This window comes from Mesocricetus auratus, unplaced genomic scaffold, assembly GCF_017639785.1.
Source record: "Mesocricetus auratus isolate SY011 unplaced genomic scaffold, BCM_Maur_2.0 Super-Scaffold_15014, whole genome shotgun sequence".
NCBI classification, from domain to species: Eukaryota; Metazoa; Chordata; class Mammalia; order Rodentia; family Cricetidae; genus Mesocricetus; species Mesocricetus auratus.
In genome coordinates this window covers 13862693-13934344 of record NW_024429186.1, presented here as the reverse complement: position 1 = coordinate 13934344, position 71652 = coordinate 13862693, and the positions used below count along the sequence as shown (strand labels likewise).

At 48.0% G+C, this 71652-nt stretch overlaps 1 protein-coding gene across 1 annotated transcript; it reads left to right on the top strand.

The window, feature by feature from the left end:
• The first annotated feature begins 15833 nt into the window (after positions 1-15833).
• On the top strand, positions 15834-62725 carry LOC101834794 (Krueppel-like factor 14). Its single transcript, XM_040743401.1, has 4 exons — positions 15834-15872; positions 16566-17169; positions 17413-17727; positions 61970-62725. The coding sequence occupies exons 1-4, from the start codon at positions 15834-15836 to the stop codon at positions 61972-61974; spliced, it is 963 nt and encodes a 320-aa protein (XP_040599335.1). The 3' UTR covers positions 61975-62725.
• Positions 62726-71652: the final 8927 nt, after the last annotated feature.

Here is a 71652-nt window from a genome sequence, read left to right as displayed (position 1 = left end):
TGGCTCAGCCTCCCAAGCAGCTGGGACTGCAGGGGCATTCTGGCTCATCTAGATCAGTTTTAGGGTATTTTTCTAAGTTTCTGGAATGCCCCCAAACAAGTAGGAATCACAACTCAAACAAGCAAACCATAACCAGTCTTCCCAAGATGCCACACTCAGTCTTTCGTCTCATTTATTTTCTGGAAGATCCAGGGCATTGTAGAGTAACCTAGCATCCTGGGACACTGGGTAGGTAGCGTGTCCTAGGGCAAGGTTGTACACAGAATGGAAGGTCATCCAATTTCAGAGCTGGGGCAGTCTGCATGAGTATGAGAGATTTAGGTGAGACCCTGAATTATCTGCCCAACCCTGTCACAGATTTAATAACTAGAAGAGGTTTAGACTAGTCACTTGGAAAGGACATTCTCCTGTTGAGCTGTTTTGTGAGCTGTCAACCATGCTGGGGTGGGCTTTGGTGATGCAGCTGTCTTGGAGTCATTTCTGCTCCTCTAAGTAACCCTAATAAAATTCATCACTTCACCAAGTTGGACATTAGTGGCACCTGTGTTTCGGTCTGCCACTCTCTGGAGCGAGTAGAGATGTTGTTGTATCTTCCCAGGAAAAGTTTTGTCATACAACAGCCTCTCTGGGTTTTGGTTGGCATTTATGAAATATGAGGAAGTCGTAACACATTTGCTTCAAACACTTCCCAGCTCTTAAATCCCAGGTGTTTCTGTCTGCTCCTTTGGAAAGACACCAGTAGCTCTGAGGTAGACAATGAGGTCAGAACTTTTCTAGTAATCTGCAGAGTAGCAGGTCTGCTGTTTCCTGTGGCCAGTAATTAACAGCAAACGTAACAAAAAATAACAAGAAACATAAAAGTTGGAGACTCCTAGAAACAGCAGATTCAATATAGAGACAATTCACTTAAAAAGTATCCAATCCAGGATGCAAACCATCACCAGTGCACCCTCTTCTCTTCTGCTGATGCACTATTTAATTTGCTGTTGTTAGGGACCAGGCTCAGATCCCGACTCATTCTGCTTTATGGAACCAGCCTAGGTCCCAGGCAATAGCAGATGTGCAATAAACAAGACTGCATAATCAGGAGAGGCACTCCTGTTCCTAACCATCCTTCTTCCAGTGATGGGATTCGGTTACAGCTGCTCCCAGCTGTTTGCATGTAAAACACACTCTTAGACACTGTCCTGGGAATATGACATTGAAGTGAAGGAATTTTCCTTATGTGCTGGTAAGTTTTTGTCTGATTGACACAAACTTGAATCACTAGGGAAAGTGGGCCATCAATTAAATACTGTCTCTATCAGACTGGTCAGTGGGAGTTTCTGTGGGGCATTTTCTTCAGTAAAGATCAGTATGGGAGGGCCTAGTCCACTATGGGCAGTGTCACCCTGGGCAGGTCATTGTGGATGCTGTAGGAGAGAAAACTGAGTGAACCATGAGGAGCAAACCAGTGAGCAGTGACCCTCCACGGCCTCTGCATCAGCTCCTGCCTCCAGGATCCTGCCTTGGCTTTCCACAATGATGGACTCTAACTTAACTTGGTAGTCAAATAAACCTTTTCCTTCCCAAGTTGGTTTAAGTCCTGGTGTTTATCACAGCAATAGAAAAGTAACTTAGAATACTTTGCTATTTGACTCTCACTATTTAACTCAGGCTGACCTTAAACTCTCCACCCTCCAGCCTTCCCAGTGTTGGGAACAGATGCACAGCATGCCCATTTATCATTCTCTTTTGGATGTCAGGTTCAAATGTTCCTAGTGTTTTCGAATGCCATAGTGATTAGTGAAAAGAGCACTGTTGGTACTTTTGAGTAGTGAGTTCTACAGTTCTTTTTTAAAATTTATTTTTACTTTATGTTCATTGGTGCATGCATGTTCATATGAGGAAATCAGATCACCTGGAGATAGAGTTACAAACAGTTGTGAGCTGTCATGTGAGTACTGGGAATTGAATCCTGGTCCTGTAGAAGAGCCGCCAGTGCTCTTAGACTCTGAACCACCTCTCCAGTCATGAGTTCTATGGTTCTTTTTGTTTGTTTGCTTGCATGTTTTTGGTTTGTTTTTTGAGACAGGGTTTCTCTGTGGCTTTGGAGGCTGTCCTGGAACTAGCTCTTGCAGACCAGGCTGGTCTTGAACTCACAGAGATCCACCTGCCTCTGCCTTCTGAGTGCTGGGATTAAAGGCGTGCACCACCACCACCTAGCTGAGTTCTATGGTTCTTATAAGACTTTAGTGTCCCCAAACTCACACACTGTGAGGCCTCAGTCATCAGCCCCACTGTGCAGGTGAGAAAGATAAAGCTGTGCAAATAGAAGAGATTTGCCCAGAATGATGCCATTCCAGTCCAGGGTGGGACTTGGGGTCTTTCCTCAACACTTCAGGGTGAGGTTTCCCCATACACCTTCCCAGGAGTCTTCCTCCTGCAGTGCTGATACCAGCAGAAGCAAACCAGGGTACCCCAGGGGCTCATGGATCGACTCAGGTCTTGCTCCTCTTTATTCGTTTCACTATTTAAAACAACAGCTCTTCTACTGAAACACAAAGTAATTGCAAGCAAGGGAGGGAGGAAAGCAATGAAACTGGAAGACAGGAATGGATGAAAGAAGGAAGGAGAGAGGGGGAATGAAGAAAGGGGGAGAAAGGAAGGGAAGGGAAGAGGGTAGGGAGGGGAGAAGGGAGGGAGAGAGCAAGGAGAGAAGAAATGAAATTCCTTATAGAATTGCAAAGAGGTCTCATAGAGATTTGTTGATTCATGAAAGAGGCCCCTGGGATGAGACTATGGTGCATATTTTGAAGCGGGAATTGAGACGCTGATAAGTCTTGTGCCCAAAGCAGAGTGAAGATGTCTTCTCTTTTCCTGAGATTTTGTCTGCAAAACTGACATGGTTGGGGAGAGAAGGAATAAAACCACTACTGACTTCATGTAGACACTTCAGAATAAAGTGAAGTTATGCTGTCCATACAGCAGCACTGTGGGTGAGTAATGTCATTTGGCTGAGTTTCGACAAAGATTGCTAACAATGACTCTCAGTTTTTTGACAAACGGGGTTCCATTTAGAAGCATCCGAGATAGATTTCTGACATCAAAGTTACCTATATTGTAATTTTAATTAAATGCTACATGGCACAATAAAATAATTTCCCCTTTGCTTACTCCATCATCAGGCTTTCTCTCCCAGACTCTCCCTATGCGTTACAGTAGTTTCATTTAAGAGTTTTCCAACTGCTGCTATTTCACACAAAAAAAAAACAACTAAAAGAAAAGGAAGAGAAAGCAGCAAAGTGATTTTGTGTAGAAGGCAGATTCAGTCCTTGTGTGATGCAGTCCTGCTTTATTTGAGTTATTCCTTTCAAAGCACAGAACATTTATTGGGAATCTAGAGCTTGGCATGGGGACAGTACTGACATTAAGATGAATGACAAAGTTCCTGACTTCATCAAGTTTGCAGCATATAGTGGCATTACTGGTTAGTATTTACTGTCATCTTGACACAACCTTGAGTCATCTTGGAAAAGGAAACCTCAACTGAAGAACTTCCCAGATCAGACTGGCCTGTGGCCATGTTAGTGGAGATTGTCTTGATCGTTGACTGATGGGGGAGGATCAGCTGTGGTCAGTTCCAGATCTGGAAATGTGGCCCTGGGTTGCAGAGAAAGCTAGCTGAGCATGGACCAGAGAGAGGAAGGCAGTAAGTAGTGTTCCTCTTTGGTTTCTGCTTCAAGTTGCTATCCTGACTTCCTTCAATAATGCACTGTGGCCCAGAAGTGTAAGCAACAAAAACCCAAGCCAGAACACTGGGAAGATTCAAGTGTGAACCCAATGAGTGTGTAGCAATCTTTCCCCAGTTTTTGTTCTTGAAACTCATGTTTAATCCTCTTTACGCCTGCCTTTTACTGTGCATCTTATGGAGAATGCATATCTGCTTCCTAACACCCTCTAAAGCAATAACATTGTCACTTCTAATGGGGACAACTAGACTGTAATGTGGACAGATGGCTGTCTCAACTCTGAGCCTTCAAATCCAGAATTGGGGATATTTTAAAAGGTACTTTTATTCTTGAAGTATTTATGTTTGAATTTCTGCAAATAGCAAATTTGAAGGATTTCCTCTTCAGATCCAGTAGGATAGGCCCCTCGAGCATCACTTCTTGCTATGCCAAAATGCATGCCGACTGACAGTCTTCAAGTATTAAAGAGAGCAAATGAAATGCCTCAACTATTTGGACTCTGCGAGCCAAACCAGTAGGGGAGCAAGCACATGACTCTGCAGGAACAAAGAACATTGTTCAGCAAAACGAAGAGGGAGAGGCATTCTGCATTAGGCTATAAAATAATTTTCCCACAGCATATTTTTAGATCATTGAGTTGCAAGAATGCTGATTTCTCTCTGAAACAAACCGATCCTCAAGAATTATTGAACGCCTGTTTAAAAAAAAAAAATAGCAACTAAATTCTTTGTCTGACAAGCGTTGAGATGCTATCCCTCACAGCCACAAGAGGAATATTCTCATATGTATATATCAAGAGTATAAATCATCTCAAAAGTAATCTCACCCTTCTAAGTCTTTACTTGGTAGACCAGATGTTTTAATTTCAATCCTTTATTCACGGATTCAGAAGCTGCTGGGCAGCTAGGCCTGAAAGGCAGAGCAAAACAAGAATGCCGCTGTCCGTGGTGCTGACACACCTTTTAACCACCTCACAGGTGGAGGTGCGCCCATCTTCCCTGTCTAACCCAGTCTGGGAGGTGAAAATGGGGTTGCTCTCCACTGTTCTGAACTATCCATCTAACAAGTCAGAGACGGAGGTGACGGGGCCTCTGTCAGCCCCAAAGAGATGGGTGGACCGAAGAGCCTCTATCCACAGTGCTGAGCAATCTTTAAAGGGCCTTTGACTGGCTGCTGTCCGTGGTCCTGAACCACCTCCTTAGCGCCCCCCCCCCCAGGATGAGGGCATCGTCTGGACTCTGTCCATAGTGAGAAACCACCCCTCCAAACCCGCTGTGCTGTTGTCAGTGTCATGGGGAGGCATTTGAGCTAGCCAAATGCAGTCAGAATTTAAAACTGTGTAGTAGTGCTGTCCTTGTATTGCTAGTTGTGAGACCAAGGACAAAGCACACACTTCCTTTTCATTCTTAACTTCCTCAGAAGATAAAATGAGAACATTTAAAAGCTCCAACATTGAATAATTTGATGACTTCAAACTGCCAACTCTTTGAACATATGCCAAGTATGTGAACACTCTTGATCTGATCCAACAGAATATCATAAAAGGCCACCTCTCACAGTCCATGTGCTATGATGCTCAACAACAGAGAAATGGATAAATAAAATGTGACATATATACACAGTGGAAGTTTCTGGAAGTCATGAAGATTAATGAAGGTATGCTATTTACAATGAAATCAATTCAACTGTATACAATCAGAGTAAGTGAATTAAGACATCTCAGAAAGACAAATATCAGATGTTTTCTCATATAACTTTATGCTCTCTCTCTCTCTGTGAGATAGACAGAGAGCAACATCAAAGTAGATATCAAATTGTCTTGGGAACAAACAGGATTAACAAAGCTGGAGGACAGTGTTCAGCATACAGTATATATCCGTGGAGTGATTCTTTTAAAAAAAGACTATGGCATATTTTCCTTTGATTGTTTGAATGAAACCAGTGGACACATTAAAAGTTTCCACATGGTGAGAAACTGAGGGCAGCCTCTGGCCATCAACCAGTTGGGAACTGGAGACATTCAATTGCCAAGAGCAGCCAGCACACAAAGACCATAGGGCCTATTCATGTGGAGTTGGCAGGACGACCTTCCCCAATTGAGCCTTGAGATGAGGTGGGGACACCAGTTGACTTGATGACAGCTTTCTGATGATACCTGGAGGCAGAGGTCTCAAGAAAGCTGCATCATATTCCTGACTCAAACATGGAGGACATTTGTTTTAAATAATTTTAATTTTATGATAACTTGTCAAAGATCCAATAAGTGACATGATGTGTCCCAAAGTTCTTGGACTCATATATTAGACTTAGAGATCTAATGGGCTCAGCTTGGGTCAGGCACTCTCTCCCACAAACCACTGAGGATGGCAAGTGAGTATAGTCAGCAGTCTAGCAACTGTCATGGTAACTAATGATTTAGATAGGACATTTCCTAGCATAAAAACAAGGAAGCTTATATATAAGCAAAAACATGAGCTGCCCACAGAAAATGGTCAACAAAGTCAAAACATTTCTTGCCTATACAGGTAGATGAGTTCATTGCCAATCAAAAGGCTCTGAAATATCTGTAACACAGTGAACTCACACTCTGGGACATGTAGAGGAGTGCCGAGAGAGAGGTTGAAGATGTTTGTTAGCACAGGGACTTGAAAGACCTTGTATTTAGGCAGGGTCCCTGATGACAAAAAAGCAGTCTCCACTATGAGTGAGACACATGCAGTCAGAAATGATGCAGGCATGACCAACACACATCTCTCCACACCAGCATGGTGGCTAGCATCCACTAATCCTGATTTGGTCACCAGAAGCTACCACAGGGAAGCAGATACTCTGTTTGTCCACCTGACAGGAGAGGACCTTCTGGGGTATGCTGGGGCATGGCATTTTTTCACCCTGCTTCATTGTCTGCTTTTTGCGGCGGGATGTTATTAGAAGGATCCACAGTGCACACCTGCAGCCTACCTATAAAAGGTTGGGAGGTTTTGCTAATGCTATTTTTCATTCCAATTTTCTTAGTTATAATTTCTATTGCCATGAAAAGATATCATACCCATAGCAGCTCTTATAAAGGAAAACATTTTTTATCAGGACTAGCTTGACTAGCTTATAGTTCAGACATTTAGTTCATTATCATCACTGTGGAAAGCATGGTGGCATGCAGGAAAACATGGTACTGGAGAAGTAGCTGAGAGTTCTACATCCAGATACTCAAGCAGCAGGTAGAGAGAGACTCTGGGCCTGGTTTGAGCATTTGAAACCTCAAAGTCTACCCCCAGTAACTTCCTCCAACAAGGCCACATCTCCTAATCATTTTAGTCCTTTGAAATAGTGTCACTCCCTGGTGTGACTAAGCATTCAAGTATATGAGCCTGTGAGGGCCGTTCTTATTCAAACCACTGCATCTCTATTCCTGTAAGTAATAAAATAACAATAAAACTCATTGTTTTATCAAGATAAACTTTGGTGATATCTGTACTTTTGTCTGCTGTGGGCTTTCTCACTGGAGTAAGTAGATTCATGTGCCTGTGAGTATGAGAAGGGGGAGGGAGGAAAGAGAGAGAGAGAGAGAGAGAGAGAGAGAGAGGGAGGGAGGGAGGGAGGGAGGGAGGGAGGGAGGGAGGGAGGGAGAGGGAGAGAGAGTTGTGTCTCCCTAGGAAAACTCTGTTGCATAACAGAAGGTCACTAGGCCTACATAGTGGATAATGAATTAGAGGCCAAGAGGCCAGATGCTGAGCCTGTTGAGGCTTTCAGATGAAGAAGGCTGAGTATCTAAAATAAAGTTGGGGCAATGAATGGAATGAGGGATGCATCTGGGTGAATTCTAGAAGACACACAAACAATTACTTTCACTGAAGAAGGTAGAATATTTAATACACTTCCCTGCTTCCCCTAGTCCTCATTTTAGCACCTTCTGAGGCTCCTTTTTGGTCCATAGGGTCAAATTTAAATTTTTAAGTGCATTTCCCCAAAGAAACAGTATAATAGTGGACAGGATGGAGGAATGAAGGTGTGTAACACTGTTCTTCTGACATAGTTTTTAATCCTCTGCCTAGTGTGGATGCTTAAACTCCATTGTAAAACTGATAAGAGTGGTGTTCAGTGGGTATGGTAACCTTGAGCTCATAACTGGTATGGTGACCTTGAGTTCACAACTGTCACCTCCTCCTCCAACAAGTAGATGACCCATAAAGAATCCACACAGAATCCTGGAGCTGCAGGGTTTATGGCATGAGCTGCGTCCTACAAAGTAGGCTCCATGGGAAAAGGCTAATCACAGTAATGTTTCATGACTTCCGTGTCTGCTCCTGTAGAGGCCAGAGGGTCTACAGGAAAGACCAGAGATAGACAGCTGGAGTGGCTGGCTGTGCTTTCTGGAGGAAAGCATGGCTAGAGCTGGAGATGAGTGCTTTTGGGAGCAGAAAGATCTGCCGAGGTGAAGAGAAGAGACAGCTGGAAGGCAGGATGGTGGTAGGGTCATTTATTAGAAGCAAATGGTGGGATGCCAAGAGACTCCAAGATGTCCCCAAGGTCCAAGATTGTCAGTCTTCATATGTTTGTAAAATCCCCTTTTCTTGACTGCAGGCACGATCTGGGGTTTGCTCTTAATCGGTAAGACATAGCAATGGTGAGAGGGTGCCATGCTGGTGATTAGATTATGTAAGATTATGGTTCCCTCTTTCCAGCACACTCCTTTATTGCCTTCTCAACTTGCACAGTTTGCAAGTTGATGGGGAGGGCCACATGGCAAGGAACTGAGAGTGGCCTCTAGCCAAAAGTCAGCTGGGAAACGCTGAGGCCAGGCCAGCTTCCCTCGGGGAACTCCACTGTGTCAACAATGCCATGAGCTGAGGTGGAGATGAGCCCACCGAACCCTCTGATGGGATCCCAGCCCTGGCTGGCATGCTTGAGAGAAAACCCAACGAAGATGGGCCTAGGTCTTTAACACAGTAACTGTGAGATGATAAAGTGTGTGTTGAGAGATAAGCCAGAGAAATGGCTGTGCGAGCATGGGGACCTAAGTTTAATCCTCAGTATCCATATGAAAAGCCCCTGTTATCCCAGTCTGGGGAAGTAGAAAAAGATGGATCCTTGGCATTCACAGAGCAGGCAGCCTGACTGGTGACATCCAGGTTCAGTGAGAGACCCTATCTCAACAAATGAGGTGGAGACAGATTAAAGAAAACACTTGTCATCAACATTTGCACATGCATGCGCGCACACACACACACACACACACACACACACACACGCACGCACGCACGCACGCACACACGCACTCCCATACCTGCACACAAAATGTGTGTTGTTGTAAGTCAATATGTGTATGGCTATCAGTGAAAACTAACCTATACATTGGCTTCAGATGTGTACGAACCACATCTGTGGCCTACTTCCTGGGTTTGGTTAAGGAATTAAATAAAACAAGTTATGGAAGGCCAGCATTATGCAAAGTTCATGCTACAGCTATTATCACCACCCACCCCAAATAAAGGAGAAACAACTGCAAGATTTTTTTAAGTTGTGTATGTTTTCCTACCTATTGGAGGGATGTTCATGGCTCTGTGAACGTCTCCTAGATATTACACTCCAGGACTGGGGGGGAAGCATATCTAAATGCTGTAACCCCTCATAGGCTCTGACTCTGCACATATCACAGTGTGACCGCTCCCACCAAAGTATTCCCAAGGTCTTTGTGAGACAGGGTGATTCAGCTTTTGCCAGAGAAGAGAGGGCAGATTTGTGCTCGCTCGCTCTCAAGTCAGCATTTCCCAGGCAATGTCTTTGTTTAGAGCTTTGTACTTCCTTTTTTCACCCTCCATCCTACTCAGCTGTCAACACAACAGCCAGTGGGCACTAGTCACTTCGCAGTCCTGAGACAAAATGAGGAGGGTGAACATATTCTCTGCTGCGTTTCCAGAGAAGTTTGGCTGATCCTACCGAGTTGGAGTCTTTAGGACAGATTTTCGCTGTGCTTGGGATGTCTGTTTTCTTTCTCTTTTGGCTCTGTGTGTGTTAACTCGGCCATCACCCATCACTGCCTGTGGCTTCTGAGCTCTCACTCACATTCCTCGGCTTCTACAGTGTCTCCAGCCATCTGACCGAGCGTGGATGAGCGTGCATGCACACACATGCACCATTGCCCCCTTATGAATTAGTGGCCTTGCATGGTTGAGTGTGCACGCACATACCTGCACAAATACCCGCCCCCACCTTCCACCCTCCCCTCTGAATTAGTGACACTGGGACCCAGGTTTTCAGACTTGGCTGCAAGCTCCTTTACCCACTGAGCCATCCTGTCAGCCCCTGATGCATACTTTCAGTGAAAACATAGCACATTCCAATGGTGTGGTTAGCAAGGTTCTTACAATTAACACTGATGGTTGAAGAAATAAAGATAGAGAAGAAATGGAAAAAGACTTTTTTCTTTGTCCAAAAGTAAGTGTGATGACACAGTGTTCTGCGTTGGAGAGCTCTGAAGAAGATGACAGAATTTGGAAAGGACAGAAGGACAGCCTTTCAGTCATGGATTTTTTATTTTTGTTGTTGTTTCTTGTTTTGTTTTCTCAGAAAAGAGAGGTTGTTCTGGAAAGTTCCTCACTTGCATTTGTTGAGTAGTGGAAGGTGCTGGATTTTATCATTGATATCCCTTGGCTTATACTATATAAACATATCTCGCTGTTAGCATGCTATTGGCAGCTGCTCAGTGTGGAAGATGAGAGATGATCTTGGGCCCTGGAGATTGCTGTTTCCATTTCTCAAATAGCTCACGAAATGTACTCACTTGTGAACTGCAGGTAGGGATGCCACAAAGCTGTGAGGTGATTAATGCGGGAGGTGACGGTGATGGTGATGGTGATGGGGGCCGATGGGGGACACCAGCAGGGATGCTCACATCCTGATCTCAGGCCTTAACTTTCTCTTCTCGGTGACTCATCTTCGGAAGTTTTCCAGAGCAGGTCATCAGTATAATCACCCTGACTGCCCAATGTTCTTCTTGTGCCTCAGGAGACATCAGCTTTCTGTAGGCAATCCATCTGCCATCCCTATGTTATCACTAAAGGAATCTGTCTCTGGGATCTCAAAGTGGGCTCTTCATGCAGAGCCTCTAACGGGGCAAACTGGCCTGTGGCTGGTTAGAATAAATAAAGCCACCGTAAAGGTCACGAATGGAGAGGCAGGGTGACGAAACTTTGCCTTCCTGGTACTCAAGACATCTCTTCTGTAAGTGTGACTGGAGTGACCACTGAAAGCTCCTGTCAGTGGTCCCAGATGGCATAGTAAGCTGGGTGTGTGGGTGGAGGGGGCAGGCCTGCTAAGTGTCATCTCCATGGAGTGTTTCTCATCATCACCATGGCTTCCCCATCATCGGAGAACATTTGTCAGGTTTGGAGCAATTAACATTATGAACAGTTGAGTCTGATAGGCAAGACGAGCGAGTGTGACAGCCTTCACATTTCTAATGGTTTCATGGAAATGCCCATTTTATGGAACAATCTCCCAGCAGGACTGAATTTAGTATGGTAATATTAATCGCTGGAACGGAATAATGAGTGTGGTGTGTTCACAGCAATTCATTGCACAATATTTCCCGATTTAATCTCAAGAGCCCAAACCCAGCAAGTCAGCTCTGGATAATCATAAATAAAACACCCAGGAATGTGTTTTGTTTGTAATTAAGTGGATACAAAACTATTGTTCTTTTGTCCCTCACACCACACATTATCATGAGAGGGGGAAAAAGGCAGAAAAATACGAAACAAGTCTCATTTAAGAATTTAGCATGTCCAAGCTCTGGCTATGGGAGACGTGAGCATAAGGCAGGCTTCCTGTAAGGAAGCCAGAGGGGAAGCAGAAGCTAGAGGTGACATCCCAGCTTTGAGATGCGATAATCACTGTCACAGACGAATGGGAACAGAAAACACTGGAACGTCTGCCTTAGGGGATCTCTGCAAAGGCATTCAGGGATGCTTTTCGTGACACTTGATTTGAGTCTCGCTGGGCAGAAGCCCCTGGTATTCTTTGTATACAATTCTAACGATGACTTAGATAACATTAATATTTCTCCTACCTAGAGAGCAAGCCATGCCTTTGGCTTAAGTAGATATCGAGTATGATAAATTGTCAGAGAATGGATGCCTTTGAGTCCGAATAGGAGGAAAGCCCTACCTGGGGACATCCAAAGGAACAAACACCGTGCCAGCACCTGGGAGTAGCCATGGCAAGAATAATGCAAACTGCAGAGTAGACTAAGCTCCATCTCCCTCCTGTTTTACTTTGATGAGGGAAAGGAATCAATTCTCAAAGTAGTGAGGGCTCTAGAAAAATTGGTACCTAGAATTTGCTGCAGCGTGGGTGGGATAGAGCCACTTAGGGACTGCAAAGCAGGTCTGTGCACAGAGACAGCACAAGCTAGTCTAATCAATCAAGCCTTGCGCGTGTTATTCATTAAGGGGCATTCTCCTTTGCTGGTCAAGAAGTTCCTACACGTACCGTAGATTATGACAGGAGTCATTTGGCTTTTGTCACCACCACACCACAGTGTTTTCCAGACTGTTTGAGATGGAGATGCTTAACCTGTTTTGTATTCAGTCTAGCTTAAGGGGTGGGGGAAATGACCGTGAACTTTGGGTCCTCCTCCAAGAGATCATTGCATCCCAGTTGGAAAGGAAGCAAGTTCCCATTAACAGTATTGAGAGTCAGCTTCCTTTGATCGATGTGCCTGGCTGTATAGGTCATTTGCTTTTGATACTTCCAAATCATCATTGAAATCTGCTCAAGCTGTCCAAGGACCTAGGGGACCAGGCCTCCAAGGACAAATGCTCTGTCCAGTACAGAGTCTGGCAGTTTGCTAAATGATGTCCCTAGAAATCCCAACAAAAGCCCAATGAGCTGACTTCCCTGACATCAAAGCTAACCCCTTGTAAACACACAAGAAGGTCACATGAGTCACCTGGCTATAATGGTGGCCCGAAGGCAGGAAGTGAGAGCCAGTGCACTCATCTTCAGGCATTAGATACTGGTTTGGGAAGCAGTAGGTCCTTCTCAGTGTGCTCCATGGAGGGGTCTTGATGGGGGAAGTCCTGTGACTATGTCAATAAAGCACTGTTGGCCTATAGAGAACCAAGATAGGTGGGACTAGGAGTCCAGGAGGACTCTGGGAAAGAGAAACACAGAGAGTCAAGATGTAACGCCATGGGGTAGGAAGCCCGGAAACCTCTCCGGTAAGAGAAATACTTAGACGGGTTAAATACTTAAGTCAGAGTTAGCCAGTAAGAAACAAGCAAGGCCAACAGCTTCATAACTAATATAGCCTCCTGTGTGTTTATTTGGGACTGATGTGGCTCTAGAACCAGGCTGGCAGGAAGGCTTCTCTCAAGGAAAAGGCTTCTCTTTACAGGGTCTACTCTTCTATAGTTTTAACTCTCATGAGGACCAGGAAGCAAGGAAACCTGCATCTCTGACATGAGGCTGCACTCTCACAGTCTCTAAGGCAGTTCTCTTGGGGGCCTCCTCAATAAGTCACAGTTTATTAGATCTTCTATTTTTGATTGAGAATCACAGATGACAGGGAGCTCACTACCTACCAAGACAGCCAATCTGGTGTTGGACATCTTCAGCTGGGGCTAGATACTAATGTCTTAGTACCCCGTTTTATCACATAAACAATCAGGCAGCTGTGAACCCATACAATGGTTAGCAAAAGTCGTTGCTGAGCTGGATTTGGTCTGTGAAATATTGTTTCACCACCACTGGTCTAGTATCAAAGCGCTCTTCCTGACCTGAAGAAATGTGGCCATGTCTTTGGTGGCCTGGATTGACCTGTAGGGGTCATGTGGATCCTGCAGAACAGTCCCTGGGAATTGGTGACACCTCTTTCCGAGTGTCTTGCACTCATGTGACATCACCATTTGATCCGTCATATCCACTACTTTAAACATTTTTGTATGCATGTGGTAAAACGGTTTGGAATTCTCTCCTGGCACACATGCTCAGCAGGCTGAGAAAGGAGGGTTGGGAGTCTTAGGCCAGCCTGGGATACATAGAAAAACCCGGTCAGAAGAAAGAAAGGAAGGAAGGAAGGAAGGAAGGAAGGAAGGAAGGAAGGAAGGAAGGAAGGAAAGAAGGAAGAAAGAGGGGGAGGGAGGGGTATGGAAGGGAGGGAGGCAGGCAAGCTGGCCCATATTCTCTTCCACACATTTTGAAATACCCATTGTGTTATTGTTACTTGTAGCTACTCAACTGTGGAACAGAACCCTGGCCTCTATTCCTCCTGTCTGTACTTTGAAGCTGGGAGCTTTCCAAATTCTGTCCTCTCCTGCCTATCCTGTCTGCTGTGTCCCGCTGTATTCTCTACTCCTGTGAGATCAGTGTCTCTAGATTCCTCACAGTATTTGACTAGCTATGTGTGATGGTGGATTGAATCTGGAGTCAACTAAAAGGTAGCCTTTTGGGTACGCCCGTGAGCAATTCTCTTGATCGGATTATTTGAAGTGGGAAGACCTATTCTTAATGTTAGTGGCCCCTTCTGTTTTTGTTGTGGTGGTTTTTTGTTTTGTTTTTGCTTTTTGCTTTTCACCTGCTTGCCTTCGCTCTTGTATGCAAGTTCATTTGCTTTGTTGGTGGCTCTGCTACATCCTTCACTGATACTAGGACCCAACCACGGCTTCCAGTATGGACTAGGGGCTAGCCCTTAGTCCCCCAGAAACCCGTGGGGCTTTCAGCACCAGCTTGGGACTGCTGAGACATTCAGCCTCGTGGACTGAGCAGCTACTAGGGTCTCAGTCTCTCAGATGTAAGATAGTCCTTGTTCGACTGCCCAGACTATATTACATAGCCAACCTAATGAATCCCCTTCTAAAATATACTTATTCTATCAGTTCTGCTCTTCTAGAGAGCCCTGATTAATATACTGTGTCTGGCTCATTTCCATTAATGTAATATCCTCCAGACTCATTGAGGGTGCCACAAATGATAGCATGTCATTCTTTGTATGATATAACATAGTATTCTAATATATATATGTCACAGTTTATCCATCTGTCATGGAACATTTAGATTGAGTTCATATTCTAGGTATTGTGAATACTGCCCCATGAGCATGGGCATGCAGATCTCATCAGTGTTCTGAGTCCAGGAGCTGGGAAGAGAGATCAGTTGGTTAGGTGCTCATACAAACATATAACACATTATATGAGAGACCCTGGCTCAAAAGGTAATGGCAGAGTGTATCAGAGGAAATACTGGACATAGACCTATTAACCTTTGGCCTCTGCACATACACTCCCATGCACATGTGCGTGTACCCCACTAACATGCACATATGCTACACACACACACACACACACACACACACACACACAATGAAAGTGCTGGGTGGTTTTGTTGTTGTTGTTTTGTTGTGTTGCTGCAAAGCATGACTGAGACACACTAACAAATCATGCATTCCCACTGGCTCTCGGTCTGCCGGAATAGTGAGGCCTGCAAACGGTTGGGCATGTAATAGACACTCTGAGGTTTTATGTATTTTAGGTACTGGACTCTCTGACCAAATTAAATGTCAAATTATCCCCCCCAAATGGGAAGTGAGCACTGAAGAAAGTGGGTTGTTGAGTTGCCATCACCCATAAAAACTGGGGGCAAATTCAGAGATGTTGTTCTCAATTTTGCTGGCAAATGTCAGAATGTAACTGTTGCCTATGGGTTAAGAAGGACAGCAGTTTTCTCTAAAAAATTACTGTGTGGGAGGTCCTGCCTGGTTTCTGTTTGGAAAGGTTAGTAGGAGGTTCTACAATATAGATGAATTAATGAATGGGGGGAAAGCCCTGTTTGGAGACCACCACCAAGAAAAGACTCAGCAGCCCCTCCCCCACCCTCATAAAGTCTTCACGGTGGGAGTGGCCAGGACATGGGTCCTGTGCTGGTGTGATTCTCTGTTAGGTCTGCCTCCCTCTTCTGCTTCTCCACTCACCCCATCCAGGAAGAGAACAGCAGCCTTGGAAAAATGAGGGGTGAAGCTAGGACTGGTCCTCCAGGGAGTAGGCAGGTGCTCCCGTCCTGGGGTGGGTAGGGAAGGGAAAGTACCTCCAAGAGAGTCTTTTAGATATGGAGGAGTCCTCGCACCCCGTTGCTGCCCTGGTGATGGTGGGATGTGAGAATCTGCTAACCAAAGGGTTCTACTTAGGAGGTAGACACTGCATTTGGCTGTTTGCCTCTCGAACCTCAGAGACTGGTCCCTGCATGCTTTAACAAGGACTCTTCTTGAGCCTTGGGGGTGCATTTTTGAAGAGGTTCTGGAGAACCAGAAGATGTCCTGTACACCTTATAGAAAATGCGTATTCGCATTCACATACCCCAGGGACCAGTACTTAGCTGTGACCTTTTGAGACGAAGACTCCATTTTAGTGAGGACTTTAGGTTACTTCGAAACGTCCTATAAGCTGCAGATAACTGGACGCACCAGGGTTTGAAGGCCATTCTGGCGGAGAAGCAGAGAAATCTGTAAAGAGGAAGGCATCTGGAGGCAGGTTTTTGAGTCCCTGCAACTAGATACCAGGAGTCATTGGGCTGAGGACAGAGCTGTCACTTACCTAGCAGCCACCCTCTGGTTCTCCAAGAGATTGGTGGAGCTCAGACCCATGAGATAGGGACTAGAGCTTCCATGATCAGGACAGAGCAAGAGCAAAATGTCCGGGAAGGAGGCCAGGAAAGGGGAGACCCCTCTCTCACCCAAGTCCCTAGGTCCCGAAGTACTCCACGTGGGGGGGGGCGTCTCACACACACACACATGCCCACAACCACATCGCAGGATCATCTCTGCATTCCTATGGGCGGCAGGCCTCCAAGGTCCACGTCGCCGCCACCTGCTGCTGTAACCCCAGCCATCGGGAATCTGCATCACCATTTTCCCTCCATTCAGCCTCACTCGGGAGCAGGTCCCTGATACTTGGGACCAGGCTGAGACCACGTCCTCCTGGCCCACTCCCCAGCAGCGACGTAGAGGTAGAGGGAGGAGCTCTGGCCGGCAAAACCAGCCTTCCCCTAACCCCTCCCCCACCGGAGCTCCCTTCCTATCTCCCCCCACCTCCCTGCTCTTGCCCTCCCCTCTGCCGCAACCCAGCTCCTAGCGCGTCAGCGTGGGCTTCCCGGAGCGAGTCGCTAGGTAACAGGGCTGGCTCCGCAGACCCGGGCCAGGGAAATCCGCGCGCGTCGTCAGCATTTGCACCGCGGGGCGGGGGATGCACGGATCCTCCCCAATCGTGGCCTGCAGACCCCGTAGGCTGGCTCGCTAAATGCCTTAAGAGCGCGGATCGCGGCTGTCTAGCTGCCCCTCCCCTAAGGGGACCCCGACGTCGCCGCCCCTTCTTCCTCCCCCGCTGGTGTGCACCACTCTCCTTGCGGCCAGGTGAGCAACCCTCCACTGCGGTTGCTGTGGCGGCGGGTAAGCTGCCATCTGGGGCCAGGGCGGGACTACGCCACCAGTGGGGCGGCTCGGACCATCACGGCCGGCCAGCCGGCCATGTGCTAAAGTTTCTGGGGTTCGGCTGGCCGGCGGGTGCACGGCGCGGGGCGCAGAGCGCGGTGGGTGGGGCGCGCGGTGCTGCCCGCCCCTGGCCCCGTGGGGCGCAGCTCAGTGCGCTCTCACGCTTTCTTCTTCTCCTTTCCCGGGCGCTGCTGCCCTCAGAGATCTTCCCTCCGAGCCCAGGCGCGGGGCATGAGGCGCCCCCGGGTATCGCCTGCAGACAACCCAGCCACGCACACCTCGCCAGCCGCCGACGGGGACATGAGCAGCACGATCGGGCTTCGCTGCTCGGCGGCCAGCCTCAGCGGCCAGCGGCCAGTGGGTCCTTGCTGCTTGGGAGAATGAAGCAGGAACCGGCGGCCACCTTTCTCTCTTCCTTCTCGCCTTCCTCTGGCTCCCGCGCCCCGGGCCCGGGCCGGGCTGTGGCTCTGCTGCGTGCCCTGCGCGCCCCCCACTTGCCTCCGGATGCTCTTCTCGGTAAGCCAGGCCCTTAGCCTCGGGAACAAAGCCCCTTCGGAAGGCTCTGAGGAAGCCTCCAAGCCCCCTCTGCAGCCACCAAGCCAGTGCATGGAATCTGTCCCCAAACCCTGAGTCTTAATTGCCTAGGTGCCTTCAAGACCCAGTGTTTCCCTGGGCTATCTGGGAGACAGGAGCGGGCTTGACAAGGCAAGCAAGAGACCTGTTTGGTCTAGATAAGCATCTATGTGTGAAACCTGGATTCGGACTTAGTCACTTGGGGACCATGATGTTTGGTGGATGTCCAGGCATTGCTGGGTGGTGTGTCTTCAAACCACTCCAAGGAAGTAGAGTACCATTTCTCAGTATTTCAGATATGGAAACTGAGGCCCAGAATGATTGAATGTGCTAATCAAGGTCACAAGATGGAAATCCAGGTGCTCACTACCTCATCAAACTGATCCTTTTGTCACAAACACGCCTGCCTCATTCCTCCACTAGCTGCTTCCGTCTCAAGAGCCACTGTGTGTGTGTGTGTGTGTGTGTGTGTGTGTGTGTGTATGTGTGTGTGTGAAAATACTCCTTCCAATGACGGTTGAGATGGAATAAATTGCTAGTAGAATGTATTTTCCATTCACTCCTCCATCCAATGCTGCCAATCCTGATGCGTGTGGTAACTGTGAAACCTCCTCCTCCTTCAGTTGGGGGTGCCGTGTTTGTGTGGGTGTGCGTGGGGGTGTCAATATGGTTTCCTTATGCTTTCTTCCCGGGCTCTGTTTTCCAGGGCTCTGGAAGGATGGAGAAGGGTTTCAGTTACTCCCATATGTCCCCTTCTGTGCTGTGTGCCCCATGCAAGTTCAGCCCCACAAGGTATCTCAGCCTGTCTCCTGGGCAAACCCATCAGCAGCACCTGGGCTGGTTCTACAAATTAGAGGTAGCTACTTCCCAGGAACTGGGGGCTGATTCTGCAGGGCCAGAAGGCAGAGGCCACCTGGGTCCTGACTCATAGTGGCCCTCGCTCTGTGCATCAGCAGAACTTCACACTTCTTAGCCCAGAGGGAGAGGGGATAGGCTTCGGTACACATGAGGCTCTCTGCATGCCCAGCTTCCCTGATGTGCAGCCAGTGACTCTTCTCCTAAGTGCATGTAGGTAACCCCAACCAAGGAGGCCATGGGGAATCTTTGGTCCTGTCGGAGCACTCGTTTGGGGGGTTGAGTATTTAAGTCACCTGTCAACACCATGTGGAAAGTGAAGGTGTTGGGCAGGGAACACCCTTTGCCCCGGGGGCTTCAGGGTCTGTATTAACAGAAGGATCAGGGCTGGGTTGGGTGATGTCTCAGATCCCTCCCAGGTCCAGTACTCTGAGTGTGAGAACTAGTGGGTCACAAGCCTGATCTAGGGTGTGGGAGGCCCACCAGCCACAGACTTATGGACTGAATAGATGGTTGGTTTCCAAGACAAGGACTCGGCGCCAAAAGAGCTATGAGACTCCGGTTCAGCCAAAAGAGGTGATGCCCCTGCTTAGTGGATTATTTATTGGGCAAAAACATAGTGGCTATAAAATGTCCCAAGGTGCCAGATTGGGGTTATGGGATAGGTTAGGCATTTCAATTCAAGGGATGACGTTGGCCCCTAAGAACTAATAAAATTCAGTGTATCATCTTGACACACAAGCCTTGTTGTCCCCTGAAAAGAATCAGCTACATTTGGTAAGCGAATTCCAGCCTGACCCATCAGTGTGGCTAACCACCATCAGTAGTAGCCTAGTCTCATACCTCTACTCTCCGCTGACAAATGGAAGCCACCGAGTGCATTCAGAGAGGCTGTGACAAGAAAGGTGGCCAGCAAGGGTGTCCAGACCCTCACTTAATTTTATCTTATTTGGGGCTGTTATTAGAGCTGAATGCATCAAGTTGACCTCTGGGCTGTTAATGGGTTTTCATCAGCCTTTTAAAGATGTAGATGAATGTGCCTTCTAAAGCAGTACGAATCCCAAATCAAGTGGACACATGCCATCTTTTCCCAGAAACTCGGCTCCCAGCAGGGTTTGGTGGCTATTTGAAATTCACAAAACCAGAAAGACGTCTTCCTTTCTTTTTGGCATGTCCGTGGGGTTTGTGATGGGAAAACAATGCTTCCTGGTGGCAGCATTAATCTCCCAGAATTGTGTATTTTAGGTCCTCGTGATTAATGGGTACAGTTTTGAATAAAAATGAATGGAGAGAAATGATCTTCATTAAGTTACTCCTGAAGATGACAACATAATTATGAAATAACAATTTTCGGATCATGTATCATACTGCTAGCACCCGAAACTGGATTACACAATACACCATTGATCCCCTTTCTGGTATTTAAATTTTAATTCATCGGTTCCCTCACATCTTTTGGGGCTTTTCCCTACCCACACATGCACAACGCCAGGAAAATGGACAATGCAGAATAGATTCTTCCTTTTCAGTTTTGCCTGGTTAAAACCCACTTTCCGTCTAGAAGATCTCAAAAGCTGAGCCCGTCCACACAGTACCCAGGCTGGCCTCTGGTTAAAATACGTTTGGGGTGCCTAGATTTCGTGGAAGGGCAGAAGGATATGTATGCTGCACAACTAAATAACGAGGTGAAGGCAATTCCCCTGTGGGCCCACCCCATCTAACTGGGAGTGAGGCTGTTGGCTTCTTTGCTGGTGGGGAGTGTTCAGCGCTGTGAGGTCTCTGAGGTGTTCCACTCTACACAGTGATCGTCACTGAAAATGGTTGTGTGGACAGACCATATCAAGGCATACAAAAAAGGGAGAGGCCGGGACACCAGCACTCATCCTCATGTTAGCGTAGCTTTGTAGCCTTGGGCAGTTTATCCCCACTCTCTGGGTCTGGGCTCAGCTGTGTGAGACGGGGCTTTGTGCTTGTATATAAATGTATATGGTTAGTAACAAATGATGCCCTTTGACTCTAAACTCGAAGAATCCTTAGAGTTTGGCTACAGCTGGTTATTAATAGATCCAGAATGCTGTGTGCGCTCAGGTTATGTAACGTGTTCAATTAGACATCCACATAAACAACGAAGACCCAGTCACTTTAAAAGACGCGTTTGGTAGCTTAGGTCAAGTCTCAGTGCCCCAGTACATGATGATGGGACTCCCATCCTGAAAGACATAAGCCAGTTTCCCTCCAGGGCTCCCTTGAATCTAGCTGAGAACATTGGGATGAGCCATGACCCTCTCTGGGATCCATGTGGCAGGAGACACAAGAAGGGTTATATAATTTGGGTCAGTGGGGTAGGAAGAACATGACGTCTTAGCTGCAGAGCTTCAAAGTCAAGGGACTTGGGGATTTTGTCTCGTTCTCAGGCTATTCCTGGAAGGCAAGGAGGGACGGCTGTAATTACTGCTTGCATTTGTTTTGAAAATGGAAAGTGCTTAATTAGAGCCCTGAACTCACTGGAAGGTTCAAAGTGGCAAGGCACAGTAGCTGGGTGTCTCTGGCAGCTTCCTCATGCATTCAGTCCTCCTGTGTCATGTAGGTGGGTAGCGTGTGGCCTGGGGGTCAAGGCTTCCCGTTGAAGTCATTTTCACATAGAGCGAGGGAAAGCAGCCACCAAACTGTAAACATCTTGTCACTTGCAGAGCAGTCATTGTCTACCTCGTGCGCTGGATGAGGAAGCTGCACTCAGAGCTCTGATAAGTCATCAAAACATACTGTGGTGTCAACATGCCACAGCCTGGCTCACAGTATACTGCGAGGGTTTGAACTGCCCCACGCCGTCTCTTCTGTCCTCCGGTGCTGCAGAATGTCTGCTAACCAAAGTGTGTCCTTCCTCCCAACTTTTAAAATAATACCACTGTGCTAAAAAAAAGCATGTGGGAGATTTGACGTGGAGACCATATGGAGTGATTCAGCTATTGATAGACTCCTGAATTGTACTTTTTTCTTTTTTTAAAAAAAAGGACATCGGATTTCTTTTAACCGCATAACATCAAATACACGTGTCCCAAAAGAGAGTCAGAACTAAGCCAGATGTGACCTGAAAAAGGTTGGTGTTAGCTGTTCTTTGGAAAGAGCTAAAATAACTCCACCAAGTTCCACATGCCCCTGGGGTTCTGTGGAAAGTAATAGGCAGGATGGCACCCCAGTCCCTTTAGAAGGCACTCCGAGCCCATACCTGCTGACAAGGGACACAGAATAAAAGTTATATAACAGAAACTTTCAAGGGTTGGTTTTTTTTCCTCCCCCACCCAGGGTGCCAGTGAGCTAAGCCTCTCAAACCCAAGCTTTCTAAGTTCATTCCTAGTGTTGCAGAAGCTCTGGACTTAGGGAATGCGGGCTTCAGGAGATGTCTAACATGGCCTTGGAGGCTCAGCCAGGCTGTGGTCCTGACGTTCTTTGCTGTCGGGTTTGCAGAACTTCAGATTAGCCCTCCCTAGGACTCAAGGATTCCAGTTCCCATCTGCAGCCCACAATCTATGGAGAATAAAGAGAGGCCAGTAGATTACACAGTAGCTGACTGCGTGGCTTTTATATTCCCAGAATGAAAACTACCCTGGTTTCTTTCTCCAGCAACTGAGCATCCAGTTCTGATGCCAACTTTGCCTATGTCTTCCTAGTGGTGTCTTAACAAGCAGACCCCCCTCCCCGCCGGCCCCCAACTTCCGCCTCCTTTGGACTGCCAAGCTGCTCTGGTGCCAACAGTCTTAAGTTTCATGATAGGTGATTCATGGGGATACATGGGGGAGCCAATGGAATGAGTTAGAAAACTTGTTGGTGATTCATCTGTGATCCGTGAAATACCAGCCGCCTCCTGGCGCTCAGCATGGAGTTTTTTATTTGTAAGTGAGGATTCCCAGCGCTTGTTCCGAGTGAGACCTAGAGAATCTAAACTTTGGGAGACCAGATGGGTGCCTGGTAGCCTCAGTGAGACTCCCAGGATGCGTGACTATTAAGAAATAGACAGATACAGAGGCACAGAGTGTGTGGATGCTGGGAATTTCCTGGGACCTGATGAGTTGATTTGATTTAACGTCCCCTTCTAGCATCACCACAGGATTCATCCAGCTAAGCCATTCTAGATGTTTCTGTTGTCTGTATGTGGCTTAAGACACGTGTCTGCGGCTTTCAAGGGTTAAAGCCGCAGCCGCTACAGCCTCCTCTGTCAGAGAGGTGTGTATTAATGCTTGATGCCGTGATAGAAACCCGAATCTCGACGTCAGGAGGTAGCATTTGTGAGGGTCGATGGATTCCTAGTGGGTTTTGTTTCTTGATAATTTGATCTGCCACGAGCTGCTGTGTGTGCCTCATTTAGCATCAGGAAGCTAAGAAGCAAGCAGGGAATGCCCAGAGCGTTTTCCCATCAGTCCCCATTCTCAGCCTGGATCTGCTAATAGAATCTGGGGTTCTCACCAATGGTACATGCTCCGTCCAACTGCGGAGAAGCTAGTAGGGTTCAGATTGGCCTTGATGTGTCTCCGCCCACTTGGGGTTCTCTGGCTTCCTTCTCAGACAGTGGATGGTAATGATGATCACTGTCTTTTTAATGATGGAGAATGACAGGGCTCAGGTTCTTAAGGGCAGCATCACATGCAAGTTTAAGATGATTTATAAATGGAGGCTCTTCCCCTTTGCTTGCCGTGTCGAATACTTCTAAAACAGTAAGCCCTGCTCTGCGGTGCTAAACTCTCAACTCAGAAGCGGAAAGCCGGCATCCCGGGCCTTCTGTCTGAACAGTGGAAAAATCCACCCGCTTTCTGAAAAGGAGACCTAGAGGCTGTTCCTCCGTCACTCCTACTGACAAGATCAACATCGCCTCTGTCCAGAAAGTCCCTGTGGGTGCAGCTTCTACACTCAGACCTGCTCGAGGACACCCCTGTGGCATCTCCCGGAGCTGCGGCGTCCATCTGTGCCGGCCTGGCCCCATTGCCTCCACCAGCGGCATGCCTGGCTCCAGTATTGCCTGCTGAATGGACCACACCATCACCCTCCTCTCTAACACTTAGCAGCGGTTTTGCAATAACTTAGCATTCCAGGCTCTGCTCGATGCTGAGGTTACTGTGATAAACACACACAGTTTCAATGTGTTGTGCACTGCCACCGCCCCTGTAGGCCTGGGAAGTTGTGCACCGCCACTGCCCCTGTAGGCCTGGGAAGTCACTCACTCCTGTCCCGCATCTGGGAAGCCATCTTACGCCTGGCAGGCTTAGCTGTCACATTGGACCTAAAGGCAGGCTGGATGAGGGTGAGCGGGACAGGGGGGCAGTCAGGGGTGTGCTTGTGAGCGAGCCCTGCTTCTCTCGTCTCCCCTAGATGCCTCAGGAAAAGCCATCGCTACACTCTTGTTCTCCATTGGCTTCTGTAGCCATCTAGGCCAGCAGCTGTCACTGCCCAATGTCATTTTCCAAATGGGATCAGGTACCCAGTCTATGCAGGCTCTGGAGAGCTTATTAAAATGTAGATTATTTGACTTTGTCACACATCTGTTGAATCAGAACCTCTGAGGGGCCAATTGTGTTGTTTTTAACTCGGTTTCCGGGTCAGTGACATCTCGGGCTCTATAAAATTCAAGGCTGCTGCTTGTCACGGGTGTGGTCACTAGTGGCCATTTCTGCTCCAAATGTGCCTCCTGGGACACCTCCCATGCTTGGGATCATCCTCACTCGACTTCCTCTGTCACCCTAGGACTGGCTCTCTCTCCCAGCTCCCTTCTACCCCCTACAGGCACCCGTGGGACATCCAGTGGACTTTTGTCCCCCCTCAGCTGGCTCAGGGAGTGCCGGTGCCTGCTGTGTCCCTGTAGGTCCCTGCACCATCTGGCCCTGGGTCTCCCCCGTTCTCCAACTCCACTCTAGCCACACTGGCCTCCTGGCCAGCCTTCAGTCCACCCATTTGTCTGGGTGTGGCCTCTGAGAACCTTGGGCCTGGACAGGTAGGGCCACACAACAGGAACTGCCATCTTCTACCTCACTGTTTGAAAATCTGCAGAACCTTTTTTTCTTACACCCTTGGGATGAGCCTCAGCTTCCGGGGTCATCATCCCAGCAGAAGCTGACTCCAAAGTGGCTCCCTCTAATTTCCGGCATGGTGTTAGAGGATGACTCATCGTTACGAGGCCCGGATTGCCAACGTGGCTCTAGAAGTGTCTTTCAGAAGGAGTGTCTAGAAACAGATTGTGTCTCTCTTGGGCTGCCTGGGACTCCAGTGGTCCCATCTTTTCTCTCCCTTGCATACTCACAGGTCACTGCTACATCCAGGCACCGTCCTGGGCCCTGGATACAGTCTGAAGATTTAAGTCAGCCATCTCTCTCGCTTTCATGCAGTCAGCAGAGGCCCTACCTGGATTCTTTTATCTTCTCCAACCAAGAGTGAGCGCTCCCCTGGTCCGTTCATTGCCAGGGACCCTTCTGGTGCCTCGGTTGAGCAAGCCATACTCAGACTTATTACCTGGTGACCATCTCAGAGGGAGACTGAACTCAAAGGTGACCTGAGCTAGTGACTGGGAAAACAGGGTCTTTGGGGCGGAACATGTGGCTGTCCCGTGGAAGTAGGGTTTGGTGCCTGGAAGCTAGCCTACTCACTCAGTATCCCCCCAGAGGCCATGGGTACTTCTGACCCTTGCATCCCTAAGTACATGCTTTCCCTTGACTTAAAAGAAACTGTATTAGTGTGTGTGTGTGCATGTGCGTGCGCGTAAGAGCAGAGGCCAGAGGACAACTTCAAGTGTCATTCTTCAGAAGCTGACAATCTTGCGTTTGGAGACATATTTCTCTCGTGTGGGAACTGGGGCTTGGTCATTAGGTTAATCTGGCTGGCCAGTGAGTTCCAGGGAGCTACCTGTCTCTGCCTCCCCAATGCTGGGATTACATGTTTGTGCCACCATGCCTGGCTTTTTATGTGGGCGCTAGGGTTCGAATTCAGGTCCTCATGCTTGCTCGGCAAGTACTTTGCTGACTGAGTCATTACCTCAGCCCCTTAATTAGTATTTGTTTATTGACTATAAAAATGGGTTTTATTGTGACATTTTTATACATGTACATAATGTATTCTGTTCATATTCTTACCTCCAGTTCCTTCTCTTGTCTCTTTCTTCTTATTTCACCCTACCTCCCCTCAAGTTAGCTCCATTTATATTTTGATCACACACACACACACACACACTCAGATTAAATCTGGATTCCATGTAGGAAAGAAAGCATATAATATTTGTCTTTCTGAGTCTGGCTTATTTCACTACCATAAGGATCTCCAAGTCCCTCCATTTTATTGCAAATGATATAATTTCATTCTTTATGGTTGAATAAAATTCTGATCTCTTTGCCCTTTCCTCAGGTGAGGGGTATCTGAGCTTGTTATAGATGCTGGTTGCTTTGTGTGGTGCTACAGAAAGCAGGGGTGGACATGTGTCTCTGTGGTCCTTTGAGGACACACCCAGGATGGGCGGAGCTGCATTGTATGGACTTTGCACAGGTCTTGCCTGGGCTGCCAATTTAGAAGTTGCATTGTCCTTGCTTGTGCTGAGAGGCCAGAGACAGGATGCTATGGAGGATGAAGGTAAATAAGGTGATGTCTCTTTTCAACAAACTGAGGGACCATTTGGAGCAACCTGTAACTAGAATGACTGGAGTAGCTGAAGAGGCAGAGAGTGAGAGTACAGGTGTTCTGGAGAGGATGAGAGATGAGCTGAAGCTGATCAAGCAGAGAGCACGAGGGAAAGGCATTTCTGGTTGGAGGGAAGGTAAGAGAGAAAGTGCTGAGGCCTAGGGGCTGGGACAGGGGCAAGTGTACCATAGGCAACAACGCTGGGCCAAGACAACACAGCTAGAGAAAGGCTGGGTCACTCTGCATTGATGGAAATGGGTCTCGGATGCATCTTAAGGGGCATTCCCTATCTTAGAGGTGACAGGGAGCCATAAGGGGTATTTGAGTAGGCGTGTGGGTTTTAAAACAATGTAAAGTGTTCCAAAACCTTGATATTCTGTAACATAAGCATAGAACAGCAAAGATGTTGGGATGTTGAAGAGAAACCATCGCACAGCAATGAACTCTTGACTATCGGCTGTGATGGCCAGCCCTTCTCCTCTATTTGCATTCTTCCTTCCCATTGGCTGATCTTCCAGGAAGGTCCTGTTGCCCAGACCCTGGCTCTATTGACCTTGATGGGGTTTGCAGGCAAATCCAGGTAGACGCTGGCTGCAGCCTTGGCTGCCCTGCTCTTGTGGACACTGGCCAACAGGAAATGGAGTGGGCAGTGTCCCAGCCTGATTCACTGAGCCATGGGGCTCCCCATGTCTTTGCAAATGCATTCGGGATGCGTCTGGCCTGAAAACAGCCTCCTGGACCCACATCTACAGCTGAGAGAATCCAGGGCACCAGCATCCTGGAGCTTTGCCCTGGCAGTGGCCATGGTAGGTGGAAGGAGAGGGTCAGTGTCCACCACCACTGAGTAAGCAGTTGATATGAAGCAAACAGCTCAGTGGGCTGGGGTGTCTTGAGCAGAGACTTGAGCTGGAGAGATGGGACAGGAAGAAGCATGTCCCAGGATTACAGGTGGTTATACTTAGCTACCTATATTATTTCCCTCCCTCCCCAGAAGGCTGCCCTACTAGCCAGTGGAAAAGTTAGGTGGTAGTTTCTGGGGATTTGGGCCCTGGCAGAGAAGCTTCTTCAAGATAGGCTGACAACCTTGCCATGCCAAGAGTAACAGTCATGTAAAGAGATGCCCTCTGTAGGGCTTCTGCCCCTGCTGTGGGCCTGGAGAAAGGAACACAGCCATAGCCACTCACAGGCCCCCTTATAGGTCAATAAGCTAAAGACCAGAGATGGGGAGAAGCCAACTCAAGGTTACTGCGAATAGGAGTGTTATACATAGTAATGTTATTGAGGGTTACTGAGGGTGGCTGGGGCTCAGAGCTGTCTTATATCCACCTGAAAATGGGCAGCTGCGCTCATGTGGCCATGCTGTCCACAGGTTCTGGAATTCCCGTTTCTTTCCTTCCTCGTGAATCTTACCCCAACGCTCCAGCTCTCTGGCCCCGCATTTGCTCCTTGGTTTCAGAAGCTTGTGTGGATCTTTAAAACAAGCAAAGAGAAGAGCTCCATAACCGGCTGCCAAAGCAAAGCCAGTTGCCAGAATCCCCGTGTCTGGGAAGAGATGGGTCTGTGCTCTGTATTGAAGCTCTGGCAGTGGCCAGTGCCTCAGGCTGCACCATTGGGTTCCTGGGCAACCTTACACCCTGGCTGTCAGAGCCCCTACACTAACCCTGAGGTCCACCTGAATTATTTCTGGCCATTGCCCTCAGAGGCTACCCTCCTTCTCTGAGTCCCTGTTCTCTGGGTCCCCAGTACCTGGGACAAATTTGATTCACACCTTTAGCAATTGCTTTCCAAGTATGACTGAGTGAGAGGTGCTAGGCTTCATGAGTATCCCAGCTGGGCTTTCCCAGTGGCCTGGCTCTCTGTATGCCTTGTACCTTCTCAGATACATTTTCCCTAGGGTGGGAGCAGTGGGTGTCCCTTCTGCAAGCCAGCTGACTACAGTCAAAGCCTCAGGGCCTTACAAGACATAGCTGTCTGTACCTACAGTTTCCACCCTTTGAGTATCCATCCCAGTGCTTAGGAACACGAAGGGGTTGTTTGTAAGCTTCCCCCAGGTTATTATCCCCAAACTTGGCCAATCTCTGTGGTGGGCCTATTGGTTATCGCAGTTCTGTGCAGAAGTGATCTGCCCCATTCTGAATGGCACCAGTTTGCCAACGTTATTGTTTCCTGTGTGAGCAGGGTTATTAAAGCCCTGTCCTCTTGGGGTAGAAACCCAAAGAGAATTAAGGGTAGTAAAGCAGTTGTAAAAAAATATGAGTGCCAGTAAGGTTTTCAGGGTGGTTATGGGTAAGATAATGTTAACTAGATATGATGGAATATGACTTCAGTCTCAGTACTTGGGAGGTAGAGGCAGGAGGGATAGAAGTTCAAGGTCATCCGTGGCTATGGAGTGAATTTAAAGGCCGTCTTGGTTACAAAGACCCAGTCTCAAATAAAACAAAATAACAAATGAAAAAGAAAACAAAAAGAACATTTTGAATGTCTTTCTTAAGCTTGCTTTTTCTGGGCAAGGACTTCCTGGCCCTTCCTAGATTCCCTTCTACTCGGCTGATGGTTCCTCTACCTGAAGTCGCACATTTGGAGTGACAGTTCCCCAGCAAGATTCTTCACGCTGTCACAACCACGTCCAGAGCTCTGCACCTGCTGCCTGAAGCTGTTCTCAGGGACTGCAGCCAGCTTCATCCTCACACTCTCCGTTTGTTTCTCGGACAACTCTCTGTAGCTGTCACAAGCACTGTTTCTCTCCTCTGCAAATGGCGCCGTAACAGCCATTGATGAGAGGCTTAGGCTTTCTATGTAGCCACTTACTGTGGGCACGGACCTGTACTGATTTAACTGTCAGTAAGACACACAGCCTAGAATCACCCAAGAGGAGTCTGCATGAGCAGTTACCGAGATCATGTTGGTCTATGGGTATGTCTTGGGAGAACGGTCTTGATTGTTAATTGACATTATTAACCCAGCCCACTGTGGGTGGTTCTACTCCCTAGGCATGTGGTCCAGAATAGCATGAGGCTAGCTGAGAGCAAGCAAGCAAGAATGTGATATGACTAGTTACTTGAGTTCCCACCTTGACTTCTTTGAAATGATGGACTCTGGTGTGAAATTATCGTTCAAACCCCTTTCTCCTCAAAACTTCTTGTTGTTGTATTTGCCATGGACACAGATATGAAACTAGTGTGAGACCCTACTGACAAAGTGCTTGGTTACTTTTGCTCGTGCAAAAGTATAAACTAGGGCTTAGGGAGTATTTATTTCTGCCTGCAAAAAAATGTCTCCAAACAGTGGGTTTTGCCCCTAGTAATCGTCCGTTTTGTTCAGATAGACAGTTCTCTTGCTAGGGCCTCCCGAGAGACTGCACTCAGATTAAGGCTGGGCTGGAACGACCAGAATACATCCTCATTCACTGGCCTGGTACCTGGGCTTGGAAGAGGTGCACAGTCCAAGGTGAGGGCTAGGAGGGGGTCAGCATGTGGGTGGGGAGCCACTCTCCTCCATCACTCTGTGGCCACTGCATGTTGCTTAGTATAGAGGCAGGCAGGCTGTCTTTGCTTCCTACATGTAGCTGATGTGCTCGGGAGGTGGTGGGGCAGAAGCCATCCAAGGATACGCCCCTTTTATGACAGTCTTGGAAATGGTGTGGCAGCATCTCTGACATATGCTTTGAAACAAGTTGCTAGTATTTGGAGAAAAAAAGAGAGAGCAGGTGGGCGTCCTCTTTTGACTGGAATGACGTAGAAGGAATTGAAACACAGTTTGGCTTTGGTAATGCATGTGGCAGACCATGTCACCAGAGCTCTGTAAACACCTGCACTGTTGCCGGGGTGCTGTCCCTTCAGGTTAGAGGGCTTTGGTCCAGCCCTGGTACGGACCACCCTCCTCATCCCATCTCTTCATCTCTTTTTCCTCAGGGTACGGCCACATCTGTACTCTTTCAGGGCCTAAAAACGTCTGCCTCCATAGGTACCCCCCCCGCCCGTGTGTGAGTGTGTGTGTGTTGCACATTCATGTTTTATATTGCATATGTCTTGTGACATGTGAGTTATATAAAGAAGAATATTCTAATGTGTTATGTTAACACATTTTCTTCTACCCTAAAACTTGAGTGTGTGTGTGTGTGTGTGTGTGTGTGTGTGTGCACCCGCGTGTGTGGTTGCATAGGAGTGTTAGATTTTTTGCTTTTGATTTTATCAGAAATAATTGTGTGGCACTCAGCACTGTGTCCACCACATCTAATGGAGAGAGGAGTTAGGACTGCCATCCCTCCCACCTTCTTCTATCTCCTGATCCCTACTTCTGGTCATGCTCCTTCTCCCAACCTGAATCTTCTCTGCATCACTGAGCAAGCCCCCATCCATTCCCGCTACGTGGAACCACCTCTCTTCAGGTCCTTCACTGGGGACAGGCCAGTCCCTAGCTAAGAGCTGTCTCCCTCGACTCCTGGCTGGACTCTGAGAGCAAAGCCCTGACAGGTCCTCTCTGCTATTTCCCTGAGAGGCAATGGAGAGTGATGCTTCTGTTGGGTCTCCCTGTCTTCAGAGACAGATACCCCCAGTCGGGCTCTGATCCTTGTGGTCCCCCAATCCGTTTTGTACTGAACAGCTGCTCTGTGCCAGGCCCTTCATGGGGCCCACCTGGACCCTCTCCTTGGAGACTGAGTGTTAGGAAGGCAAACAAGAAATCTCAACAGACAAATGGCTGCAAGTGACAGAGGAGTTTTGATACAGATTTGGCATTTCATGAATTCAAAGCAGTAAGTGCAGTCTGTTCGCGTGAGAGAGGATGGACTGGTAATCAGACACTCATCTGAGGAAGATCAGGGTGCCCTCTGTCCCCAGCACTGGGCCCTGCTGTCTCCTATGTCCCCCATTCTCTCAGCTTTGCCTTTCTGCCTCTCCTCTGAACAGACAGCCAAATAGCAGTCTCCTGTAATGGTAGCCTTAGCTCTGCATCTTCATGACCTCATGACTCATTCAGTCTTCCTAGACACATTGGTTCCTATACAAGAAGGTGAGTGAACTGTCCGGATGAGCATGCCTGGACCATGAAGTTGTGGCTGGTCATTGGGTCCCATGGTGGGCAGAGAGAGCTACCTCCCACAAATGTAAGGGTGATGTGTCTCCCAGGAAGGGCATGTAGGGTGGGGAGTCGGAGGTGGCACACTCTCTGTCTCAGGACCGCTTCCTGGCCTTTGCTGAGCTGCTTGCTGTATGCAACCTTGGGAAGCCAGCCTATAATTTTAATATTGTCATATGATAAATAATTTAAGGACTAGGAAGACCTTGATATTAGGATTTGCCAGAGTAATTCTTTTTAATTAGTTAATAAAGTTAATTAGTCATCAGTCACTGTCCTTGTTTTTTTTTTTTTTTCTTCTTGTTGTTTCTCCACCCCAGCTAAGGCTTTGGTTGTAGACCTGAATGAGTTGTGTTTGTAGATTTGCATTGAGGACCAAAGGCATTAGGAGTCCTGGAGGTCACTCAACTTAAAGTCTAGACACTGACAGCAACAAGAAGAGTTGGCCTCTGTCCAGAGCTGGCCAAGGCTGGATTGCAGGGAAGCGACACCATCAGCCTGTGGCTTAGAAAAATGGCCTCTGGCAATGTGAGAGACCTGTGTTTGGAAATCTCTGTCCATTACCCACCTCTGGGTCAAAAGACATACACTGAGCCAGGCATGGTGGTGCATGCCTGTAGTCCAAGCCATTGAGAGACTGAATCAAGAGGATTGCTGCATGTTTGAAGCCAGCTTGGGCTATCTAGCAAAACGTTGTCGCAGACAAACACACAATAGAAGCAATACCAGAGGTACAGAGATGTGATGAGATCTTGACTTTGACTGCCAAGTCCTTTAAAGGGGAAAACCCCTGGGTTTTTAGAAGAAATTCTGCCCTCTCTCAGCTAGATTCCTGTCGTGAACCTTGTTTGCACAATCCAGTCATGATGGCCCAAGATGACAAATGAGGAAACAGGCTGAGACCACATGGGGAGATGGTTCCAGGTCACTCACCTCCTAAGAAGTGGGGTAGCAATATGGATCAGAGCTGTCAAGTTACCTGTGACAGCATCGTCAGAAACCCATCACCTTTGGACACCGGCTCCCACGCTGTGGGCAGAGTGTTTGCCCATGACTCCACAGCTGTGGGAGGGTTTTTCTTTCTTAACTCTTGTGTGTGTATTCGTGTCTACGAGTTTGGGCAGGCTCGTGCCATGGCATGCGCATCAAGGTCAGAAAACAGTTTCAGATTTCAATATTCACTTCCACCTTGTGGCTCGCCGTGTACTCGCCAAGCTAGCTGGCTCTCAGAACACTGGGATTACCGACGGGCAATACCGTATCCAACTTCACGTCAGTTCTGGGAACCTCACACCTTACACGCGGAGCCAGGTTCATCTCCCCAGCCCTCTCTAGAAGCACTCTGCACAGTCCGGCTGGCCAGGCTGAGAAGAGCAACAGTGCATGGCTCACGGTGTGGAAGTCAGAAGCCAAGAGCAGGGCTGGCCAGGCTGCTTTCCTTGCTCGTTCCAGGGCAGGGCAGCGCCCTCCACTCTTGGCCTCTTCCCAATTCTTGGTGGTGGCCAGCAGTCCTTGCTGACCCTCGATTGGTAGAAGTGCTATTCCATTCCTGCTGCCATCACATTCTCCCTGTGTGTCCCTGGCCAAGTCTCCATTTCTTTCTCTTGTAATGTCGTGAGATACCCTAATCCAGCATGATCCCATCTTAACTTCATTACATCTTCAAACAGGACCGTCGGCTAAGGTTTGGACACAGCTAGTGGAGGTCCAAAGCTCACATTATAGCAGGGAGTGTGCCTAAGGTCCCCCAGGGGAACACACTCTCAACTAGAAGGCTCTATGAGTGTTCAGTGTTGTCTCACCCTGAGGCCTCACCGTCTCCTGCCTGGGTTGGCTTCGTGAATGTCCCCGTGATGCCTGATGCGTCCTGACCCATCCCTCTACCAGCATGGCCACGGCTCCTGCTGCCGCCAGCTTGGGGCCACGGAGACGGCTTGTGCTGCTTTGGCATCTGTTTGGGGCCCCTGCCAACTCCTGGCACAGTGAGTGGGTGGCAGCTTGGGCACAGTGTGTGTTTGCAAGGCTACCCTTCCCCGAGCTGCTGAGCGTGTCATTTTCCTCAGAGCTTCTGGCAGCCCCTGACTGGTCAGGGTGTCGTCGACCTCAGTGTGGCTGAGGGGCAGCTGTGTCTGAGGACAGGGCTGGGAGCTTGGACCGCCAGTTGATTTGGTTCTCTTCACCCAGTGACAAGTGTGTGTGCTTTCTCTCCTCGGTTTCAGGTGTGTTGGGGGGGAGGGGCTTCAGTGTGTCTTCATCTTCTCTTGCCTCAGGGGCCATGTGAGGCTCCCTTAGGCAGACTCCTCACTCTGTGGGACTGCTGTTCTGGTACTTGCCTTAGAGCCTGGGACATGCTCGGCAGAGGAGCACAGTGGAAGATGGTGTCCCCGTTCATCCGGGAGGCATGGGTGGTAATGTGTCCCCATTCGAATCGCTTGTAAGCTTATAGGTTTACCTATGGAAAAAACTTCTTACGATTGCAGGTGAACTTCTGAGTGGGGGGTGGGGGCGGGCGGGGGGGCTGTGTTCTCCAGCCGTTCAAATGGCAGAGATTGACTCATCCCTCCGGTAATGGAAGGGTTTTGTCACTTTAGGGAACCAGAGAGAGGGAACCGTGATCCTCTGGAGTTCTGCAAGGTTGTCCTCTTCCTGGAGCTGCAAGAAACTCAAGGAAGTGGGCGTGGATGGGATGGGAGAAGGGTGGGAGGCCACACAGGAAACTGGGCCAGAATTCTGTAGGGACAGTAGGTGGCAGTGACGGCTAGAGGTGGAGGTTTGGGGGAGTGGGGAGTAGTTTAGGGCTTTAGGAGACAGGAGCCTGGAGCAGCCTTACTGTGCAGTTGACCCCATGGTGGCCCTGTGTGGCTGCCCTTGGTAGAGCCTTGAGGAGGACCAGGAGTTTGATTTCCAAAGCTGTCTATGGGCCTGCCGGGGACAGCGGCTGCTTCTGGAGAACCACGGGCTTCCTTCAGCATCCGGAAGTCTCATTTAGCAGGAAAGAAGGAGCCTGTAGGCATCCTGCTCAGATGCTGGAACTCTCAACTCAGAGGTGTTCTGGAACATTCTAACAGGCAGCCATCGAAAAGTACTGAACATATATTGAGTCTCTCACTTTGCCTAAAGAAGGCCTGGTGGGTCTGAGGTAGGGTCTAGGGACCAGTTCCTCTCCAAGTTCCCATGGCCACTGTAACCAAAGTGAAACATCACCAGCAACTCTAGGTCATGAATGCATCGGCGGGTACTAGCCTTGCCGTGATGGATCTGTTTCTTCATCGGCGGATGGTTCGAGACCCAACCTAGTAAAAAGGAGTGTGGAGACTCCAGGAAGTTCAGGCACACCGAAAGAGCAGCCTGATGCTGTTGTCTCGGTTGGGTGGGTGTCATCAGTAAGTTTGAATCTCTCTCTGGTGGGATTTAGAGTCTCCGTCAAAGCAAGCCTCTGGGCGTGTCTGCAAGGGAATTTTGAGACTGAGTTGATTGAGGTGGGGAGGCCCACCCTGAACGTGGGCAGCAGCGTCCCATGGGTGGCATCCGGGACTGCATAGAGAGGAGAAAAATGACTTCAGCATCCATCTCCCTCGCTGTTCCCTGACTGTGGACTCAGTGCGACCACCCTCTCCACCATGATGGGCTCCACCCTCAAAGTGTGAACGGAAACGAACACGCCCTTCCTTAAGTGGCTTTCAGATCCTTCGTCACTGCAGTAAAGCCTGTTGCTGACGTAGCTCTGTGACAGAAAGCCCGGCAGTGGGGTCAGACAGTTCACCGGGCCGGCAGAGCAGCTAGGAGCCCCGGCTTCAGGTGTGCCATTACCTCCTAGCGGAATGTTGAGAGAGGCTGAACGAAAGGAACCCATATCATTGGTCCTGGTCTCTTTTTTGCTAAGAAATAAAACAAAATAACATTTTGCAGAAAATTTCTCTCCTTGGGGAGGAGGCAGAGCTGTTGGTAATGAGCTCACGCTGAACACGTGCTACATGCTGCAGCTTGGAGCCCCTGAATGGACTCGACAAATTAGACAGTCGTCATGCCCCACTAGAGCCTAGCATGTCTGGGGGTCCCCCTTCTTTAACCCTCAGGAACCAGGTTTGTAGGGGTAATGGTAGGAAGGAAGGGATTCACCCTCAGGGCCAGGGCTCTAGACCTCGGGGTGTTCAGGGCCACAGGCAGCCTCTGCACTCATCAAGGTATTATTTTTCCTTTTGCTATAAACAGTTCCTAGTCAACTGAGAGAGGAGATAGGAACTGAACGGCGGGTCTATAGACTGTTAGGTTTTTACATAAAACAGAAAGTCCCCAGAGCCAACCTGGAGAGAGAGAACAAGCCCCCCCCCCCACCGGCTGACCTGCTTCTCTTGAGCACACGGAGGCTCTTCTTGGATGGTGAGTCTGCAAGCCTTGCCCTAACCTAGATGGATGAGGGGGCACTGGAAAGGTAGCATAGTCACAGAAGGGAAGCCACAGACACCCCAGAGGGCCACCTGCATCACAGCCGACCTCTGGTTGCTTTTTGTCAGCTTATGCATGTTGTGACAGCCCTGTTCAATAAAATGCCCACCCTGCTGCTTGTGTCTGCTAAACACGACTCTCTGCTGGTGCTGGGTTGGAGCCCAGGACACAGAGAGAGTGCAGACAGGGGAGTCGGGCTAAACAGCTAGTATCGGGAGAACGGGGACATTGCTGTACCAGAGGGGACCTCAAGAAGGGCACAGCCTCCCTGCATCCTGGGAAGGAGATTCTGAGCTGCTCCTGGAGGGGGAAGCTGCTGCGAGCCTTGGGAAGGAGGTTGGTCTCTGCTGTGAGAGCAGGTCTGTGGCTGAACCTGGGAGATGATAGTACTCGGCCAGGCCTGCTTAGGCCTGGCACAGGCTGGTAGGGAGGGATAGATTCCAGGGCTGGAGGGAGACACACAGACTCATATGCAGAATGGATTTCATAGTAGACTTCCCAGGACCTCATTCTAGAATCCAAAGTGCTTGTGCTGGCCAAGTGCATGCCTGCATGTGTGTGTGTCTGTCTTTTTGTCTGTGTGTGTATGTATGTGTGTGTGTGACTGCATTTCTGTGTGTGCATGTCTATGTGTATGTGTGTGTTTATATGTCTGTGTCTCTGCCATCTATCTCTGTGTGTTTTTGTGTGTTTCTGTCTGTGTCTGTCTTTGTGTGTGTGTCTGCCTCTGTGTGTGTTTCTGTGTCTATGCTTTTGTGTGTGTGCATGTGTTTATGTGTGTCTCTGTGTGTGTATGTGTGTCTGTCTGTGTATGTGTGAATGTGTGTGTGCCTCTATGTCTATGTCTGTCTGTGTGTCTCTACATGTCTGTATATGTGTGCCTGTGTATCTGTGCATTTGTGTGTGTGTCTGTGTGTCTATGTGTGTGTGTGTTTGTATGTTTGTATCTGTATGTGTCTGTACATATATGTGTGCATGCATTTGTGTCACTAGGTGTGTGGGGGTGTTAGGGTGTACACACATACTTTGTATTCCTGGTGCACATGGGGAGAGAGGGTAGAGAGAATATGGAGTGTTGTTGTAGAATGAAGCTAACCAAAACCCAGGCAGTGGGACAGACGACTCAACCTGTGCCTCACAAGATTCTTTCTAACCCATGACACCGCCTAATTGCCTAGGGCAGCCCTCTGCTATCGTGGATTCTTAAACTTCCCAACTTTCCTATTGAGTTGGAATTTCCCAGGGTCTCAGGCTCTTCCCAGGGTTGCACCTTCTGTGGCTCTTACCTCATCCATTTGGCTTTCTGGAAACTTCCTCACCGCCAGCACCCTGGACCTCAGAACCTCTTTTTTCTCCGGAGACACAGTGCACAGTTGCTTCCCTGAGAACAGTCTCCTCCCTTGTCCCCCTCAGCTCCTAACTCAGTTGTCACCTTCTCCCTGACCCACGACACTCCTGTAGGCCAGGTCCCTGGGCTGCGATAGACCACAGTGCCTGTCCATGTACCCAGCTTTAAACATGGTGCCTGGCCCCAGGCTGGTGCTTGATAAACATTTATTAGAGAAACTATGGAGTTGTTGAGAAAGCAGGGCGGGCAGCAGACTTCACTGCAGTGACCCCATGCAACACCAGCCTTGCTTCTTGGGCCTGGAGAACCCTGTAGCTGGCAACAGGAGCAACGATCCAGAGACTGCTTGCTTGCAAGAGAGAACTGGACTGAGCCGGGCATGGTGTCAGGGCCTTGTCAGTCAGACTTTCTGGGAAAACTGAGACAAAAGTCCCAAAACAAAGACTGGGTGAACCAGCCAAGTAAGGCCTGTGGACAGTCATTAATCCTGTGTCACAGGAGACCTCGTCTATGGCAGTTACTTTTTCCTCAACCCCTGTTCTGCGAAGGGGACATGACAACTCCTGTCCTAATGAAGGTTCCATGGAGGAGCTGGACCCGGCAGGAACTGGAGCAGGCTCCCTGGAACTCATCCATAACCTCACTTCACCACCTGAAGGTGGAGGTTTCCACAGGGTTTGCCTTCCTGTAGTGCAGTGGAAGTGTGGGTCCCATTAGGTGGGTCCCACCAGTGCACAGGGGTCTCCCAAAGGTGATGACTCTTACTTCCTATTTGCAGAACAGCCAAAACGCTTTCCTTACGTTGGTGCCCATGCGGGGCACTCTGCAGCACAAGGGGCAGCATCCCCTCCCTCCCAGCCTCCCTGAGAAGCTGGCTTTCCTCAGCCCTCCTCCTGTCTCTGCCCTGCCATCCGCCGCCCCCACTGCAACCTCATTGTGCCTAGCTGCATCTAAAACAGTAACATGCAGTTCGTGACTCAATGCAAGCTCACTGTTGTTTTTTAATTAGATTTTATTTCTTGACCAAAGGGAGCATGCAGTGGTCACAGTACAGCTTGTAGGAGTCAATTCCCTCCCTCCACCTGTGGGCCCCGGGGATTGAACTCAGGGATTGAACTCAGGCCACCAGGTGTTATGGCAAGTGCCCTTACCTGCTAGGCCATATTGCTGGCCCTCCACTGTTTTTGTTGTTGCTTTGAGAGCAGGTCTCACTAAGTTGCCTGGCTGAGCTTTGAACCCTGAGGCTCAAGAGATTCTCCCCCCCCCCACCGTGGCTGGGGCCTCAGTCACAAATTCTGTTTCCTCCTTCAAATAGCTGTGCCTGGCATACTTTTTTTTTACATTGTATTAAAATTACTTTTTAATTAACACATTCACATGATAAATAAAATTGTGCAGACAGGCATACAATAAACTCCTGTTAACATATTGAATGCTTGCTCTGTCCTGAGACGTTTCTCAGATGAGAAACTTGTTTTACTCACAGCAACCCAGTTCCCTTCTACAGACGCTGAGTGTCCTGTCCACAAGGTTGCTGGAGCCCCATCTGCCCTGCCACAGCCATCCTAATTCAAAACAGAAAGGCTCAGCCTCGTACTAGCTTTCCAGACTCCTCCGTGTTTCCTCGGACACGTCTCCTAGTTACTTTTTTGATGGAAAGTGTGTTCTTTTGTTTAAGTTGGATTAATTTGACCATTTTGCGTGTGTGCTTGCCTGTATGTACGTCTGTGTACCACGTGCATACCTGGTGCTTGCAGAGGCCAGAAAACAACACCAGATCCCCGGAAGGAGAGTTACAGATCGTGGTGAGCTGCCATGCAGGTGCCTGGAACTGAGCCTGGGTCTCTGAAAGAGCAGTGCGTTGAGACTCCGAGCCATCTCCCAGCCCCTTCTGTTGGTTACTTTTAATCTGCAAGTCTGCCTTTGTCCCTTTGCAGTTCCAATGTCTCCTTGTTTTGGGAGATGAGGCCATTGACGTCCCATTCTTTCTCCTGACTTCCGTCTCAGCGTTAGGGTTACTCTCACCTTGTGTTAGGGCTGACATACTGACTGTCAGGGCCCTTCACCTAAGTGTTTTGTCCCCTGTACTCTCCATAGCTGCTAGCCGTTGGCAAAAGACTAGGAAGCAGCAGGTGGCAGTGGCATCGTTTGTGCTGCAGCAGAAGTGTCAAGTGCTGGGGTAAGCCATGTGCTGGGATACATTCTCCAGAGGCAAACATCTGAAGCCCTGAGCCAGGAGAAACAGAAACAGAAACGCTCTGCCTGTGTGTTCGCCACCAGTGTCTTAGCATCCTGTCGCGTTTCATTGGGATCATGTAGTCTGAATGAGAATGTCCCCCCACAGGCTCCCTTGTCGGAACACTTGGTCCCTGTTGATGGTGCTGTTTGGGGAGGTCATGGAACCTTTAGGAAGCGGAGCCTTGCTGGGGGATGTGTATCACTGGGGGTGGAACCTGGAGGGTTACAGCATCACCCCACTTCTAGTTTCCTCTCTGCCTGCTTTCTGGGTGTGGTTGAAAGTGTGATCTCTTATCTTCCTGCTCCAGCAGGCATGCCTCCCCTGCCATTTTGGGCTCTCCCTCTGGAACCGTAAGCCGAAATGCATTTTCTTTCACGTATCACTTTTGGCCATGGTGTTTTAATCACATCAACACAAAGTAACTAACGTAGATTCTGATTTTATTGGCCAGGATTATTGTCTCCTGGGGTTTCTAATTGCTTTTTATTTATTTTCTGTTTTTCAGTCAGGTTTTCACTTGTCTTAGACTGACCTCAAACTCACTGTGCAATGAAGGATGACCTTCAACTTCTGATCCTCCTGCCTCCACCATTACTAACATGTACCAGCATGCTTGGTTTGTGAGATGCAGGGGATGGGAACCAGGGCTCGGTGTATGCTAGGCAAGCACTCCACTGAGCTCTACAGCTGGGCTTTCTATCTATTCTGCCAAGTCCCACCCCATGCTTTCCATCCTAGAGAACTCTCTCCTTCCTGGAATGTTTTCTATTCTCCTCTGTCTTAGTTAGGGTTTCTATTACTGTGAAGAGACACCATGGCCATGGCAACTCTTGAAAAGGACATTTGTTTGGGACTGGCTTACATTTTCAGAGGTTTAGTCCAATGCCATCATTGGTGGAAAGCATGGCAGTGTGTAGGCAGACATGGTGCTAGAGAAGGAGCTGAGAATATTGATCCACAGGCAATGGGAAGTGAACTGAGACACTGGGCACAGCTTGAGCATAGGAGACCTCAAAGCCCACCCCCACAGTGACACACTTCCTCCAACAGGACCATACCTCCTAGTAGCGCCACTCCCTATGGAGGCCAATTTCTTTCTAGCTACTACACCCTTCCAAAGTGTTCTTGTGTTTCTCCCACATGTCAACCTGTGCTCTCTGTCATTGTTTCCCAGGAGGGCCTGTTAGGGCTCAGTTCTTGGACCATGGGCTGCCTGAACATGCCTGTATTTTACACTCCCACTGAAGGTGGATTTCTAGGTTCACAACAATTCCCTCCAGAATTTAGAAAACTTCACAGCAGATAAAAATTCTGATACTCAGCTCCTTGTTGAAAATCTGTTCTCTATGTTCTTTTCCTAGAAGGTTTTAAGAATTCTTCTTCATCTGTAGTGTATATATATTATCTGAGAATAGTTCATTGTTGGACACATCATGGGCGCCTTTACTTCTAGTACATTTGGCTTAAAACTAAAACAATCCTGGTTTCCATTTTTCTTCTTTGAACCTATTTACCATCTCTAAGAACTTGCAGAATAGATCTGTAATTCTTTATGTACTTTTTTCTGTATTTTCCCATTCTTTACTTTTTTGTACAATTTATTGGCCTCATTTTCCAGTCTACTTTTTTCATACATTGTCTGTGCTCAATTTTTTTATTAGTTTCTTGGAGCTTTGTCTTGTTCTCTGATCACCCTTTTTCCTGGAAACTACTTTTGTTTGATGGTTGTAAGTAGACAGAGTACTGGAATGTCTGTGCCTTTGTAGTAGGCTGGGAATTACTTGTTTCCTTGGAGGTCAGCTTCTGTATTTATTTTGACCTTCTGAATGCTACTCTGATTCCTTACAGACCAAACTCATACAGGGTTGAGAAAAGTCTACTTAGTAGTTAGGGTCTGTCTCTGTATCTATGGATTCCATATTGCAGATTAGGCACTTGTAGGCAGGCCTACACCAAATACACACTGTTTTTTCAGGTTATCATTTGCTGAACACCACAGAATAACAATGACTTAAACAGCTTTAACATCATATTAAGGGTTATAAATAATTTAAAGATAATTTAAAATATATGTGAGACTTGCATGTTCATGGATTTTTGTAGCCATGGGAATCCTGGAACCAGTCACCTGTGTCTACCAAGGAAGCCTGTCAGCCAGCTCAGAAAGTCTGCATCCTTGACCAGGGTCACAGAGGTGGAAATGGGCATCTGGTGATCAGACTTTCCAATCTCTACACCACTTGTCATTCAAAACAGTTGACAGATGTCAAGTAGATCTTAGGGTCAAGGATAGTTCCTCTTTACTGACTGAAGGTTGGTCTTTCTTGCTAATTGGCTACTGAGAAAGTGTGGCATTTATATCCCCATTTTCCCAAGTTCTAAGGTGTTCCCAGACTTCAGGAACTAGGTGATCTCACCCTGCCATATTAATTTCTTTGTCCTAAGCCAGCATCCTTTTCCAAAGGCAAGGCCTTCAATTCTGTACCAGGCACTTGACAAGCACAACTAAAACCCCTTTCATACCAGAAGACACTACTCTGGGTACCACATGGGAAACCCAGTGTGACTGCTGGCTGCTTTGGGGGAGCACCCACTGAAAGGACTCCTGGGGTCCGGGATCACTTAGACATCTCTGCCACACTGAGATGTATTCAATAAGCGTTCTGATCCAGAAACATAGGTGTTTTAATCCTTGTGGGTACCAGGAAGTCTTAGATCTGGGTGTCACCAGCTTCAGTGTCTAGTGAGGGCCTACTTCCCAGTCCATAGATGATGCCTCAGCTGTGTGTGATATGAACAGTAAAAGAATTCACCAAGACATGAACAGTCATAGAGAACTTAAAGAAATACGTTATATGATGGTAGTAAGTGTGTGAGTTCCCACAGAGGGGAACCACACTGCTGAGAAGGAGTTGGGGGGGTTCTTCTTAAGTTCCTTGGTCTCATTCTGTGGTCATTTGTGGGGCATTCATATTTGAATCAGCAGGTAGGTGCCTTGCTACCTCATTCAGTAGTAAATTTCACAGCACAGATGTTCTTTCTCAAGACTGGCCATCGGGGCTGTTTGAGGTTATGAATCAGGTTCCATATGTCTGTGTAAGACTCCATAACTCAAGTAGTCAGAGCCAGGTTCTTAAAGAGAGATTTTAACCTGTTTGGTTGTTGTTTGGTTTTTTCTGTCTTTACCGTGTTCTTGTGATACAGCAGTAAGGAGGGCTCCCTCTGGAGTCCCTTCTGTAAGGGCTCTGGTCCCATCCCTTAGGGCTTCAACTTCCAGGACTTCATCACTGCCTCCAAAGAACTTTATTTCTAAAACTATCATCTTAGGAGTTAAGATTTCAACATACAGATTTGATGAGGACACAGAAACTGGACCACACCGCACAGAATTAGGAAAATGTTACATAAACATTAAGCGGTCACTTCAGCTCATGTTAGCATCACCTCAGCTGCTAAGAACTTTCTCTCTCGAATTTCTGACAGGGAGGAGGAAACAAACATTTCCAGAAGGAGGCTCTTCACGGTCTTCAAGCTGGGGCAAGTCCCTCGGAGGGAGCCATTTCCAGGGACTTTTATTTCTTTATGTTCCTATTTATCTGGCAGCTATGTGTGGAATCCCTCTATAAGCCCAAAATTGTTCTTTCAATACAAAAGCTTGGGGGATGCAGGAGCAGTCGAGTGGGTTGTCTTCATGCTCAAAACTCTTGTAGCTTGGAGACATGCAAACATGTGAACAGATGGGCAGAGGCTGAGTGAAGTCTGCATGGCAGAGCTGCTCTCCCAAAGCAGGGAGCTGACTGAAGGGAGTGGAACAGCCCCAGGGAATCGAGGCAGAATGAGCAGGCTGGGCTGGATATTTGGGCATCTTGGCAGATGAGGACACAGTATCTATCCACCTCGGGGCTGTGCCAGGTTGTACTGGCTTCTTGGCAGGGTGTAGGTAAGCCATAATCCAGGGCAACTCCTAGCACTGACCACAAAGTAGGCAACCAGAGAAGGACGCTGTGGAGGACAAGTTATGCTCGATTTCAATCTTAACAAGCAGGTGACACCTTCAAACAGGATAAAACCAACTAAACTGAGCCCTCATCCAATGGTCAGGCCAATAGAATGTGGCTAATTGTTGTAGCAAGTTGTGGCTGAAGGAGTCTGGCTTCTTTCTTTCTTTCCTTCCTTATATTTTGAAAGTGCGTTTTCTCTGCTTTTTATTTCCCCTGATTACTTATTGATTTTCTTTCCGTTTCAAACCTCACATTTGTGATGGTTAAGAGACGATGTAGGAAACACCCTGTGGGGGAGGGGTGTAAAGGGACAGAAGGACGCTCTGCTGTGTGGTTCCATGTGAGTGAGAACTCTGCCCACCAGAGCTGTCAGAGCGAAGGCTCACATGCTGTTTTGAGAGGTCTCCACTCATGTAGCCACAGGCTCTACGATGCCCCAAGAGGATGTGGGGTAACCACGGGACTAAATTGTTAGAGAAGGGCGATGACTCCATAGGGACCAGATTGCAAAGCTTTAATATGTTTCTTTTCTGACAATGGAGGCTAGTGGATCCTGGACCTGTACTGGAGTCCTCCATATGCAGGAATTCCTTGAGGTGTCTTAACCTGCTGGGCTCCAGATGGGGATAAAGATCTCAAGGGATTAGTCAATAAAGTGCTTCCCTTGTAAGCAGGAGGACTCCACAGTAACCCCCAGAAGGCATGTTCAAAAAATGCTGGGTGTGGTGGTATGTGCTTGGAACCCCAGTACCAGGGAGGTGGAAACAGGCAGATTTCTGGGGCTTGGTGGCCAGCTAGCCAAGCCTACCAGACAAGGTCTGGGCAAGTAAAATATCCTGCCTCAAAAAAGGAAATACATTGCCCAAGGACCAGTACTGAGGTGCCCTCTGGCCTCTACATTTATGTGCCCATACATGCACCCACACCTGCATACACATGTTAAGGGAGATTGAGGGACAGAAAATGTCAGTTATGCAAATGTAGCACATAGGAGTTAATCAACTAGGACTGAATTCATGACAACGCCGGTATTAAGAATCCTGATACCCAGCAATGTCATCCTGAGCAATAGCCCTAGGGACCTAGAACTTCACTTTCTGGAGAATTGGTACTCACTCATTCATGAAAACTCTTCTCTTTGAGCCTCTCCAGTATGTCCGGGACAGGGCTTGGCACAGGGGCTGCAGCGAAGGTCACTGTCACGGTGCAACTTAACTCCAAGGTAGAAACGAGAAACGAAAACAAAGCTTGCTCCCAAGGTACCAGCCCTTTGAGGAAGATGGAGGGACACCCATGACCTTGGTTTCTTTTCAAGTTACTGTGATTAAAAATGAAATACCTTGACAAAGGCAACTCAAGGGACATAGTATGTATTTTGGCTCACACTTCCAGGCACAGTTCCTCATGGTGACAGGAGTTTGAAGCAGCCGGTCACATTTGTATCCACCACCAGGAAGCAGACAGCGATGAATGCCTGCTGCCGCTCAGCTCCCATTCCCCACTTACACCATCCAGGATGCCTGCTAGGGAATGGTGCTGCCCACTGTGGGCGTGTCTTCCCACCTCGATTCAGATCACCCCCACAGGGATGCTCAGAGTCCATCCAGCCTCTGTCAAGCTGGTTAGCACTAACCATTGTTCTGGTGGGCGTGAGAGGAGTGGAAGACCTGGGCTCAGGAGATGGGCTCTGGGCATTAGGGCAGATCAGGCCAGTCTGGAGGTCTAAATGAAGTGTGCCACTGGAAGAAACAGCAGGTGCAGCGGGCCTAAGATGGTGCATTCACAGAAGACTGAGGATGCCAGTGCCGTCAGGCAGGGCTGACCGAGGGAGAGCGTGGGAGGAATCGAGATGGGTAGCAGGGATGACACGGTGTACATTTTTCAGAGACGGTGGCTTCTGGGAAAATCCCTTTTCTCCCTATTAGTCCTGGACAAGCATTGGAACAGAACTGTCAGTCTGACTTTTCTCTGCCTGTCCATAGCTGTTTCTTCAGGAAGTTATTAGCCAGAAAGTTCAGAAGGTGCCATTTCCAACCTGGCCACACACATACAAAAATGACTGCAAGGATTCATAGGCAGAGATGAGATTTTTGCATCTCAGGAGCTGGTAAAACCCACCCAGCTGTCTGGTCCTGTCGAAAAATATCACATTAAAATGTAAATGCTCCCAACTAAGTGAAATTTGGATGGGTAGCAGCAGCCTGCCAGAGGAGATTCATGAACTATATGCTGTTTATCCACGGCTAGCACGGCCCAGCCATTCATTCAGCCAGAGCTGAGGACTGGGAATTCTCAGTTACCGTCCTGCAGAAACTGCTCTGCACAGACCTGGTTCTCTCCAGGGTGTTTGGAAACAGGGACCCCTAAGTGCTAGTCAGTGGTGAGGTGGTGTGGGGAGCCTGCTTCCTAATAACACTGTCTCACCACAGTCTGCCAGCCTCAGTTGAGATGCCTCAGCTTGGACCTAGGGGCAAAAAATGGAGACTGTGTCCCCTCCATATTGGGGTGTCCCCTCCATATTGGGGTCTCCACACCCTTGCACGTACTCCAGTTTCTTTGATCTCTGATCTCAACAGGGTCCCCAAGTGCATTTTCTTTAAAAGCTTTCCCTTTTCTTTAAGGGGGGATTTAGGGTGTTAGGACACACATTTTTTTCTAAGTAGATGGCATTTTTTTTGTGTGTGACTTTGAGCCATAGAGTCCAGCAAGGAAGAGAGGGAGAAAGGTGTAACTGCTTCTGAAATGTTCCACATTTAATGTGGGCAGCAGTTAACAGCTAAGGAGTGTGATCTCATTTTGAGGCAGGGAGACTAGGGCAGGGATGCTCTGTAGAGACATGCTTAGACCATGGGTTTGGCCCAGACTGTGTGGGTCTGTATCTCGCTTGTTCCATGCCCTGCCAGCTATGGGGCCATCTGTGAGACCTGCTGAGAGCACACTTCCTCCTGCTCAGCTTACGTCCCTCATTTATGAAATATGACGGTGGAGCTGTCCCTTCACCGTTGTTGCAAGTGTGAACACTCACTGTGGGGAGGGGCTGGGGAGACATCTCAGTGGATAAAGCACTTGACAGGATCTGAGTTTGAGCCCCAGAAGCTATGTGACAACATCTGGAAATAGTGATGGGCCCTTGTCATCTCAGCATTAGGAAGATGGAAACAGCCAAATGGCTCCTCCAGGCTTGCAGGCAAGCCAGTATAGGGCATGATCAATGAGTTCCAGGCCAAGGAGAGATCTTGTCTCAAAAACCAAAGTAGGTGGTTCCTGAGGAGTGACATCTGAGGTTGACCTCTGGCCACATACATGTGCTCACTTGCATCCCCCATGCACAAATAAAAGTCAGCAGATATGAAGTGCTTATAACAATGTCCCCCATGCCCTAGGAAGCTCAGAGAAACAGGGCTGATAAGTGAGTCCAAGATAGCTTAGCCAGCATGGAGCATGTGGTGACAGGGTCAGAATAGCATAGTGGGACTGTCTTTATTAGGGAAAAACCAAAACCAGAGACCCTCCATGACCATTTGGATCTGTAAGAATGACAACATGAAGTCACAAGGGCTCTGGGATAAGCCAGCCCACTCCTCAACACCCCTACAAACACAGTGACGTACTTTGGATACAGTTACAAATTCAGCATGCTTGATCTGCTGTTAAGCTAACATTTCTTATTCAAATGCCCAGAGAATTATTCTCCCCACTTTGGAGATGAGAAAATTGAGGTTTACACTCTTTACCACTCTCCAGAGGGCTCTGTGGTGGTTTGAAAGCAAATGGTCCCCAAAGGGAGTGGCACTATTAGGAGGTGTGGCCTTGTTGGAGGAAGTGTGTCACTGTGGGAGTGGACTTTGAAGTCTCTTTTGCTCAAGCTTCCCTCAGTGTGACAAGTCAGTCTACTTCCTGTTGCCTCTGAGTCAGGATATAAAACCCTCAGCTCCAGCTCCACATCTGGCTGCCTCCCACCACACTCCTCTCCAAGACTGAGCCTCTGAAACTGTAAGCGAGCCCCCGCAATTAAGTGTGTTCCTTTGTAAGAGTTGATGTAGTCACAGTGTTTCTTCACAGTAATGAAAAACTAACTGAAGCAGGCTCCAACCTGGCTGTTTCTCAGACATCACCACAATCACTTGCTTCTGAATAAAGAAAACACTTCTTTCTTAGGATGGCAAACAGACTGAGCCTGCCCTCCTGTGTCCACTGCTAAACAACTGTTCATCCTAAAGTGCTGGTTGTGAAACCAAAACCTTGTTAATATCTCTCTTGGCTCTGTGGTTTGTGTTGACTGGACCGAGTGATCTCCCCTCACATGGCTCTCCCAGGCTCTGGAGTCAGATGGTATTGAAGCTGGACCAGTGAACAATGAAAGTTCCTTCCCCGTGTGTCTGGTCTCCACAGACTGCACAGGAAGTGGACACTGCCATCTCTTGAACTACCTCTTTTTGGGGGTGGGGACTTACAGAAAACACATGCAGCTGTCTTACTGAGGTCACTCTCAGATTTACATCTTTTGTGACCCCAGGACCTTAGTCCTCACAGGTATTGAATACTGTTGTTCAGTATCTCCCAACCTGTGACAGGTCGTCTTTCATGACCTTGACATTTCAGAAGAGCACTTAGCAATTTTGTCCAATGTCTGTCCCTCAGCTTAGCCCTGGATGAGTTTGAACTCTTCAGGACACATTCCCCGGAGCTTTGCTGTGCCCTTCTTGTTAGGTTATGTGATGTCAGTATCTCCAGGGTGATGTTGACCTTGATCGCTTGGCTAAGGGGTTCCAACAAACCGGAAGAGTGGCCGTCTTTCCTTTCTCTGTCATCGCCCGAAAGCACTACTTGAGGACATGTGAATCTGTGTGACTTTCACACGTTCCTCACTAACTTTAGCATCCTTCAGCGGATCTGGGCCACAGTGACAGCATAGCACTGTTTGTTTACCTCTGTTTTCTTCTGCACGTGTGTTATCTGGGGCTCCACTGAAAGAAACAACTGACCCTTATCCCTTTATGTGATCATTTGTATCAGGAAAGGATCATGGGTGTGTATTTACTTTATGAGTTGCCGCCCGATGCTGTGGCTGTTTTCTTGTTCACATTGCCCCAGTTCTGGCCACTGGGAGGTGTTCAGGTTTGTGTTGGCATTGTCTGCCAGTCCACCCTCCCACCCATCTTTTCTTGAGCATTTCCTTAGTTTGTAGCACCACAGGGTGTCCAAAGCCTACCTTGAGTTTGCCCTTCCTGAGTCCTAGAGTCAGGCTCTTCTCCAAGCAGCCCTGGTTCTTTTCAATGAAGAATGGCATACCCAACTGAGGTCTGGGTACCAGGTGAGCACACTGTTGCTGGGCTGGCCTTGCTCCTCTTGGGCATCTCTAGTCAGAGCTGAGAATTACAGTCTTGCTCAGAAGGGTCTTAGCATTTAACCAACAATGAGACGCACATGAAAATGAAGGTGACAGCATGCGTTTCTGTCATCTACGATCCCATCACCACCTAGGCTTGTGTGAGCTGTGTGGCACAGCTCCTTGGAGCCGAGCATGAATGCAAATCCCCACCGCTGTTCTCGAGTCTTGCTGGTCTTCTGGAGTGGAATCTGCTGACTGTCAGTAGGGCCTGTGACTCAGAGGAGGTGGCGGGCAGGCAGGGTAGCATTCTGATGGACGGTGGTCCCTCAAGCCCGGGTCTCGTGTCCCCTGTTTAGTTTTCATGCCCTTGCTTCGGGACTACCTGCTGGCTCGCATTCCTCGGGGAAGTTTAGTCTGATGTAATTAATTTTTCCCACACCTAAAATACGTTCTTTCACTGAGTAAGGGAAATGCTGATTAATTTATCCTTAAGTGTGGGTATGGGGAGTTGTTTGTTCTCTTTATGCTGGTGTTCGGGGTGTTTTTGCTGCTGGTTTTGTTTTTAACTAACCGCACAGCAAACTGACCTTTCTTGTCATCAGACTTCAAGGTGAGGAAGAAACTCAGCCAGTCCACCAAGGACTCTTGACCAGTGTCATCTCCTATTGTTCTCCTTGTGCACCTGGACAAACTCATCCTGGGGGAACCAATCACGCTCTTTCCCCAGGTGCAAGCAAGGCTGAGACCTGTCTGTGAACTCCTAGTGCCACACTGTGAGCTTGACACTCACACGTGTCACCGTTTTAGATGGCAAGACCAGAAGGGACAGTCTTTCACTTATCTTTGAGGCAAAGGACTCCTTGTCATCTCCCCACACACACCATGGTGCACACACACTACCTGACTGACCCTGCTTGGTTATCCATATTTTGACAGATTTTCTTCACTGGGCATCCATATATAGTGGCATCCTGTTGCAAGTCTAGGCTGCATTGTTCCACCACCCAGCTCATTTGGTTCCTATACTCTCCCTATAACTTTCTGTCTGTGCATCCATAGAGCCATCATCCATCCATCATCCATCCATGTATCCATCCATCCATGTATCCATCCATCCATGTATCCATCCATCCATCATCCATTCATACATTTACCCATCATTTACCTACGTATTTATCCATCATTCATTCTTCCATTATTCATCCACTCATCATCGGTCTATCCATCATCCGTCCATCAGCTTGTTTATTCCTGGAGTACCGTGGTGCCTTCATATCAGACCCAGGGGTTGGAGGTTGAGGAGACAGGTCATCCGTCTCCAACAAACTCATGGGTTAGTGCAGAAGGACTAGGTAAAGGAAAGACTGCAGGCCAGGACAAGAGATGCTCAGATGCAGCCTGAATAAAGGGTCCTAGAAATGCGGCCAAGCCTGCACCTCTGAGGGTAACTAGCAGTTATGTAAGTCAAGAAGACTGTGTAGATGAACTGGAGTGAGAGGCATAGGCCTGGCATGCGGCATTTGAAGCATTTGACAGGCAGGAGATAGGCAGTTCTGTGAGTAGCACCCGTACAGTTCCTGACTCAAGTTTCCGCTGAGCTTTTTGCTTTAGTCACAGCTATATTCCTGACACTTACAAGCATTGCCTGCTATGGTGTGGATGTCCGGGAATCATTTTGAGTCTGAAGACCTTGTTTCCAAAATTAGGATAGTATCTGTCTGCTTCTCCTGGTGCAACCCAATATGCTAGAACAGGTCTTGGCATATAGTAGATGCTAAATAAGTGTTTAAAGACTCTGGACCTGCAGATGTATATACTGTTATTAAATTAAGAATATCATACTGTATCTGTAGCTTGTCCCTCTTTCCATTTCTAACTCTGCAGTCCTTTTCTGGGTGGATGGGTGGAAGGCAATACAGGACTTGGTCCACACCCTTGCTTACTAAATAGCTGTGACTATCATGGTCGTATGTATCTGGGCACACCATGAGAAATACCAAACACAAGGCTAGATCCAGACGCTACGTGGCAATTAGAGAGGCCGTGCTCTAATTAATAGTCATAACTGTGATGCTCCGTTGAGCAAGCTAAATTTATTACAAATGCTTTCTGTCCTCAGTGGCTCTTAGAAGCTGCTGTGGGGGAGAGGGAGGATTCCAATTGCAGGACGACCGTGTTACCACCCTCCTTCAGTTAATTGGGCTATGACACCAGGCCCTTCTGTGACCGCGTGTCCCTTGGAGAAACTCTTGCCCTGGTCCAGAGGAAGACCTTGTATAAGTACAGGGAGTTGGCCACTTGCGCAGGGCTCCCAGCTCATGCCCTGAGAGTCAGGAAAGCAGGAAGCAAGATCCGTGCGTGCGGCACCGGCAGAGACAGAGCAAGGGGCTGTGTTTTACCCAGCAAGCAAGCTAGCAGTGTTCGCTTACTGTGGTTTGATTTGAGAAGCTAATTGAGCTTTAAAAATGTATTATGAAATATCTCGTGCATACAAGGGAGTGTAAATGGTGAATGTGTATGGCTGAGAAAATAAATACGAAACAGACATCTGTGTCCCCATCTTATCTACTGAATAAAATCCAAAATTGCTTTCTGAAGCTTATAGGACCCCAACTCTGATTCCCGCTTCTCCTTTCAGCCCAGTCCCTCCTACCTCACCTTGATCTCCGTGGCCTAGCCTTGCAATGGCCCCCTGTGCATTTATAGTAAGTGCCCTTTCCTTTATGCCTGTCCGTCTCCCACTTAGGCGTTCTCTTCTGCATTCACTAATCTAATCTCACGCTCCTTTTCCACTTTGGCTTAGACCGCCTATCTTCCAGGAGTGATTCCTGGCCTGCCATCCCAGGCAGTCAGATACCCCATTCTGGGTTCCCATGGTGCCCTGGATTCACATGACCTTCATGATCTGATCTGCTTGCATTTAGACCTTGAGACACAGGCATCGTCTGCTATTTGTGCAATGCCACCACTCAGTGTAGGACTAGGCTAATTGTCGTGCTCAGAGGATGCTCAAGGAGGACTGGCCTCAGTTCCTCGGGGAGCTACTATGATTTTGAAGACTGCGGAGGTCTTTTCTTGAGGGTAAAGCTAACACTGCCCCAGCCCTCCAGTACCATCCACTAGACTTGTCAACCAGATAGTCTGAATTTAAAGACAGCAGCTTGTCCTTGTAAATAGGGCCAGAATGAACCTTCCTCGTGTGAGATGTTCTAGGAGGGAAGTGCTTGGAATGGCAATTGAGCCGGTGACTGACTGCATGCAGAGCAAGGAGGCAGCGAGTGTGGATGTAAGGTCTCCTCCCCTCCCCTTCTGGAGCATGTGGTGCCTTTCACACACTGTGGAGCAAGGATTGCATTGTGGTACCTTTCACACACTGTGGAGCAAGATTGCATTCGGAGATGTACCTGCTGGGGTGAAAGGACACTGAGGCCGACTCCCACTCAAGGTAAGTAGCTCTGCTTGTCCAAAGGGTACTGAGACACGTGAGCATGTGTGTGTGTGTGTGTGTGTGTGTGTGTGTGTGTGTGTGTATAAACTTGAGAGCTAAACTTCAGAAGCCATGCACCTTGGGGTTTTTTTGGTGTAGATTCTCCTTTTGGTCTGGAGCCACTGGCTAGTCAACGAGATCCACCTGTCTCCATGCCCCAGTGCTGGGATTATAAGCATATACCACCACATCTGGCTTATGCATGCGTGTGTGTGTATATGCAGGTTTACACACTGGTGTGTGCATGCAGGGGCTGGAGGAGTATGCCAGGTGTCCTCCATGGCTCTCTGCCTTACTCCTTTGGAGCAGGGTCTCTTGCTGGACCTTGAGATCACTGTTTTCCCACTAGACTCACAGCCACCTGATTCTGTCTCCCCTCCTGTCCACACTGGGTTCCGGGTGCACGCGGCTGGTGATATGAACGCAGGCCCTCATTGCTTAGGTAGCAAGCACGCTTACCCACTGAGCCATCTCCCCAGTCCCTGGCCTTTTTTAAAAACCGTGGATCCTGGAGATTGAACTGGGGTCCTCATACTTGCAAGACAAACACTTCAGCAGCTCGGCTCTCCCCAGTCCCAGAAGCTGCATCTTTTGTGGTTTCCACAGCCAGCTCCAGCCCCTCCCTGACCCTCTCTTGCCTCTCCAGCAGCAGGTGACAGTGAGTGCCTTGCTCTTGGCTCTTGGGAGCTGAGGTTCTTCTAAGATTGTGATAGAACAGATGGGCTCAGGGTCTTCATCATTCTATTTACTTACATACCAGTTGCTTCATACGTGACCCAGGTAAAACAACAATCAACCATGTTGCGGAAAATTTCTGAATTTTCCTCTGGGCATGTTTATTTTAATTTGTTTTCCTATGCAAGTAAGGATTTTAAAAGTATTATTTGCAATCATAAGTGGACCTGAATTTTAATATCCTTTGTATTCCCTTCATGGGCACGACTTCCTTTGTCACATGGTCTTTGCCACTATTGTTTTTAACTGCTACACCAGCGTTCGCTGGGCCCTCAGTTTATTGTCTGCCGTTCACCGGCTCTGCCAGGCTTGATCTCAAATTCTGAGTCCCCATTTTGATAGTCCCCATTTTTAATGTGGGAAATATTTCTCTTTTCTATAGCTTCTCTGAGAAACGAGTGCAGAGAACTCATAAAGAAGGGACTTGGTTGCATAGGGTCAGAGCATGCTAGAACCAGCGTAGGAGCTGCATTAGTTGCATTTCTTGGTGCTGTGATACAATACCCAACATAAGCGACTTAAAGAAGGGAGGGTTTGCTTTGGCTTACAGTTCCGGGTCTTACGGTCCATCTCAGCGGTGGCAGAAGGAGCAAGAGACTGGCTGGTTACACTGCATCCGCAGTCAGGGAGCAGAGAGTGAACAGGAAGTAGGGCTGGGCTGTAAAACCTCCAGGCCAGTCTGCTTTGACCCACTTCCTCCAGGAAGTCTCTTACTTCCTGAAGTCTTCCCAAACAGCACCACTACTCAGAGACCAAGTGTTCAAATACACCAGCCCAGACCCAGGGGGTGGGCATTTTACATTCAAACCATATGCTGGTAAGTTGATTGTCATCTTGGCAAAACCTAGAGTCACCAGGGAAAAGGGAACCTCAGTTGAGGAGTTGTCCAGATCGGAGTGGCCTGTGACCAAGTCTATGAGACGCTACCTTGACTGAAGATGATATGGGAGGGTGTAATCCACTGTGGGCAGCATCCTAGGTGGGTGGGCCAGGGATATAGAAGAAAGCAAGTGGCGTTCTTCCCTGGCTTGATTCACTCCCTAGTCCTGCCCTGATTTCCTTCTGTGATGGACTGGGACCTGGAAATGGAGTTGCTTTTGGTTAAAGAGTTTTCTCACAGCCACAGAAAAGTAACTAGAACGAACCACCAAAGACCCCTGAAACTGACTGTCCCTTGACGATGCCACTCCCACGGAGTCACTGGCAGAGCCAGTTTGAGTTCTAGCTGTACTTCATGCTCCACCTGGAGAGCAGATGGAGGCTCACACAGTAGGAGAAAGTTGACCATGTCAGAACATTCCAGAAGAAAGGAGAGAGGATGCTTCTGGATGCAGACTGGGGAGCCTCTCCTAGAGTAATGTCATGCTTTAGTTTGAGCCTTCCCGTGAGGAACGGTGACAAGGTAGGCTCTCTGGATGAGTAGGGAGCAGGAAGGTGCTTAGTTGGAGGATGGGGTCTCGTGGAGCCGTGGGAAGTCTCCATCAATGTCGCCTTTAGTCACAGCAGCTCTCAGTCACTCAACCGTGCAGGTGCACCCTTCATCTTTCATCCTACAAGCTACCTGCTACTCCTCATGTTAAGGATGAGGAAACTGGGTGCCGAGGAATGCAGCACCCTCACCAGATCACACAGCTGGTCAGCCATGGAGACAGGATAGGGTCCTTGCTGTAGTTGAAGCCAGAGCGAGCAATGCTAATTTTTCAAAAGCAGCATCGTTGCTGCTGGGGACGATGAGGACTTGCTTTGGCTTCGTGACTTGTTTTTTAAAGCGGCCCCAGTGGGTACGAGGTGCAGCGAAGAGATTTTATTTTAAGGCAAAGAAGAATGTTCCCGAATAAGCTGTCAGGAGGTGGAATCGGCTGTGTTGAGAGGCGGTAAATTCCAGATGATGGGGAGAACACTGTTAACGCTCCATGGATTTGCAGCAGGCATGCTCAGCCTTCAGCCTGCAGGGCTCTGTGCAACTGTGTATGGCTAGGGATGACCCAACACAGAGCTATAAAGCTGACTTTAAAACACAATTTTTAAAGTAGCTCCGTTGCGTAGTTCTTGCGTCTGAGCTCTGTGGATGCTGCTGCTGCTTTACAATGTTAGAAGGTCAGGTTCTCCTCTCAAGGTATTTTCGGTAATTCTGATGAGGAATTAAAAACTTTGAGTATCCGTTCTGGGAGAGCAAATGCACTCTGGTTACCTGGGATAGTTACCGATCACAACGGGTTCCAGTTTACTTAAGCAAAAACAGTATTTTCATGGCAGGAGTGTGGGAGTTGCTCTTAGGGGGCACAAGGAGCTGGTGAGCCAAGCTTTGCAGAGGGTTGATTCCAAGAGGCACATGCGGCGGGTTCTTCTCTGGGCACCGGGGCTAGGACGAGTCTTTGACCATCAGTATGGATGAAACAGGGTTTACTGCGGCCCCACCTTGTGTCTCTTCCTAAGGGTGAGTATAGAAAGATACCATCTGTTTGGTAAGCCTAGCCAGATGCAGGCCATCTCTTCAGTGCCATGACTGACAGCATCCATTATGGAGGGTAATTTTCCAGAAGGAAACTGAGATGCTGATCCAGAGAGGACGGCATGGATACTGGCAGTGATGTGAGCTTCCTCGGTGTCCCTGTCTTGACCAGCTGTGACTCCAGCAAGCACAGAGCCCTCACTCCTGTCTACTCCCCCAGATCCCCTGCAGCCTCCACACCCAGGCCACAGCAACACTGTATCACTGTGTACTCCTGGTTTATTTCCCAAGACAGGCATCCCAGTTAGGCAAGCGATTAAAACTCTCCAGTGTGTTTAGCGGGAGCAGCCCCGAGATGGACCAGCTTGCTGAATCTGCTCAAAAGTGAGGGGCCCATCAATTTTCCACCTTGGGGATGCTAGGGTGTGGGCAGTATCCTGTCTTTGCAGAATCATGACCCTCTTTCTGGTGACAAGAAAGGGCTTCTTTTGACAGTTAACACGACAGGCCTTAAAACCCTATTTTTTTTTAAGTTGTTTCTGTTAGAAGCCTGGGGAGCTGACTCAGTGGGTAAAGTGCTTGCTGTGCAACCATAAAGAGCTGGATTCAATCCCCAGTATTCATCTAAAGAGCTAGCCATAGTGGTGTGTGCATTATCCCATTGTGGAGGGGGGAGGTTGGGGATGCCTGTAGCTCCTTAGTCAACCAGCATAGCCTCATAGACAAGCCCTGGGTCTCGGTGAGAGACCCTATAACCAGCAACAAGGTGTACAGCTCCTGAAGATAAGCTCCTGTGTAGGAGTGAACCCCACAAAGTTATCTGCCCATGAGGGCGGGGACAAGTAAATTAGCACAGGTAGAGATAAAAGGAAGCGAAAGGAAAAAGGACCTCCTCTTTTGGAAGCCGGCCACGTTTCTGACTCCCAGCTTGTGTGACTCTCTCTCTCTCTCTGGTAAATAAATATATTATATTCCCTATTGCATTGACTATCCTCCATACCCCTGAGGTTGACCTCTGGCCCATATGCATATGCCTACACCTGCTCATTCATGATCACCCACCTGCAAATACAGCCTCAGAGTTGTTTCTGCTAATTTCATATATTCATTGTAAAAATAGTTTATTAATTGGCTAGTTTACCTATGAACGTAAGTCATTGGTTTATTAGTTAACGGGTCGATAAAAGGAGTATATTTAGGAAATGTAGGTTATCACACACAAACACCATGTGCCAGCGTCCAGCTTAGTAAACACCCATCAGCATCCACCCATCCCATCCCCTTGGTGGGAACCACTACCCTGGCTTTGTCACCCAATTGCTTTCCTTTGGGGGTTCCTCAGGTTTATAGCTCCAAGCAGAGTGGTGTTGCGTTTTCCACATGTGTAATGGAAAGCCTTCCCGCCAGCCTGGTTCTAGAGCTGCATCAGTCCAAAATAAACACACAGGAGGCTATATTAATTATGAAGCTGTTGGCCTTGCTTGTTTCTTACTGGCTAGCTCTGACTTAAGTATTTACCCCATAATTGTTAATCTAAGTATTTCTCTTACCGGAGAAGTTTCCGGCTTCCTACCCCATGACGGTTACATCTCGACTCTCTGTGTTTCTCCTGTGTTTCTCTTACCCAGAGTCCTCCTTGATTCCTAGTCCCACCTATCTTGGTTCTTGACATATACACAGGACTTACCCCATCACATATGAATGGTAACTTCCCTTCTGTGGTCTACAGTCTACTTTTCCTCTCAGCATCATACCTGTGATGTCCCAACATCTCCTGCCTTCCCTCTGCTCAAAGGGCAAGGACCCTTAAAGGTCTGTGTCCATCTGCACAGGGTTCAGCAGCCCGCTAAGATGAATGCTATTGCCGGCAAATGTAAGACCTGGTTTCGAACTCTGTCATGGGCCACTACATATCGCTCACTAGCGACGTGTCTTCATAGCCTAGCTTGCAGCTTCTGTGGTTCATTTTTTATGCTAGTATTTGATAACCCACGATCTCAGGAATTACTTACTCCTTGGGATTCATTAATAGTTGTCCTTGTAGTTGGAGCCTTTCTGCCTTAAGGTAAACTGTCACAGACGTGCCCCTTTCTCCTGGCTACTGAAGATCACATGTTCTCCACTCACCAGCGCGCCACCTGGAATTGATGAGCTATGGTTTGATTTCACTTACTCTTGATACGGAGGATTGCTTATCTCATTGTGGTGACCAGATAACCGGCAAGAAGCAGCCTGGAGGAGGGAGCGATTATTTTGACTGCGTTTCTCTCACTGGCCTGGTTTCCAGGCTGAGCTCCCAGCCCCTTCTCCAGCCAACGCTGTTGGTCCCCTATCCCCTACCAACTTACATAAGGAAACAATGTCCTAAGCACTGTCCTCCAGTGGAGCCCTCGGCTACACCCCTGGGAGTCCAGCCACCCTCCTAAGGTGGTTTCTATGGAGAAAGGTGGGCTGATGTCCTAGCAGCAACTAGGGACTGACTTCAGGGTTGCAGCCCTCTCTCCTGTGGCTCAGAAAGGCCTTTATGGTTAGCTGCCTGAGTCCTCGGGATGTAAACACAGGTGACCTGATTATGCCCGCCACTTCCTCTCACCATTTGGGGTTAACTCAGGGAAGGGACTAAATTAAGCCTTGAAACCAAGCAGCCTCGATGACAGGCACTTTGTTGTGCTTGAGTGACTGTGATGATGGGTCTCTGGTTATAAGGATAGCACTAATCTCTTGAGAGCAGCCGTGGCGGTCCTGTTGTAGAGTCCTGTTCCTGCCCTGTAGAGACAGGAGCTGCCAGGACCCTCACAGGACTCACGTTCACTCAGCGTGGCTCTCCTGGGCACTGTGCTCTGAAGCAGTGGCTTGGGCACTCCTGTCCCAGAATCCTGAGCCTCTAGAAGACCCGGACACAGAAGGGACTGGTGTTTAGAGACCCTTCCACCCACAGCAGAGTGAGGGGTGGGTTTCTACAGAGCTTGTATCTTTTTTGTTGTTGCTTTGGTTTTTTTTGAGATAAAGTTTCTCTGTATAACAGTCCTGATTGTCCTGGAACTCACTTTGTAGACCAGGTTCACCTCAAACTTACTGAGATGTACCTGCCTCTCTCCCGAGGGTTGGGATTAAAGGCGTGAGTCACCACCGCCTGGTGGAGCTTATATAATTCCTGGGGCACAGAGTGGCCAAAATTAAGGGAAAGGGAGTCAGTCCTCACTTGCCAACAAGCAAACAGATGTCACTGCACTAAAAATCTGTTCAACACACTTACATGCCCACGCCTGTCTTCCTCTGCCGAGTATATATAGCAATGAAGAAAAATAACATACATTTAAATTTTACATTAGAAAAAAATGTGGGGCTGGAATTAAAATGCACATCTGCAGTATTTAAAGGGGGAAATCATCAGATCTGCTGTTTGCTTTGAAACATTCTGAAACAGAAGGCGGGTAGATGGGGTGGGTGGATGCGTGTTGAAGCAAGCATGTGCCAGCACACAGGAATGGTGGAGCAGGTGTGTGATGCTGGCTGCGAGCTGTGCTAACTGTGGACCACTCTCCTACACATTGTTCACATGTGGCACCAGCAGATGAGTGCAATAACATGCACAGCCGTGCAATCCATGACAGTGCCATACCCAACTCCCCTCAGATTCCGTTAACCATAGACTAGATCCATCCGTCCACAGGGTGTAGATCCAAGAGACTGTTTCTAAGAGAGACTGGATGAGCGAGGCTACATGGGTGGTGAGCCTTCCAAAGCAATGCAGGGAGAAGAAGCCAGCATCCTAAAAGAGAATGTGTGTGAACACGTTTGTAAAAAAAAAATCAAAGCCACAAAGCCAGGCAAAGCTACCTACAGTGTTAGGAGTCACTTGAGAGCTGTCAAGAGGAGGAGTAAGGGACAGTGACTTAATGGATCACCACGGGAAACCCCCAGGGATGCAGAAGGCTGTTTATTTTTAATCTTAGCACTAAAGTGTGTATCAAGCTATACACTTAAGGATGTGTCCTTTTATACAACATTGAAAATGGAAGGAAGAAAGACAAAACAGCTTTCCCTGACTGCTCTGGGGGTCAGAATCCACCCAAAGCTCGCCCAGCAAGCACTGATGCACTCCATGCAGTGTCCGTCTCTCCTGTCGTCACTGATGGGCTCCGCCCTTCGCACAGACAGTATACTGTACTCGGTAGAGTGAGTGGCTCTGCGAGGCTTCCCAGGGGGTCACATGGACAGCAGAAGGGGTGAGAAGACATTCATGGTGGGTCCTCACTCCTGACACCTGGATTTTCAACAGTGACCTTCTGTTGACACAAGACATCTTGTGATCTATACATTAACAGTCTCCAGAGAAACAAAAGCAGTGGTGTATGAGGAAGCATGTTTGGATGGGCATGTGTGGTGTGTGTGTGTGTGTGTGTGTGTGTGTGTGTGTGTGTCTGTATGGGTGTATGTGTATTTCTACACATATTGACATACATGTTTCTTTCTTTTTACATATATTGTCCTTGTTAGATTTCTAGTGATAAATACATGACCAAAAAGCGACTTGAGTAAAGAATCTATTCCATCTTTCAGCTTACAGCACACTGTCACAGAAAATCATGGCAAGAACTACTGGCTTGCTCTCCATGGCTTCCTTATACAACTCAGGATCAACTACGCAGGAGTAGCACCACCCCTAATGAGGTGGGCCCTCCCTCATCAATCATTAATCAAGAAAAAGACGTAATATAGACTTGCCTACAGACAGTTTGATGGGCGCATTTTCTCAGTTGGGGTTTCTCATCCCAGATATATCTGTGTTTGTGACAAGTTGGCAAAAACCAACCAGCACACATATAGGTATCATCATCCACGCTAACCATAAATATCAGAAAGCTTTTAGCTGGGAAGATGCAGTTCCTTCACGAAGGAAGTCTGGTCTGTCCCCAGATCCCATCCCCAAAAGGCTCCATGTGTTAGCATCTTTTAAACATAAATGGGGTAGAAATAGACAAAGAAGGGTTCAAGTGCTGACCTCAGGGTGACTATGCTAAATACCGTAATGCATAAACATTAGTCTTGCCTATTAAAAACACACAAGGCATACAAAGGAATGACAGAAACACACACCTACCATTCGCAATGATAGCAGCAAACACCCCAGTATCCACTGTCCAGCCTAACTTGCAGAGAGTGATCAGCATTTCTGAAGGCCACTGTGCCCCCCTCCAGGGAATCACTCACTGCTTTAGCTAAAGGAAGACACTCGCCTGAATTTAATGTTCATCGTTCTTTGTTACAGAACTCAAAATGCACCTTGACCAGCAGTGTGCTGTTTGGAGCCTTCACAGATAACCAGGCTGCCCACCTTCTGCTGTAGCGTGCTTTTCCCCTCCAGTGTCTGGGCATGGTTCATGCTGTCAGAGACAGCTGCAGCTCTGCCATCTCACTGTCATGGAATATTCCAGTCTTGTGGCTCTGTTACCACGTGGTCACTGACTCACACCTGGGAAACCTCCAGCTCATTGCTGGGACAGCTGCTCCTGCAGCTGGATGAGTGGCTTCTCAGCCTCCAGGTACACACAAAGCCCCTCTCTCTCTCTCTCTCTCTCTCTCTCTCTCTCTCTCTCTCTCTCTCTCTCTCTCTCTCTCTCTCTCTCTCGCAGGTGCACAGCTGGGAGAGCAGGTACTGAGCTACAGACTGTGACTCCTTACTTTCCTAACTAGTGCCAAATGGTGTCCCAGATCAATTGTGCCTGCATGTATCCCCACCAGAGACCATGAGAGGTGGGGCCTCCTCCTTCACACCTCCCGGGGAGCCTCCTCTCAGGCCAGGGCTTCAGAATGCATGTGAAGGTGATGCCCCTATGTCCTCCTGAACACACAGAACACACTCATCTGACTGTGACCCAGCACATAAGCATAAATGACCTCCGCACTGGTTTTAGTATGACTACAACAGCTGTCTGTTTCTGCTTCATGGGAAATGGAGAGCAAGCTACACTGAGCGGGTGGTTCAGGGTTTGTGTCTTTACGTTATTAGTATCTCATTCCTGAAATTCGTAACTTATGTTCTGACACCTCTGTGTGTGTGTGTGTGTGTGTGTGTGTGTGTGTGTGTGTGTGTGTGTGTGGCCAGTAGACCTGTGTGTGTGCACAAATGTGGAGGCCAGGGGTCAACCTCTGGCTGTCATCCTTAGGAAAGTTGTTCACCTCCTTCAAGACTGTGTCTCTTCTTTTTCTGAAGCTAACTAATTGGACTAGACTGCCCAGTGAGCCCCAGGGATTCTCCTGTGTCTACCTCCCCAACACTGGGATTCCAAGTATCCACACTTTGTGGGTGCTAGGGATCTAATCCAGGTCCTCCTACTTGCAAGGCAAGCACTTGACTGGCTGAACTATCTGCCCAGTCCCCATGTTCTGCCATGTGTCTGTGACCAAGAGAGATGTGACCCAAGATTGTGTCCGATGCTATGGACGTCACTTCCTCCCACCTATGATCTAGTCCTGGAGCCTGTGGTTGCCCCACCCTTGCACCTGGCCTAGCAAGGATACTGGGAAATGACCATTTTTTTTTGTTTCTCTTCATTACAGGTTAGCCTGTCGAGGAAGATAAAGACATTTGCAACCAAGATGGTAATCACAAGTGGGAATGATGAAGACCGGGGAGGCCAAGAGAAAGAGAACAAAGAAGAGAGCGTGCTGGCCATGCTGGGCATCATTGGGACCATCCTGAACCTGATCGTCATCATCTTTGTATACATATATACCACTCTGTGAATGGCCCCACGCAGCCTCGGCGGCCTCAGGGTGGCCACAAGACAAGGGTCCTATGTGTCCACATAGGTGACCAGACTCTGCAGGGGCCCAGCGGGTTTGAAGACCACACACTGCTCCGTCAATGCACCTTCGAACTTTCTATCAGGCCACCAAATGAACCCATCCTGCCATGAGGAGCAGACATTCTGAAGCACAATGAATCCAACGAAACCCATTCAGGTCACAAGGAACTCAGCGTCCCTGGCAGGGGACCTGGCAGAATGCTGGGAGGATCAGCCTTCGGCACTAGTGGTGAGCAAATGGGTGAGGAAATGCCTCGTCCTGGAGTGCTGACCACATCCCACCCTGGGATGCAGGATGCGTGGGGCAGATGCAGCTCAGCTGCCCACCTCCCAAGACCAGTTCTAGGGGTGATCCGCTCACAGGCATCCCATTTGTCAAATGTATCCAGCTGTTTGATACGGGAGATAGCTTATTTTTCGTTTTTCATTGGCTTGACGTGTGTATCTGTTCATATCAAGGTTTATAAATATATATTTTTAATAAATGTGCTCTATTTTTTAGCATGAACCAAATATTTGGAGAAGCGCTTCTGGATCCACAGCTTTTCTTGGTTTTAATCGCTTTGCTCCATCAACCGCAGAACATCTTTTTCCGTAGCCGTCCAGTTGTCTCAACTCCTTTGCCTTCCTGCTCTTCTCCCTCCCCACCGCTGCCTCTCTCCTCTCTCATCCTCCTTCCACCCCCTCCCCTCACTCCCCTAACTCTCCTCCTTCCACCTCCTCCCCTCCCTCCCCTAACTCTCCTCCTTTCACTCCCCCCGCTTCCCCCCTCTTCCTCTCCTCCCCCGTTCTCTCCTCTCTTCTTTCCCTCTCTCCCCTCCCATTCTCCTCTCCTCTCCTCCTCAACTCCTCTCTCCCATTCTCCTCTCCCCATCTCCTGTCTAGAGGACATTTTCCCGTAATACCAGCCACGGTCTTGGCTGGCGCATGTTTCAAGACTGTCGAGCGGCGTTTCTTTGTTCTGTCAGAGATCTAAAATGATTGTGGGCATGCAGACCTTAGATGCACCCTGTCTTCAATGAGAATTATGCATGAACAAGGGCTGAGTGACAGATCGGCTTTCAACGTGTTTTAAAAGGACTACCACTGAGGAGGACGAGTGTGTCCCCGCCTGCAGGTCACCCGTGGGATGGAGCAGTCAGCAGCTCACTGGCCGTGTTGCTCATTCACTCCTGTAACCATTCATTATCAGATTTTTTTGTGTGTGTGACCGTGTGAGATGGGAACGGGAATGGGGTAAGCTCAATGTTTGGTATGCCATCCCTTCTTTGGTGAGGCGCCTGAGGGGTGGGGTCTCTTCGGAAGTTGGTGGTACACGAATGATGTGTACCCATCCCACTGTAAGAGCGTATACAGTCAGTTCCTGCTGTAAAGATGCCACTGTGACAAGCGACCCTCCAAGGGCATTGCAAGGGGACTTAATGATCTCCCTAGAGGACCTTGAACATTTTAAAGCTGGTTTCTACACACACGAAGCTATTTCCTCCCTGAGGGGGTGGTTGAATAAATACGAATTTGCCCTACTCCCTGGCTCCCTAACATAGACCCAGCCAGGCTGCCATGGAGAGGGTCAGTGTTCATTCCACCACTGGCAGAAATGGCAACAGCTTTCCTTCCCCGTTGGATTCAGATGATACTGAGGGGTCTCTACCTGCCCCCTTCATTAAATGGCACCATGAAGGAGTCATTCCTCAGGCTCCACTAAGGGACCAGTCTCTTTTATAAATCAAATACCCGAGAGCAACTGGCTCTGGCCAGAGATGTCTCCACCTCCCCACCAAAAGAGGGACACTCTGTACACAAGTCACCCAGCCCTGAGTAGCCCATGAGACGGAGAGTCTCTCACCTGTGTTGTAGAAGAAGGAAGGACAGCTCAGACCAGGAATCTCCCCTGAGATTAGCTGATACCCAGTGGAGTCAGATCCTAGCCTGTCCAGTTCCTTATCCCAGCTAGGGAAAGCCTATTGCTTTGCCAAGGGCCAGCCCTGCACCTCCCTCCCCCTCTCCTATAATGGAAACAACCTGAGAACTCCTTGGACACTGGCAGAATGTAACACAAATAAGGACAGGGGAGAAATTCAAGAGACACCCAGGGGAGAGCGCTACCTATAGGCTGTGGGATTCTGGAAAAACTGTAATTCTGGACAGTGCATTGAGTGAACAATAAAGGTGCGATGGGGAAGAGATTGGTGTCGTCAGCTTCCTTCTGAGTATTTGTGTATTCATTTTATTTAACAACACTTGACCGTGGCTGTATTTATTTAATTTATTTACTTTGAGGCAGAGTCTTATGTAGCACAGGCTGTTCTTGAACTTGCTAAGTAGCTGAGAATGACCTTAAATTCCTGATCTCTGTGTCACCACCTCCCCAGTACCAGGACCACAGGCGTGTGCCACCACAGCCTGACTGAATGTGATCCTATTAAACAGAACTCTGTCTGGCTTGAACTGGACAAGCCTCTGACTTTTGAGGGTGTTAATTAGGAATTTATGGAAAAGAAAGGAGGGGGAAAAATCACCTTTCAGATCCTCAGCACAAATTCCTGGCCGTTCTTCTAGCTGGCCCTAATCTACAGCCTGGAAATAAAGCTGCCCTTTGCATGGCTGACACACAGTGTGGACCATTCCTGCCCTTTGCATGGCTGACACACAGTGAGGGCCATTGTTTTCATAAATCCAGCTCTTGTATCCACCAAAGGCTGTTTAGTAGAAAATAATAGCGTACACTGGGCAGGCTTATAGCCATCACCTGACCTGACGTTTGTGGGGGACATTGGGCTTGAGGCGGTGGGAGAGGGGAGGAGGGAGGTGTACAACCGACTCTTCCCATTGGTTGAGTCAGCCTAGCCCAGCTTCAGCCAGCACTCTGGTTCCAGCACCTTCCACCCTCAGTGCAACACAGACAATCTCAAAAAAAAAACAGGAAGTTTGTATCTCTCCTGCTCTCTCTCCAACAATCGCATCACATTCCCCTCCCGCCTTCCACTCTACCTCTAAAGCCCAGGACAGAGGTGTTAGACACAGCCAACACCTAGGCTTGCTTGGCTTAGGGCCCCTTTTGCTAACTGTCTTCAAGCACGAGAAAGCCTGTGCACCTCCCTCTTTCACTGTTCTTCATGGAAACAGTCCATTGAGCATCCCTTCCTAATAGCTACTTCAGAAGCCCTGGTGTTGATACTGCCACATCCAAAGAGGAGAAAAACTGAGGGACCAGATTCCTGACTCCTGTTCTGAAAATCCTCCAGCCATACTCCATGCCCTGCCTCCCTATCCACAGAGCCTCTGCCATGGTAATCCTTCAGAAGGACCACCTTGTGGTCAGGAAGACCCTCCTACTGTTACATAAGGCTTCCTGCCTCTCGTGGAAAAGCAGATGGAAGGAACAGATTGCTCACACTTTGTGTTCATAAGCATTTGACACCCATCTATGCGTGCATTCCCAGAAGATGGGCTGCTGTGCCCTAAGAAATAGAATCGCACGGCCGCTGAAGATTTTTTCATACAAACGTGAAAAGGCATACTTCTCTACTGTACTTCCGTGAAAGACTGGAACAGAGTCAAGAAGGGGTGTCTCAATGAGAAGGCCTTTAATTAAAGGTGAGCATACCTACCAGGTACCCTGAGAGTTGGCTTCACACCTGAGTGTTTAGCTCTATCATTGGTCCTGGTTTCCTGATGGCCAGCACTACTCTGTGTCCTGCCAGACCCAAGTCTGGGAAACAAAGGGGCAGTGACAGAATAGCCTTACATGTTATGGCTCAATCAATAATAATAATTATTATTATTATTATGTCGGCCAGTGGGTCTTGGTAGCATCTACCTGATTAGAATAAGCACAAGGTTGAGTCAGTCTTAATTCTGGGAAGATCAAAAAGTTGTTTTCCATTAGCCCTTCATCACTCTTCTTGAGAAGGGGCATTGCTACCTCATAAAAGCCGAGGTTGTTCCAGATAGACTGTCCATGCAAGCTAGTCATGAATGAAATCTATTGCGCTATCTATCATCACTTCATTCCTGCGACTTCCAATCAGACAGGTACCTGCCCATATCTCTGTATTCAGGAATAAGCTATCACGGTTTCCAAGGGGATTCACACTCACAATTCTTGACTTCCCATAGCAGCACCATCCTCCTCCTCCTGGGAATTATTACCCACTCTCCTCCCACCACTGGAGATTCATTATCCCAGTCACTGAGATCCTCACCTGACCATGCTAGGCCCATTGTTCTTTGAGCTTTGTCTTTGGTTCTGAAGAGTTCACCTCAGTGTTTCTAGCACTAAAGACTCCACAGTAGGACTTTGGGCTCTGAAGTTCTGAGGTTGCCTCAGTATTGAAGAGCCCTGTGATGTGATGTTGACTCAGCCACCCAAGCTCTTGTCACCTTTTTGTACAGACAAGGTGATGGATGATTCTATTACCTGTGGGTGTCTGAGCCTGTCTAGTCCTCCTCACCCAAGACATCCCCTTTGGTTTTTTTTTTCTGAATATCATAAAAGCCACCAAGGAATAGAAATAAAATATGGAAAGAAACATCTATATTTAAGTTCTGACTCTAGCATTTATTGGCTATTGACCTTGGACCAAATCCTCCATGTTTCTGAACCTTCATTTCCTTAATACCATAGGAATTACATTTCAATATAAAATCACTTGGCAACAAAGAAATGTATTCTTTAACCAGACATCGATTAAGTGATTAAAGATTGGTAATAGACATATGTATTAGCTTTGTTCACATTAAGGGGTGATACTAGATTCAGATACAATATTGTTGAAAAATCTTTTTCCTGTCAAAATGGAACCAGAGATGGTGTCCAGGTCACCTGATTGAAAACCATGAAGACCATGGATAACTCATGAGAGTCAGTTTCCTCCTTCCTCCTTCCTCCCTCCTTCTTCCTCCTTCCTCCTTGTGGTTTCTGGGGCTCAAACTCAGGTCACCAGGCTTGGAAAATCCCATTACCCACTGAGCCACGTCAAAGTCCTTGCCCAGTCACTTTTGCAAGGAGAGACAGTGATGGAGCGACAGTCACTAGAAGAAGTCACTTTGGGTCTCTGGGTACAGTAAAAATAACACCAATGGGGTCAGAGGCCCCCAGATAGCAAAGTAGTTAGGAATAATTATCAACTCATTACACAAGGCCAATATCACCCTGATACAAAAATCAAATGATGATTAATTTTTCCTAGTGCACCAATGGCTATCATGGGCATAAATACAAAAGTCACCGGTGGACAGAGCCTAATATTCACATCAAACTTCCTCATAACTGGACAAGTTAGACACCCCAAGTCGTCTCTACAAGGACAAAGCATATTTAAACATTTTCTTTATCCTTTCCTTCCCAAAATTGGAAGCAAAATGCCATTATGAAATTATGACTTGACTGAGAATAAACTTGTAAAATATAGACAATGGCAGGCCTTTGCTAAGAAAGATTCCGAAAGATCCAGGCAAGAGAGGACCTTCCAGGTCTTCAGATGAAAGGGCTTGCTACTGTTAAGATTGAGTTTTTCCTACATTCGATCCATGCAGTCAGGAAAATCCCTTTAAAACCTCAACTGCCTTTTTGGGTTGAAATTGACAAGACAATTCTGAAATGTATGTGGGAATTCCAGCACAGCCAAGCAGTGTTTAAGAAGAAAAAACCCCAGGACCCACGCCACTTAATTTCATGACTCACTTTAAAGCAACAATGAGCAAGGTGTTTTGGGCTTGGTGGAAAGAAAAAGAAATCAATGAAATAGAATAGAAATCCAAAAATAAACTCGTATCTAATAGAACAATTGATTTTCATGAAGGTACCAGTGCAATTTGGTGGCAAAATGAGAATCTTTTCAACAAACAACATGGAAGCAACTGAGTAAAACGGGTATGTGTGAACCTGGTTTCCTTCCACTCACCAGGTACAGAATTAATACAAAGGCCGTGTCAAAGGTAAATCTATAAGAAAACACAAGGAAGCATCCATCCAACCTGGGGGTAGGAAAAGATTTCCTACATAAGGTACAGAAAACCGCACTGAAAAACATCAGTTGATAATCTAGACTTCATTAAATTTAAGATTTCTGCTCACTAAGGGTGGGGGTGTAGCTCAGAGGTAGACCAGTTGCCTGGCACACTGGCGGCCCTGGATTTGATTCTCAGAAAAAGAAGGAAGAGGAAAAGAAGGAGGGACAGATGTGGAAGGAGAGAATGAGGAAGATGACAAGGAAGGGGAGGAGGAGAAAGAGATGGGGAGGAGGAAGGGAAAAGGAAGAAGGGGAGGAAGAGGAGGAGGAGGAGAAGGGGGAGAGGAGAAGTAATTCTTGTATTTATCAAAACCACCACTAGAAAACTGTATAATCAAGACATGAACTGAAAAGGAAATACAATACAGTAACCTAACAGATGACCTGTAATCAGAATATATAAAGATCACATACAACTCAGTAATGAAAATAATATGTCTCCATTTTTTCATGAGGAAAATACACGAACAAATATTCAAAAGAAAAAGATACACAAATGGCGAACAATCAGATGCAGACACCTTTTATGGTCAGGGAAATGCCAGCTGTGCACTTACTTAAACAGATGTTTGCATCTTGTTTGCGACTTCAAAATCCCTTCAGCACCTTTGCTGTGTCACTGAGAGATCAAGGCTTAACAATTTCATCACACATATCTTCTCGATTCACCCTGTCATCGCAAGGGAAAATATGAGCTCTCCTGCATGTTTAAAACTGTCCAACAGTGAAACTGAGTTCTTAGAAGTATAGGGAGCTTCCAGACCAAGTTCATTCTTCCACATCTCAAATTTGTTTTCTCCCCATTAGCCATGTTCTTTAGGGTTTGAGTTGTCACTGACAAAGCTCATCCTAAGAACATGTCTTCTGTGGTTAGGAAAATTCTCAGTGGAAAGCAAACATAAGGGTCTGAATTTTGGATTCCTAGCACCCATGTAAAAGCCATACCTGGCAACACATGTGTAACCCTATCGTCAATAAAGACAGAGGCAGGAGGACCCTTGGAGCTCATTGGCCAGCTCACATAGCTGAATTGGAGAGTATCTGGCTCAGTGAGAGACCCTGTCTCAAAAAATAAGTAAGGTGGAGAGCAATTAATAAATAGACCACATGTCAACCAGTGCACATGTGCACACATCACACAAGAACGGACACACCACACTCGCACTTGCACAGAGAATCTATCTCTGCCTTTGGGCTTTTGGTTCATAATGTGATTAACTCAGATAAATGAGATTCAATATCCTTGGTAGCTTTTCCTGCTGGAAACAACTAAACTATGTGTGAAGGTAACTGTGAATGACATAAATGTGTTTCACAAAACTCAAGGTAAATGAATGTGTTCCTAACTCAATATCCCTTTAGACAGATACAAAAAGAAATCCCTGACACTTCAGCATCCCTACCTGACACAAAGGACTTAACATCAGCATCCCTACTGCTCACAATGCACGAATCTGTGAATTAACAGACCATTAATTATTGTAGGGATCTCTTCAGCATCCCCCAGCCCATCCCCATCCCTGGCATTTTACAGCCTGGAAGTCAAGTCCAGAAAAAGTCATCAGGCCAGAAGTCCAGCTAATGAGGACCACATGCTTCACTAATGCCACTGCATGTGGGGAGCTACAGGCCTCAACTCCCAGTGCTACCTCTGGTACAGTCAGCTGTGCAGAGGACACAGCTGCCAGTTAATAGGAAGAGGGACTCAACACATCATCCTCACCTCCCTTGGCAGGATGGCCTCTAGCCTGCCAGGTATCTTGTCGTTGGTTTTCTTTGTCAACAGCTGGATACAGGATTTTCTGTCCTGGGAATCTGGTCCAGATGGAGAGTTTTTAATTGGCATTGCAAGGCTTCCATGTAGGCTGCCTGGTTATAAATAAGCATTTCTGTTCCCAAAGCTAGATTTGTATAAACTCCTCCAAATGTTTGCCCATGAGCCATGATTCCAAATGAAGCACAGCCCATCCCATGGAGAATGCAACCTGACAAATACAGTAAGGAGGGAGCTGGGGAGAGCGCATGGAAAGGGCGTCTGAGTGAAAGCCAGGGGCAGAAGGAAGGGGCAGAACCTAACATGAGATCACACAGCTCTGAATAAGAGCTGGAGCCCAGAGTCCAGCTCTCTACATTCAAACACTACTTTCACCACTTACAAACAGGAGACCTCCGGCCCTTACTCAGCATCTTCGCGACACATCCATCCAAGAGCCCTCTGACGTTCTCACTGCTCAGGCTGGAGCTGTCACACAGTAGGCGCACAGCAAACACTTATTGAATTGGATTTATTTGACAACATGCTCCACAGAGAACCGCTGCCACCAGACATAGATCACTTTCCTTTTAGCCTTTGGTGGGAGGAGAAAAGGCAGAAACCCAGACACCCAGGTCCAAAGCCGTACACAGTCCTCTGCTAAGGGTTCGTGAAACTAAGAGGCTCAATACTATTTCCTTCCTGGATGAGCTTCATTTCATTCAGTGAGGTTCATGCTCAAGACACGTGAGATAGTAATTAGATGTGCTGTGTGTTAAATCTCATTACCCCGTTGAAGCTGAAAGACCTGGAAAGCAAGAATGATTTTGCTTATCTGCATGGCTGTGGCATCCAACAGTGCTTTTTTTCTGTCCCAGGGAAAGCATAGACATAAATGCAATGCAGTTATGATGGTGGTGGTAGTGATGATGGTGGTGACTTCAGATGTCATACGTAGTGGTGGTAGTGGTGTTTAATAGTCTGATGATAGCTTTAGTGGTGGTGACAGTGGTATTTACGCTGAGTGATGAACGTAGTAGCGATGATATTCATGGTCATAGTGACAGTGGTGGTGATGGCAGTGGTTGTGGTGGTATTGGTAGTCGACATGGTAGTGTTGTGGTATCGATGGTGGTGGTATTAGTAGTGGTGGTGGTAGTGTTAGTGATGACTGTGGGGATGGTGGGGATGGTGACAGCAGCGATGAGAGTGGTTGTGGTGATGATGGTCACAGTGATGGTTCATAGAGAGGACCATCTGAACTATCTTTAAGACCTAAGAGGGATTGTACAGAGTTTTCCAAGTCCCTTGGTGTAAACGTTCCAGTGTACATCAATACCAAAGGACTTCTTTTAGGCATCCGAGGGGGAAAGATTACCTTTAGTTCCAAGCATTATGGAACTGATTTGTGACATCGTGTGAAGAAGAGATGAAGGGCATCCTCCCCGACACACGAAGGGGATAAGCACACCGACAAAGAGAACAGAGGGATCCACAGAGGATCTGATGGGTGGAGAAAGCAGTCCCAAGTGAGGAGAGCAGAGGGCACAGGAAGCAATCACTGGGCAGTAGTGAGCAGTGCTCCGCCCAGTTGGAAAGGGGACCCAGAGAGAACACTGGATTGTGACCTGTTCTGCGCTGGTCTTGGAACACAATGCCAACTAAAGC

What these genes read in the sequence shown, in the direction of transcription:
- LOC101834794 (XM_040743401.1), top strand. Translation starts at nt 15,834, where the DNA reads ATGGAGGAGTCCTCGCACCCCGTTGCTGCCCTGGTGATG. An exon ending in CCGTTGCTGCCCTGGTGATG is followed by an intron (nt 15,873 to 16,565) that starts GTGGGATGTGAG and finishes TATGGGCGGCAG; the next exon opens with GCCTCCAAGGTCCACGTCGC. An exon ending in TGCGGTTGCTGTGGCGGCGG is followed by an intron (nt 17,170 to 17,412) that starts GTAAGCTGCCAT and finishes TGCTGCCCTCAG; the next exon opens with AGATCTTCCCTCCGAGCCCA.